The sequence below is a fragment of the Homo sapiens genome, chromosome 20 (assembly GCF_000001405.40).
Source record: "Homo sapiens chromosome 20, GRCh38.p14 Primary Assembly".
Classification (NCBI taxonomy): Eukaryota; Metazoa; Chordata; class Mammalia; order Primates; family Hominidae; genus Homo; species Homo sapiens.
In genome coordinates, this window is record NC_000020.11 from 11,682,196 (window position 1) to 11,743,143 (window position 60,948).

The 60,948-nt window shown below is 38.6% G+C and overlaps 2 long non-coding RNA genes across 3 annotated transcripts, besides 2 other annotated features; both read right to left on the bottom strand.

Moving 5' to 3' along the window:
- Positions 1 to 4,132: 4,132 nt before the first annotated feature.
- On the bottom strand, positions 4,133 to 5,171 carry LOC107985384 (uncharacterized). The gene has a single exon (XR_004837567.2). It is a non-coding gene; the product is annotated as an uncharacterized LOC107985384 (long non-coding RNA).
- A 25,139-nt stretch (positions 5,172 to 30,310) lies between these two features.
- On the bottom strand, positions 30,311 to 46,723 carry LOC105372530 (uncharacterized). Of its 2 annotated transcripts, none has more exons than XR_937264.2 (3): positions 46,527 to 46,714; positions 41,504 to 41,652; positions 30,311 to 30,901 (listed from the first exon to the last, which is right to left on the bottom strand). It is a non-coding gene; the product is annotated as an uncharacterized LOC105372530 (long non-coding RNA). The 2 variants fall into 2 exon arrangements; XR_937263.3 differs by lacking the exon at positions 30,311 to 30,901 and adding an exon at positions 34,631 to 34,801 and having other exon boundaries at positions 46,527 to 46,723.
- Positions 33,860 to 34,361: an enhancer, noted in NCBI's record as "OCT4-NANOG hESC enhancer chr20:11696703-11697204 (GRCh37/hg19 assembly coordinates)". NCBI's record gives its function as "activates a minimal SCP1, AML or CMV promoter by ChIP-STARR-seq in primed H9 embryonic stem cells {active_cell/tissue: H9 hESC(primed)}" and the evidence as "EXISTENCE:reporter gene assay evidence [ECO:0000049][PMID:30033119]".
- Positions 36,946 to 37,240: a silencer, noted in NCBI's record as "tiled region #1197; HepG2 Repressive non-DNase unmatched - State 22:ReprW". NCBI's record gives its function as "represses a minimal TATA promoter and a strong SV40 promoter by Sharpr-MPRA in HepG2 cells {active_cell/tissue: HepG2}" and the evidence as "EXISTENCE:reporter gene assay evidence [ECO:0000049][PMID:27701403]".
- Positions 46,724 to 60,948: the final 14,225 nt, after the last annotated feature.

Sequence of the window (60,948 nt, forward strand, 5' to 3'; positions counted from 1 at the left end):
AAAGTCCTAAATAAACAGAAGGGTGATCAATTAGTAAGTCAAAATGAAATGATTGTCCCTGAACCCAGATTTGTTTGCACTGGGAATCATAGCCTCTTTCCAGTCTTCCTGCCGTGTTTCTATGCCATTTGACTCCTCTTGCTTTCTCGCATATTCCCAATGTGTCAAAAGGGCACTAGGTGAGTCAAACAGGAGTCAATCAAGAATCAAACATTTTCTGTAAAAGGCCACACAGTAAGAATTTTAGGTTTTGCTAGTCGTGTGGTCTCTGTCATGCTGCTCAATCCTGTGTTGGGGTATAAAAGCAGCTATAGACAATATGTAAACAAATGGGGCTGTTTGTATTCCAATAAAACTTTATTTACAAAAGTAGGCCATAGGTTGGATTTAGACAATGGGCCATAGTTTGCTGACTCTTGAGTTAAAGATAAGAGGACTCTGATATCTAAAGATACATATATTTGGGCTGCTATAGTTATGAATAGAGATCTTAGAGGTACAAAGAGACAGAAATGCAAAAGAAAGGTCTCAAAATTTATCCATTAATTTAATATTATTGTTTAAGGGAATTCTCTAAATGGAAGTAATTTTGTCTTTGTATATTTTCTTTTCTGTGGTCTGTTAATATTTGAGGCAAGATTTCTGTTTTAAAGAAAACATTTGGTACATTCATACTAAGGCAAGAATGGCTAATTAATTTATTATCTTTCCCAAAGTCATTTGCAATTTAACAGAGGCTAAGCCTGCTTTCTATAATCTAGGTCAGTGAATGGGGAGGGAACTAATATTTGTTTGGCACTTACTAGGTTCCAGTTCCTGAATGTCAATCATGTCTTTTTTTTTTTCTTTTTTTTTTTTGAGACGGAGTCTTGCTCTGTCATGCATGCTGGAGTGCAGTGGCACCATCTCGGCTCACTGCAACCTCTGCGTCTCGGATTCCAGCAATTCTCCTGCCTCAGCCCCACCGAGTAGCTGGGACTTACAGGCGTGCGCCACCACACCTGTCTAATTTTTTTGTATTTTTAGTAGAGATGAGGCTTCACCATGTTAGCCAGGCTGGTCTCGAACTCATGACCTCAGGCAATCTGCCCGCCTCGGCCTCCCAAATTGCTGGGATTACAGGCGTGAGCCACTGCACCCAGCCCATGTCATCTTTTTATTCCTCTCAGTAACCCTGTGAGATACAAAATACTATGATGTCAACTTCAAAGATATGGAAACTGAGACTTAGAGTAATTGAGTAACTTGGTCAGAAACAACTAGCTGAAAAGTTGCAGAACTGAAGCTCAATCCTAATACTCTCTTTTTCCAAAATCTGTTCCATACCCTTCAATGGTCCTACCTTATTTTGCAGTGGATCCAAAAGACCCTGAGGTCCCAGTCTCCTTGGAGAATCTGCTGCAAGCTACAGGTTAAAAAAAAAAAATCCTATGAGTTTTGTACACAATTTCAGGAGCTTCACTGAAGTGTGCATGAAATATCAAAGGCTACACAAATCCCTCCAGGTCCCATTTCCAGAGATATATTTCTCCTGAGCATTTCTTTAGAAGCTTGGAATCACATCACATGCCAGCTGCCTATGGACCCTTAGACTCAGCACTTCATTCCAGGTGGCCTTGAGATGCCAGATCAGCCCTGCAGTTATGTTCAATGGAGAAAAGGAGAATGATAGAGGGCAAATCACTTTTAAAAATTAGCTTTTTTGAATGTTTTTGCATTTATTGTGCATTTCCCATGTGCCAGGCAGTGGTTTCAAGTTTTAGATGCATGCCCAGGAGGTAGATATATGATTATCCCAGTTTATGGAGGAGGGTATTTTTTTAGTCTGTTCTCATGCTGCAATAAAGAAATGCCTGAGACTGGCGAAACTGGGTAATTTATAAAGAAAAGAGGTTAAATTGACTCACAGTTCTGCATGGCTGGAGAGGCGTCAGGAAACTTACAATCATGGTGGAAGATGAAGCGAAAGCAGGCACCTTCCTCACAAGGCGAAAGGAGAGAGAGTGAGTGCAAGCAGAGGAAATGCCAGATGCTTATAAAACCATCAGATCTCCTGAGAACTCACTCACCATCACGAGAACAGCATGGGGGAAACCGTCCCCATGATCCAATCATTTCCCACTGGGTCCTTCCTATGACACATGGGGATTATGGGGATTACAATTCAAGATGAGATTTGGGTGGGGACACAGTCAAACCATATCAGATATTATGATACATTACAGAGGCAAGATAACTTGCCTTAAATCACACCCCTGGCAAAGAAAAGACCCAAACCAGGGAAGTTTATTCTCTAGGGCATCAGTTCTTATCCACCTTTACTGCCAGCAAGCCTTCCATAGACCTGTATGTGAAGACAGGTCTCTGTGTCCTACATAGAAACAACTGGAAACCTCTGTGTTGAATATTTATACCTTAAAGCTCCTGGTATTTGTGCTATATACATTGTCGTCATTAAAAATGTGAAGGTAAATATTTATAAACAGCTGTTAAGGAAACTAGACTTCTGGGGAGAAATATTAAACTCAAATTGCTGCTTAGAGGTTTTCTTTTAAAAATATGAATATGCAGACTGACTCTAAATATAAACCTTTTTCCTATTGTAATTCTACCTTTCATAGCCCAGCTAAAAATCTGCTAGAATTCAGCAATAGGTCCCCAGGAAAATGACTGCTTTGAAAATGTTTGGCTGAAATCAGATACTACTTCTCACCTACTACAATGGCTAAAGCAAACAAGACTAGCAATACCAATACTGTAATTGGAGGAGATGTGGAGCAGCTGGAACTCTCAAATACTGCTGTGATGGAATGATAAATGGTGCAAACCTTTTGCTAAATTGTTTGGCAGTTCCCAATAATGTTAAATTCGTTCACCTACCCTATGACCCATCAATTTCACTCCCAGGTATTTATCCAAGAGAACTGAAAAGATACATCCATCCAGATAAATCTAAAAGAATATTCATTGCAACTTTACTCATAAGAGCCACAAACCAATATACAGCCCAAATGTCTATCAACAGATGAATGCATAAACAAATGGCGGTATAACCATATCATGGAATGTTACTCACCAATAAAATGAAACAAACTACATATAGATGCTCTCGATATATGTTCCTACATGGGTGATCTTCAAAAACATCATTCTAAGCAAACAAAGCCAGAAAATGACTACATACTGTGTAGTTTCATTAATATGACATTAGAAAATGCAAACTAATCTGTAATGACAGAAGGCAGATCCATCAGAGGTGTCCTTTGATGAGAGGAAGATTGAAACAAAGGGCACGAGGGAATCTGCTGCAGTGATGAACAAGTTCTTTTTTTTTTTTTTTTTAGAGACAGAGTCTTATTCTGTCACCCAGGCTGGAGTGCAGTGGTGCAATCACGGCTCACGGCTCACTGCAACCTCCGTCTCCCATGTTCAACCGATTCTCCTGCTTCAGCTTCCCAAGTAGCTGGGACTTACAGGCATGTGCCACCATACCGAGCTAATTTTTGTATTTTTTTTTAGTAGAGATGGGGTTTCACTATATATTGGTCAGGCTGGTCTTGAACTCCTGACCTCAGGTGATCCGCCTGCCTCGTCCTCCCAAAGTGCTGGGATTACAGGCGTGAGCCACCATGCCCGGCCTAAGTTCTGTTTCTTGATGGGTGGTGGGTTCCATGGGTGTACATACTTGTCAAAATCCATAGATCAGTATACTTAAAAATCTGCATTTTATTGTATGTAAATTATACTTAAAAAGTAGCAGTACTGGAAGAAACACAAAAACAGTTTTTCGATGAATGCCTATCTTCATCCTTGGGAGGCTCAGCTGTGGGCCTGGCTTCCTATGTCACAGCCTTCCCTGCATGTTTACGGACCATGGCAGGTTCTTCTGCTGGCCCCCTCTGGTACTCAGAGGGGTTCAGGCAGGAAACAGATGCTTTTGAATACTTACTGCCCCACTTTTCGTGCTCTTTGAAGGACGCAAGAAAAAGGAGTCAATCTTTACATGCTTCCCAATTACAAAAAGTAGCTAGGATGGCAACAATCTGTCTTGACTTCCCCTGTGTTTACATCCTCCAACCCAGACCTGAGAAATGACTGTGAAATTCTGACCAAGACTCACTGTTTTGGCAGCTTCCTTTTCCTTTATTTGCTCCCCATCCAAAATTCTCCTCCCTCTTAGGGATGTCTAATTTATACAATTTGTCTAGCAGGTATGGTACTGGTTTAGGCTACATTTGGGAATTCCAGCTGGGGCTGGGAGGAAGTGAAAGAGGAGGACGGTTCCCAGAAGGCGCATAACAGGCATTTTCAGTGGGGGCTTTCCTTCTGCCACTCCGATAAGCCCCTCGAGTTCCTGCCTCCTCCCTAGGAAAGGGTAAGCAAGACAGAAGAAAAGGTCAACAACCACAACCTAGACAGTGAAAATGTCTCTGCCAATTTCGCTGGGGCCCTCCAGGGCTAGTAACCCTCCAACCCACTTAATGAATTTAGAGACACATTAGATTCATTTACATAACAATATTTTAAAGACCACACGATTGCTTTGGAAAATTGTCTTATTTTTTTTTCCTTCCTCAAACTGAACTGCAGAGTTACAAATACCCTCCCAGAGAGCCTCAGAGGAGGCAAACTTGGCAGAGGAGAGAACGGAGAAAAATCCATCCCTTGCAAATGCCAAGCGGAAGAACAATCCCGTTAGGCGGCCAGTTGATGCTTAACTGCGGGACTGGGGGCTCGGGCAGGGATCTTAAACATCATTTCGCGTAGGGAAACAGGCACTCTCCTCTCCCGGAAGACAAGGCTGCGCGTAGGTTTATCTCGGCCTCCTGGAGGACCTGTAGTTTTTGGGAGAGCAGCTGCGAGGGGACAGAATGCTTCGCTGTGGTGGTTCCGCCGCGGGCTCCGCTGCCAGGAGGCCGGCGTGCGCGCAGCTCTGCGGCGGGGCAGGCTGCCAGGGCCCGGGGAGCAGCGGCAGTCTTCCTTGGAGGAGCACCTGTTCTTCCTCTCCCTGCGCCGGAAACGTGCCACCTTCCCCCACCCCATGCTGCTTTCCCCTGCGTGGCTCCATTTTGTCTTTCCTGATGGCAGATACCCCCGCGGCCTTCCTCTCGAACACTTGCGGGGCGCTGGGGGAGGGGACGGCCACGTCAGGCGCATCCCTTTTCCCAACACCCCAAGGTAGCAGCAGCAGCAGGTGCTGTGACATTATGACAAACACTCAGGTCCCCCGTGACTGGATGCGTCACACACTATGTCTAACAGTCGCTGACATCTCATCAATCACGGCCTTGATTATGCTGCTGGGGTCCCTGGGCTCAACTTTGGGCTCTGAACAGAATTTACTGCAAACTGAACATCCTTATTTCCAACGTAGGCAAGCCCGTCTTGTTTATAATGGCATAATCCAGCTGGAAGATCACACTGGCACACTCAAATTGGCCCATCTTTTCTCTTGTCAATATTGCAATTAGGTGCACATCCGGCATCAGAAATTGCTGGGACCTTTTTCTCTCCTGCACTCTCCCACCGTTTATTACAACTGAAGGACACATTTTGTTGTCCCTGAGAGTGATGTATTTGAGGAAAGGCTATGACTCAGTGTATGACAATTAAAGAGGAAAGGACATTGGTAATGATTAACTAGCTTGTCTACATGATGTGAGGCTGTTTGTCAACTAACATTGATTGAGCCAGTAGTCTGTGACCAGCCATGTGTGAGACTCTACTGGGAAACACAGGTAGGAAAAAAATGATTATTGCCCAGGAGAGCCTCAAAATCTAGTTGATAGGATAATTGTGCAAATGTTTACGTAGGAAAATATTGACCACTCTTCTTTGCCTAGTAATAAAGACAGCCGAGAGCCTGACCACAGTGCATGGATCTTCTGCTTTCCTAGATTGGTTCACTCCCTTTCCCCAGAATATTCCCCTGTGTTTTCTTCCTTTAGAAATAGGCTGATGGCATTGTTCTAACTTGAGGCCCCACCCCTCATGTATTTCTCTAAATCAAGGTCAGCAAGCTTTTTATATACAAGATCAAATAGTAAATAGTTAAAACTTCGTGGACCCAGAGGCAAAATGGAGCAACTGATATTGCTAAAAGATTAATAACCTTTTTTTACACTTTACATTTAAGAATGAAGAAAACACTCTTTAGTTTATACACCATACAGAAAAAAGTAGTGGGCTGGATTTGGCCCAAGGTGCACAATTTGCTGTTTCCTTATCTAAATCCTATTTGTCTTTTAAGATCCAGCTCAAACCCCAGGTGCTATGTGAAATATATTTGACACTCCCCATCCAAAATTCTCCTTGCTCTTAGGGATGTCTAATTTATACAATTTGTCTAGCAGGTAATCTCATATATTTATTCACCAGGTAGTATGGTAGGAGAAGGAAGAGTCTAAATTTTCAAATCAAACAATAATTTTCAAATTCTGATTTTGCAACTTACAGCTGAGTGGCATTCTGAAAACTACTTAAATTGTTTGATTCTTGATTTTCTTATCTGTTCAGTTGGTAAAATGTCATATTAATAATTTACACAGAATATTATTAAAAGAAAATACATCAAAAATGTTTATGTGTTAGGTGTTAGTTTTTAAAATTTCCTTACCTAGAACATCTAAAATTATTGACATAAAACATATACCTCCTTTACAGTGCAAAGATTTAATTTATCTAATCCACAGGGCTACGTGCATGAAATAAAATGATATGTTTGAAATGTTGTAAAACCTTAGTAAATATTATATTTATCTCTTCACAAATTATTTCTATATCCTCATCAGGAAAATGTCTTGTGTTAGATATTAAATTACATTTCTGATAAGGACAAATATACCTCATACACTTTAAGTCCTCCACAATGCTTAATTAAGACCTGGTATTTGGCAGGTGGTGAGAATTATTTGCTATTAATTTAAACGATATCCAAAATGCTTTTATACTAAAACTTTTCAAAAGAATGTTATCTGTTTATTTCTATCTGATTGCCCTACTCCTCAATCTAATTCAATCTGTCTTCTCTCCCCAGTACTCAATCAACTTCCACGTCTCTAAATCCAGTGAACATACGTCAGGGCTCATCTTACTTAACTTTTCACTTTTCATCAGCACTGGATTCAAACATTCCCTTTTTTTTGACAGCTGATCCCTTTGAATTTCATGACTGATAGATATGCTTCTTCCTAATTCTCTTCTGTCTCCATTCCTATCTCATTTGCATGATCACCCTCATTTGGAAATAATTCACCATCAGCATTTCTAAAGACACAGTCCTTGCTGTTGTCTCTCCATGCTTTCCATCCATGCCTGTGGTTTCAGATAACACCTACACACAGATTCATCACTAAATTTAATCTCTAGCCAAGAATTCTTCTGTAAGGTCTAGCTCACTCATGTCACTCAAAGACCCCTGAAAGTCAACGTGAGCAAGACTAAATCCAGGATCATGGTAACCACTCATCTCTATCACCCACTAGTTTTTCTTCGGAGTTTTCTATCTCAAAAAAAGGTGTCCCATTCTTCCCTTCAAACAGGCCAGAAACCTGGGAATTATTCTGAACACCTCCCTCTTCCTCATCCCAATAGGTAATCACCAAACTCTGCAGAGTTAGACTCTTAAATAACTCTTGAATTCCTTCCATTCCTTTTTTTTTCATGGTCAATGCCACCACCACAGATCTGATGCCTACAAACTGTGCTAGCTTACCTTCACTTCCTCTGAACCTCCCTGATCTGTCCTCTACTCCACAGACTGATGTTCTCACAATGCAAAAATCCAAATTGGATCACATGACCTTCACACTTATGAACTCCTACTTACGCTTTGTATCAATTTGTGTCAATCCTGAGGGACAGCTCCCCTTAACTCCAGCTTTTACAGCCTAATCTCAAACTGGTCCATCCTTCTTCTGAGTTGTTGTTTCAGCATGTAATTAATCACTCAGCAGAGTGATTATTTGGTAGTTTATCTCTTCTGCTAGGATCTTTGAGAGCATCTAATTGTGCCTGAGTCTACTGATGATTGAAACTCAAACGTGGCATGGTAGTTGGCAAATACCCACTCAATCAACATTTGTGCCATGAGTAAATGGATGGACACATTGGAAAGGATGGCTGGAAGAATTTGACCACCAAAACTCTCTGGTTTATATGAAGAGTCAACCATTAACCAGTTTTTTAAGTTGGAGTATTAATGTTTTTCTTTGAACAGTGGATTATTTTGGGACTTCTAACCTTCATTCATCAATTCACACAGTGTCTAAATGTTTTTTTGCAGATCATTTGGCCTATCATGTTATACAGTCAGTCCCTTTGGATGTAAGATGCAGAGACCCATCCAGGTGAACCCAAGTAATCAAAATTGATTATAAAAATAACATGGAAATAAAGAGCATAAAGCTTTTAGGAGTTTCTATCAAACCAGTCTACAAAATAACTGGGCCTCATGGGCACCAAAAGTTAAGGGCTATTTGGCATTAGATTACCTCATGCTCTTTCATTTATGTGAGACAGGTGCTATCTGAGACCCGATGCTCTGAAGGTGACTTCTACTCTAGTTACCAGTTGATTGTTCCAGCTATGTCCCTTGGCTGACATGCTTATTTATGGGACAGAATCTGATCATCCCAGGTGGCAAACGGTTGGCCTGTTCAGATAGCCATCACTCAGCCAAAGGACTGCGGCCATTGAATCAAGTCTGTATAAGCCAAAGGGAGTTTGGCTTATACAGACTTGTACTCTCTGCTTCCGTAGAGACACCTTGGGACTACTTATCCCAGAAGTAGTCCTTGCTTGTAGGGCTTCACTGAGATCTCTTCTTGGAAGCCAGAACATCTAACTCCAACATGCTTTTGATGTTGAATGCTAGATTCACACTTGTACCCTCCCCCGGAGAACTGCCCTTAGCTATTAGAAGTGAATTTCTTTGGAATGGTTGACTTAACAGCACAAGGCCCTTAATTCCACATTTGAAAAACTAGTATCTCACAAAAGCAAGAAGACAAGTCACAGATGGGGAGAAAAAATTTGTAAATGACATAACTGGTAAAGGACCATTATCCCAAATATACAACAAACTCTTAAAATTCAATAATTAAAAAAATGAACAACTTAATGAAAAAAAAATGGGCAAAAGATCTGAACATGTATCTCACCAAAGAATGTCTACAGAGGGCAAATAAGAATATAAAATGTTCAACATCATGTGTCAGTACAGATTGTAAACTAAAACAACAATGAGATATACCACTACATACCTATTAGAACAGCTAAAATCCAAAATGCTAACATCATATGCTGGTGAGGACGTAGAGCAACAGGAACTCTCATTTCTTGCTGATGGGAATGCAAAATGGCACAGCCATTTTGGAAGTCAATTTGGCAGTTTCTTAACAAAACTAAACATAGCCTTACCATATGATCTAGCAATCACGCTCCATGGTATTTATCCAAATGAACTGAAAACTTACATGCACACAAAAACCTGCAAATAGCTGTTTATAATAGGTTTATTCATAATTGCCAAAACTTGCAAACAACCAAAATGTCCTTCAGTAGGTGAATAGGTAAATAAACTATGGTACATCCACACATGGAGTATTATTCAGTGCTAAGAAGAAACGAGCTACCAAGCCATGAAAAGATATGGAGGAAACTTAAATGCATATTACTAACTGAAAAAGCCAATCTGAAAAGGCTACACACTATTTTTCTAACCATATGACATTCCTGGAAAGGACAACACCATAAAAACAATGAAAAGATCAGTGGTTGCCAGGGGTTGGGGAAAGAGAGAAATAAATACAGCTCAAACGACTTTTAGAGCAGAGAAAATATTCTGACTTTATAATGGTAGATACATGCCAGTGTGAACCCTAATGTAAACTATAAACTTTAGATGACAATGATGTGTTAATGTAGAGTCATCGATTGTAACAAAAGTACCACTGTGGTGTAGGATGTTGACAGTTGGGGAGGTTGTGCATGTGTGTACAGGGGTGTATATAGGAACTTTCTGTACTTTTTGTTCAATTTTGCTGGGAATCTAAAACTTCTCCTAAAAAATAAAATCTATTAAATAAAAACTCTAAGGCCATTCATTCTGGTGGGAACAGGCCAAGGTTAGACTTCACAGGAACCAACATCTTTTGTTTAGCTTTTTCACCTGCCTTATCCTAGCTCCCCCACTCATTTCCCTGAGGTCATTCTCTCAATAAATCACTCGAGAAAAAACACCCATCTCAGGCTCTACTTCTAAGGAATCAACCTCAGACAGAGCTGCAGGCCTGGTGTGCATTATTGCTGACCTGTTTAAAGCTTTTCTTCTACTTGAAGTAGTGGACCATGGCAGAGTGATTTTGTTGGAAGAAGAGAGAGTTAACAGACATCAGGAATATAGAAAAAATAGAAAAAAAAAATGGGCCTGGAGAGAGTTGAAAAGAAATCTCATCCGTGTTACCACCTATTTTGAAGATTTGTCTGGGTGCCAGCTTCTAATTCTTTGGGAGGGAAATGAAATACTCTCAGTTCCTTTCACTCATTGTGTTAGTTTCCTGTGGCTGCTCTAACAAATTAGCAGAAACTAGGTGGCTTACAGAATAGATATTTATTGTCTCATAGTTCTGGAGGCCAGAAGTCCAAAATCATAGCTTGGCAAATCCACACTCTCTCTGGAGGCTCTACGAGAGAATCCTTCCTTGTCTCTTCCAGCTTCTTGTGGCTTTGGAAATCCTTGGTTTGTGGCCACATCACTCCAATCTTCACCTCTGTTTTCATGTGACCTTCTCTTCTGTGTCTGTCTTCTCCTCCATGTGTCTCATACAAGGACCTTTCTCACTGAATTTAAGCTTCACTCAGATAATCAGGATGATCTCATTTTTCAAGATCCTTAATTACATCTGGAAGACCCTTATTCCAAATAAGGTCACATTCATAGTTTCCGGGATTAGAAGGGAGACATATCTTTTGGAGGATCATCATTCAGCCCACCACGCTCACCAAATTCTTTTTGCCCCCTATTGGTTTTTTGTTTTGTTTTGTTTTGTTTTGTTTTGAGATGGAGTCTCGCTCTGTCACCTAGGCTGGAGTGCAGTGGCATAATCTTGGCTCACTGCAACCTCCGCCTCCTGGGTTCAAGCGATTCTCCTGCCTCAGCCTCCCCAGTAGCTGGGATTACAGGCACCCAACACCATGCCCGGCTAATTTTTGTATTTTTAGTAGAGACAGGGTTTCTCCATTTTGGCCAGGCTGGTCTCGAATTCCTGACCTCAGGTGATCCACCCACCTCGGCCTCCCAAAGTGCTGCGATTACAAGGCCTAGGTCCAGCCTTGCCCCAGAATTCTATATGATAATATTTCTTATGCTTACATATTGATGTATGGTCTTCACAGTTCTTTCAACTAAATAGTCTATTAATTACCATAGTAAATAAACATAAGAGTACTCACTGTCTAATACCTTTTTCCTATGCCCAGACATAACCTGCGAGATGTTATTATTCCTATTGCACAGCTGAGGAAACTGGGTCTTGGGTGAGCTTTAATTTTTCACCCTTGGTATTTCAAACTTGGTATATTCACTGTGCTTCTCTCTCCAGTGATAGTTAGAAGTAGAAGGGGCTCCAGCAGGAAGAAACTTATCATGATCTTTGGGTAACCATTTTAAGTATAAGGCAAATAGTAATATTCATAGGAGCAGAACAGATTAAGAAGAGTTCAGGTCGGTATGCAGGGGCCCTCATTTGTCTTGTAAAGTAGTATGGTGGAATGAGAAGGAGCTTTGAGTCTTGCAGTGATAACTGGGATCCTCATTGTTCTTTTACTGGCTTCCAGAACTTAAGCAAGTTGCAAATGTTTTCTAAGGCTGATTTCTAACCCATTAAATTAGGATGTCCCCACTTTGCTCACATGGCTGTTGAAAGAGTAATTGCATTAAGAGTAAAATCACGCTCACCTGGCTCAATACATATTAATGTCCACATAACTCATTATGTACCTGCAGACCACAAGCAGGAAGGCACCTAGGATAGCTTTATATCTCTCCACTTATTAATTCTTTTCAAAGATCTCTCACCTACTCCTCCAGGCTGGCTCTCTCCTCTATCACACAGCTGGGAGAGAAAAGTCAGATATCATGAGTATTATAAATGTTCCCATCTCATCTCAATTGATGCTTCCTAATTTATATAAGTTCTTTTCTTCAATTGCCCCCAAAGCACCCATTTTTAAAAGATTATGAGCCAATATGAATTAAAGAATACAGTCAATTTTTTGACACCCCCGCCCCACTATCCCAAGCAAATGGACAAAATTTAATGTGTAAACCTCTTAGACAATGAGATAACAAGCTCACGTATTTGGAGAAAAAGGAAATTATTCAGCAAATCAGTGGCTATTACGGAGGCTGTCAAGGGTTCTTTAGCCAGGGAGCTCAGACCAGCAACACTAGCATCACCTGGAGGCTTGGAAGGCACACACATCCATAGCGCACCCCATACCTGCTGAATCAGAGTCTTTGTAGCAGGGCCCGGGAGTGTGCCCTTGGCAAGATCTCCAAGTAATGATGCACACTAAAGTTTTAGCAGCACTCTACTGCAGCAATGGTTCTCAAATTTTAGTGTCCATCAGAATCACCTGGAGGATTGTTAGAACAGATTGCTGGGCTTCACCTCCAGAGTTTGTGGTGCATGGATTTGGAGGAGGGCCAGAAAAGTCTGCATTTCTCACAGCCTTCCAGGTGATGATGATGCCATTCAAGATCCATAATTGGAAATAGTTGTACGTACCCATCCAGAGATAAATGTATTGGTTTATTTTTTTCTTTGCAGATGAATCCTTAAATAGGGATTTTTTTTAAATTAAAGATTTATATTACTTTTACACCTGACCCATTACACATAGGTTCTTTTACACTATCTTGATAACTGTTAAGTCAGCGCCTCCATTCTCTACAGACAGAAAGTCGCCTGTCACTTCTGTCTCCCTCAAGATATTTCTCAGACCATCCTCCTGACACTGGTAATTGATCCAAGCTGATCCTCACTATCTCAAATCTATTGTATTCATCTCTGTTTTCTCCAGGGTACCACAAAACACACCTTCCCTCAACCACACCTTCCCTAAGCCACATTTTGGTTGCATCTCTCCCTGTTTGTAGAGTATTCAAGGACTCTTTAATTCCTTCCGTATTACACATAAACTCTCTCTTTCTCCTGGGTTTTAAGTCCCCTGTGATCTAATTTCTTTTTTACAGCCATTCCGCTAACTCAGTAGCTCATTCTCTGCTCTGCTCAGATTGGTCCCCTTCCTGTACCACACAGCTGAACATTCGTTTTTCACCGTGACTACTGTTTTCACTCAGAATCCTCTCCTTTCCCATCCAAAACCAACATATTCTTCAAGGCCTAAATAAAGTGCTATCTCCAACCCAGGCTTCCACACCCGCCACCACCTCTCCCTGTCCACTGCCCAGGTTGCTATTCAGTGAAGCAACTCTTCAAGCTGAGCTATCAGATACTTAACACTACACTCTAGGCCATTACTCCCAATCAAAATAGGCACAGAAATGAGCTTAGAAAATAAATGGAAACTTTAATATTTCCTCAGTATTCTACCTCCTTATGACCTTGGTTATTCAACGTATTTCTGAATCCACTCTCTCTTCATTGTTATTCACCAAATTAGAAACTCACTTAGAAGACTAATTGACTTAAAATATTTGTGTACCCCTCCAAAATATCACATAATTCTGAGTATAAGGCCTGAAGTTACCTGTTTGTATTCTAATTGAAAAGAAGGTATGGTAATAGATGTGCAGTGATGCTTGTACTTGATCTGGCTGTCTTCACTCCATAGAGAGCCAGGTTCATCTGACTTTCTCATTCACCACATCGAAGAATAACACTAGAAATATTTGCTTAGTAAATTCCTTAGGATTCCACAGAACAAAATGGAGCTTATCTTCATCTCTTCAGTAGGGAGGGGAATACAAGGACATGAAATTTATTATCAGCTCAAAAGCAGCAGATACCAAATAAGGCTGAAAATCAAGCATTGTGTCTAAGATAAGAGTAATAGTAAAAGAAATACAGTTTACAACCGTGGCACCATGTAAATACTGTGCCTTATCTTGGTTTAAATTAACATTTACAGGAGCTTTTTTTTTTTAACCTAAAATATAATCTTGACCTCAACTCTGTTTTTTGTTGTTTTTTTTTTCCTTTTCATGTCTTGACATACACAATACTAAGGGGGATATGGGGGAGGCACAGAGGCTATGATTAAATCTACTCCTAGCTACCATTATCTTCTCACTTTTCATGAGCTCTAATTTAAACATCTTATTTATAGTGCAATGTTCTTAAGAGTTTTCTGGGTGTATTTAAATGGGGATAGTTAATTGGAACTGTTCTGGCAGAAGCCAGCTTCAATCTCATCCTCCTAGGTGGCAGCTCTTCTCTGCTCCTGAAAAATAATGTAATTTTCTCTTCTTTCATCTAATTTTCATGTTTATTGTTACTGCTCTGAATATTGTGACCTAAGGTATATGAGATTAATAATGTTTTTTGTTTTAATATTATTATTAATATTTTCAGTCTTCACATCATGAATTTGGTATTTTCCTACAGTACTTCTCACTGTTCTTGACATAAAAATAAGTAAAGCCTAATGCAGGGAAAAAACTTAAAAATAGTGTGAATTGGAAATTGAAAAGAAAAAGTGAAAACTACATGCTATATTTTAAATATATGTTAAATGACCTTAGAAAATAAGCAAAAACTATATCCAACTTCACGAAAAGTTGCTCTACTCACCTACTCTTGTTCCCAGATAATAAACACCTTAGATAAGAAGTACAATTGTATTATTTATGGCTAATTTGATGCCCAGTATGTAGGGCCACATGCAAAGTTAGGTTAACTTACACGTCAGCTTCTTTTGTTCTCCCCAAATAAACTATCTTAGGGTGAGTTCTCCTGAAACAGATCCTGAGACAAGACTAAGTTGTTTATGAGGAATGTGCTCAAGGAGAGACTGATAAGAGAAGGAAAAGCAGGACGGGGGAGTGGGGGGGGGAAGGGGCGGAGACCAGGCAGAGGGTAATTTCAGGTGAGGCATCAATCTCTGCCTGATCTGCAGGGAGCTCCAGAGTACAATAACACCTAGACTTTATCCCTCCTTAAGACAAAGGATCTAGGCTTTCATACTCACCAGTCATTGGCTGCTGATAACTCCTGGTGAACATTACCTCCCAGGCACTTCTGCCTCTCAGTATGTCTGTGCAAAGAAGGTCACAGCTGCCTGGTATTGGCATTGGTCAGCTTGTCCATCAACTCAGCTACAAGAGTCCTTTGTTGCTCTTCCTAAGGTTTGTTTTTTAGGGAAGAGCCTCCAGCCATACTCTGTCCAGCCCATCAGAACTTCTGCACAGGAAGTAGTGTGCAAGGAGGTCATAGTGTTCTAAAATGCTATTTGCTCATACTCCCAACTGCAGGGACACTCTATCTTTTCTTTGTCAGGGGTACTTCTTTCTTCAACCATGTATTGACTTAGTTACTGCTACATAGTAAACCACCCCAAAATGTAATTGTCTTAAAACAACCACCATTTATTTAGCACAGGAGTCTGTGGGTTGGCCAGTTGGGCTGGGTTCAGCTGGGTGGTTCTTCTGGTCTTGGCTGGGCTCCCCCATGTTTCTGAGGTCAGCTGCAGGTCAAATAAGAAATTTTCTGATTCTGGGCCAAGCATAATCAGGTGGCTTACCCCTGTAATCTCAGCACTTTGGGAGGCTGAGGTGGGCAGATCATCTGAGGTCGGGAGTTTGAGACCAGCCTGACCAATATGGAGAAACCGCGTCTCTACTAAAAATACAAAATTAGCCAGGCGTGGTACCTGTAATCCCAGCTACTCAGGAAGGCTGAGGTAGGAGAATTGCTTGAACCCAGGAGGCAGAGGTTGTGGTGAGCCAAGATCACACCATTGCACTCCAGCCTGGGCAACAAAAGTGAAACTCTGTCTTAAAAAAAAAAAAAGAAAGAAATTTTCTGATTCTGAATGAACTTTACCCCATCCCTAGAGCCTCAGGTAAGACAAGTAGAATGACTCATGTCTGTTCCACATGGAATGTGTTCTCTTATCCTTGAACAGAATATCCCAAGCTTACTCATGTGACAGTAACAGGGACACCAATATAATACATAGTGATGTGTAAGGTTTCTTAAGGTCTAGGCTTACTACTAGCTCACTGTCACTTCTGCCACATTCAATTGGTAAAGCAAGTCACACAGTCAGGCCAGATTCAAGAGGTGGAAACTAGATACAGAGTCATAATGCAAAGGGCATGGATACAAATGCAAGCAATAGAGCTTTTTTTCCAGCATAACACAGCCTTTCAATGCACAACCCTACTACTCCCAGAAATGTCAAATTAATTCCCGGACGAACCTAACCTTCACAATGGAGAACGAAGAGGAGATTTCCTTTGTCTTGTTTTCTGCCATCCAAAGAAGCTTCCAGTGCAAGGTCTTCTCTTTTCTACAGGGGTATGGAATAGAGATGGGCAGTTAAGTTCATTTCCTTTTTTTCCGTAGCAGCAAGGACAAGACAGAAATTACTCTGAGTCAAATATCCCTCTAGATGCATTCAACAATGCTTATTTTCTATTCACTTTGTGTGTGTGTATGTGTGTGTGTGTGTTGTGTGTGTGTAAGGGGTAGTGTCATGCATCTTGTTTATCTTCGTGTGATATCTAATGATTAAAAATCACAAAAATAAGTAAAGAACATAGCCGATGAGTATGTTTAGCTCTTCTGCCAGGAGATAATTCCTAGTAGCTCTAATTTGTGAATTGGATAAAGATAAATGTTTTTTATGCACTTTCATATGCAGGAGGCCATTTTATATAATTTGTAACCAAAGGCTGTCCATAGAGTGTGAAGTTAAGGAACGATCTATATAAGCTTCAAATGTTGTTCCCAGGGAATTTCTTCACAATATATAAAAGACATCCACTATTTAATCAGTTATGAGATATACATCTTTTATATTTTAACATCTCTGAAATTGGGATGCATCTTAAAATGAATGAGCTCTTAAAATTATTAATTACCATTTTCTTAATGGCCTATAAAATAGTGGTGAATCTTACAAACAATATTGTCTTAGATTCAAAGATATATGATAACCAGAAATAATAGCTGTTTTATCATGTAAAGCACTGGTCTGCAAAACCCACATAAAGTCATTAAAAAAGTAACAGGCAAGCCTTTTGACACAAGTGCTCCATAATTTAACAAGCTTTACTTCTTAAATGATGAGTGAATTAAATTCCAAGTTCAGTCTAGTTGAGTGTATACATGAGATACGATGACCAAGTTAATAAGATCAGAGGAATTCTTCAGAATCATCCTTGAAATCTCTGGAGATAAAGGAAAAAAACAAACATTCTGGCTTCCTTAATTATCAGCTTAAATTTTAAGTTAGCTGTCCAGTGTAAAGGAGTGTTACTGGGTTACTATTAGAAAGCAGCCTCAGATGCATAAAGTATGGCAATTCTCCTGGCTGATAATTTAGAAAAAGAGAATTGCGGAGGAGTCAATTCAGATGTGGCATTTCCAACCTCACCCTCTAAGTTCACACCTCATATACTCTGTTAGAAAATATTTCTTCTCAGCTGGTGCGGTGGCTCATGCCTGTAATCCCAGCACTTTGGGAGGCCAAGGTGGGTGGATCACGAGGTCAGGAGTTCAAGACCAGCCTGGCCAAGATGGTGAGGCCCTGTCTCTACTAAAAATATAAAAATTAGCCGGGTGTGGTGGCACGCACCTGTAATCCCAGCTACTCGGGAGGCTGAGGCAGAGAATTGCTTAAATCTGGGAGGCAGAGTTTGCAGTGAGCTGGCAGAGATCGCGCCACTGCACTCCAACCTGGGCAACAGAGCAAGACTCCGTCTCAAAAAAAAAAAAGAGAGAGAGAAAAGAAAGAAAATATTTTTTCTCATTTTCACAACTGATTACTAGTCTACAACCCATCCAAATGAGTTCACTTTACCTTTACATATACATATACATTTTAATCTACGTATATGTTATAGTCTTCAGGGTATTTTTAAATGTTTATTTTTCTGAGTTTTCCACATCTTGCCAATTTTCCCTAGTACATATGTATTACCTTGATCATCAGAAATATTTTTAGGTAAAGGAAAAATCTGCAGAGAAGCAAAACACAAGTGAACTAAATACAAAAAAAACAAACAAACAAAAATCCTCAGTTGTTTTACTTACTGTACGCCAGGCCACTGACCAGTTGGAATCCTCATATTTTTATGTGGTCAGCACTGTTATCATCTGTTATCATCTTCATTTTACAGATGAGAATAACATAACACAGGATGAGAGCATCGCTTGCCATAGACCACAGGTCTGGGTGTCAGCAGGGAGATTTGAGGGTAGGAGATCAGGCTCCAGAGTCCATGCTACCCACACTTTGATGGATAAGCAGGAAATGAACATGAATAAACAGGTCAGAGCCTCAAGAAGCCCTCCCATTTGCTCACCTATTCCTAGCTGCATGACTGTGAATAGAGAATTTTATCTCTCTCAACCTCATTTTTCTTATTTATAATACAAGAATACGGGCATTAATAACTGTCCTTTTCAGAGGATCCAATGAAGTCACAGACATAATTATGGCTTGGAAACTATCAGGTGATGTTTAATATGTATTAGCAATATCGACTTCTTTTTTCCCTCAGAATTTGGGTACAAAAATAAACAAAACAAAACCAGGAAGTGGTTATCTCCCTAGCACCTGTTCCCCGATCATACTGCTTCCCCCTTTCTGGCAATAAAAGTACTGAACTATTTCCTCTTATATCTTAGAATTACCTTCATTAGCTACAGTCTGCACTGTGCCATCAGTGTTTTGCTCAGGATTTCACAACCAAGACAGCCCAATGCAGGGCACATGTGCGTTTCACCTCCCGCCTTCCTTGCCCACAACAGAAATTGATAATCAAGTGTAGATCTCACTGCTGTTAGCCAAGCCCAGATACTGCCTCAGAATCCTTCCTAACAAGTGATCTAAGTAGCCATTTGCTATTGCCAATCAGACACAATGAAATTCTGAGATTAAATGTTTTTCTCATTCCTGTTGGAAATTAGTCTAAAATGCAATTACAAGCAGAATTGAGAGTTTAAAAATAAGGGGACTCTTTGAAATATGAACTTGATAGTAGACATTGGGCTACTGCAGTTCTGTCACAAATTAGCTATTGGGCAGGTGGTTTAGTCTTTTGTTCTAAAGTAGGAGTTGGCTTCTGATCTCTAACAGAATCTATTATATATTCTGAGCTACAAATTATTTTTCTAACTTTTAACATGTTCCTAATTTATTTTTGCCTTTCCTCTTTCCCACCTGAAGTGCTACTTCTAATTATTTATCTTCGTCCATTTAAGCCACACTGCCATACTTTCAAATTCTGCATCCTCCACAAAGCAGTTTTTTGGCTTCTCCAATTGATAGGGACCACGTCTTCCACTGGCCAGCTCTAACTTTCATCACCCATGGATTCAGCTGGCAGGATATGTTCTGGCAAACAAGACTGCAAGCTCCCCAGAGGGCAGGCCGAGGTATTATGTTTCTTTGAATTGCAGTGCCCTGCAGAGAGTTATAAACATAGTAGATGCTCAATGATAAATACGTAAGTTTAACAGCTTTATAATTTTCAAAACGTTTTCAAGTTTGTTTGTTTGTTTTCAATTGATACAATGTCCCTAGTAGTTTTAACCCTAGAAATTTTGGTTAATACCAATATCTAGGGAAAAGATTGAAACTTGCTCTTCTAAGTTATACTTTAAATGCATTTTGTTTTTTCATAAAGACTAAATCTAACTCATTATGCCAGGAGGAAAATAAGTCTCAAATAATAAACTCAAGATATTTTTTAGGTTTTAGCTTTAACATGCATCACTCTGAGGCTGGTTTTAAGTGTTTTTAGTTATTTTCTTTAATATTATTGTACATACTTAAGTATATTTTGCAATTCATATGTAATTCATCCATAATATGATCATATAAAATATAACATATACTATAATTTATAACATAAATATTTTATAACTTGAATATAGTTATAATTTATATAGTTGTATGAGTTTTATAATTATATTTAATTTTTGTACTATAATCAATTATTATTTATACTCTCTCTTTTTAAAAAAGTTTAATTGAATTTTCTAGAGTGTAGCTGACGTAATGAGATGTACTATAAAAAACGGCTTTGTGGTTTTTACTTCCCACTTACCTTTACCCCATGTTTTGTTTTTTGTTTTATTTTGATGTGAAATATTTTGCTTTTTTCTCTTTCCAATGCTGGCTTCCCCATTGTGGGCCCTTCTAGTTAGTTAGGTCTCTGGGCCACATCAGGGAGTATTAAGAAAGTAGAGAGAATGAAGACACAGTTGGATTATATGATGAAGAATCTAACTGGAAAAAAAATTCCATTATCACCACCCTGGAAGCTGAGCTTTTTTCTTCACATCAAAGGAAGGGAGAGAAGGAGGGGAAATAAGTCTTCAAAATGGATTTCCTTTCAATTTCCACTTCAGTTCACTGTGGTTGGGTGTTTAGTACATTCCATACTCTCAGACCCTGAAAGAACTTGAATCTGACTTTCACACATTGGGAACTTCAACTCAAGCAGATCTGACAGGAGAAGACAGACGCCTGAACAGATGCAGCTTGTGTAGAGACAGATTATTTTTTTAACCAAAAGTTGCTGATTTTTCTTCTAAAAAATCCTTTTCCCTGATGAGATAAGTTTTAAAGTGTGAAAATGTTGACATTTTTCTTTGCACATCACAGGTTTACTGTGCTTATTTTTATTTTTTATTTTTTTGTGTCTAACGTAATCATCCTATGGAGGCTCAAGAAGGCAATATTTAGATTCTGTCAAAACCCCTGGGCTATTGCCATGTTTTCTGAAACTTCTAGCACTTCACTGAGTGTACCAGGGGCCTTGTTTCCCCAATGTGTGAATTGCTGCAAATATTAAAATGTGGCCAGTGCTGGAATCTTTGTTGACAAGCTGATGAGGTTCATGTCCCCAGAGCTCCTTTCAAGTCTCACTACTCTTGTCAGAGAAATCACTACACCTGCTCCAAATTGCTACCTGCTGAGAAAATTAGAACCTTACAGGCACCTGAAAAGGTTGTGGAAAAGAGGTGAGAATTCTGAACAAAGAAAGGAGATCTTCATATGGACAAGGTAAACTTAGTTGGTGTAAAATACACACATGACCTTTGTTCTGTATCTAACATGGAGAGAGATCTGAGAACAGAGATAATTACAGAGAAAATGGAGAAAAATGCTTGAAATGAGTATTCTCTCTGTTAGTCCAAGATCTACAGTTTCTGTAACCATGCAGCAAAACATACCACATAAGTTGGTTGGGTGACTTGTCCCTGAATGTAACAATGAGAGAACAAAACCAGGAGAGAAAAACCCATATTCTCTGCCTCCATTTTTTTCTTTTTCTCAAAGACTTCATTTCCTTCTTTCTTTAGAGCAGGTGCCCTCAGAGTGTGGTCCCTGGACCAGCTGCATCAGCATCACCTGGGAAGCTGTTAGGCGGACTAGTTCTAGAGCCCTATCCCAGAACCCTAGAATCAGAAACTCTGGGGTGAAGCTCAGCAATCTGTGTGTTCCCAAGCTTGCCATATGTTCCCAATGCACACAAAAGTTTGAACGTCATTGCTCTAGTGTAGGGTATCATCTGTCTCTGACTCAATTATTGATTTATTCTCATCAGCATGCAATATGTCCTAGTATCTGCTACATTTTAAAACAATTCTCCCTTATCCTTATAACTTCCAGCTATCTTCCATCTCTCTCCTCTCTCACATCACTATTTTTTGCTTGTTAAAATGTTGTCTATAGACCAAGATACAGAATGGGAAACCTCAGACTTCATTCCCTCATAGAGACACTGACTTAACAATATACTGCCCAAAAAGTCGTTAGAAGTATTCCAGAAATCAGATAAAAAGTTGCAGTACCCCAGACATGTTCAAATCTAAGAACAGATGCATTGAAATGGCTGTAAAAATAATTTTATTTCACTCATAATAGTTCTCCACCAAACTGGCATGGCATGATGCAATGGGGAGTAAAAGTCAAGCACACAACTTCTTCATCAGGAGTGAAGGATAAGAGCTGAACATTTGTCCAACTTTCCAGCTTTTAGAGGGGCTGACGGAGGGACTGGATTCTCTGCCTCACCTGAATCAGGGTGCTGAGTAGGAACTGGCATACTTTCTGCGCCTGGGGCCACTGAGAACAAAAGACAGTTCAGTGGCTTATTGCAGCACCAGAAAACCTTCAGTATCACAGACAGGCGCCAGTACAGCTCAGGGAAATTAGGAGAGAATGTTCAATTCATAGCTTTTCCTCCAGGAGCAAGGAGGAGAAGAGTGAAATATGCAGCCAATGTTTTAGCTTTTTGGGGAGATTTATTGCCTAAGGAATTGCCTTCTATCTCCCCTGACTAGAAGCGATGATGGAGCAGGTATACTTTGGTTACCTAGAAGCTGATGAGCTCAAAAGAGAGCTCAACAGCTTGCTGCAGAGCCAGAGGGAACAAGAGATTACAAGCTTCTGAAAGAAAATTTTTTAAAAAAAAGCTTGTAACCCTTTCTTGGAAGTTACACATATAAATTGTGAGACGATGCATTTCCCAAAATGTTTGAGATTCCCTCCGAATCTCTAGCTGGGAGGAATGGGGAAGGTCTTCTGTACAAAGCCAGTCCCTAGAGACTGTGAAAGGAAGCAGTGTTTCCAAATGCAAAATTCCCACCAAAAAATAAGGCATATAAACAAACAGGGAGCCATGGCCCAATCAAAGGAACAAACTGGATATCCAAAAACTGACTATAAAATGAACAGAGATTTATTAATTTGAATTACCTGACAAATAATTCAAAATAATTTTTTTTTTTTGAGACAGAGTCTTGCTCTGTCACCCAGGCTGGAGTACAGTGGCGTGATCTTGGCTCACTGCAACCTCCACCTCCCTGGTTCAAGCAATTCCCTTGCCTCAGCCTCCCGAGTAGCTGAGATTACAGACATGTGCCACCACGCCTGGCTAATTTTTTTGTATTTTTAGTAGAGACGGGGTTTCACCATGTTGGTCAGACTGGTCTCGAACTCCTGACCTCAGGCAATCCAACTGCCTCTGCCTCCCAAAGTGCTGGGATTACAGGCGTGTGCCACCACGCCCGGCCCAATAATTTTCTTTTAAAAGGTCAATGCACTACAAAAAGCACAGACAGAAAACTAATGGCAGCAAAAACAAACAAAACACACACACACACACACACACACTTGAACCAAACAAGACTATTAACAAAGAGAAACTATAAAAAAAGAACCAAACAGTAATTCTGAAATACATTCACTGAATTAAAGAAAAAAATACTAGAGAAATTCAACAGTACAATTGACCAAATAGAAGAGTCAGCAAAACCTTATGAGACAGTGACAAGCTGACCAATATACACATTATGAAAATTCCAGAATGAGGAGAGGGAAATGGGTAGAAAGCTTATTTTTTAAAATGAGGACCAAAACCATCCTACTGTGAAGGAAAAAAAAATGGAAAACAAGTATGGAAAGTTTGATTAACTTCAAATAGGATAACCCAAAAAGACTCACATCAAGATACACAAAACGAAGCACTCAAAAGTCAAAACAAAGAAACAACCTTGAAAGTGGCAGAAGAATGTTGACTGTCACATACAAGGGAACTCCCACAAGCTTATCAGTGAATTGCTCAGTAGATATGTAAGAGGCCAGAAAGGAGAAGCATAATGTATGCAAAATACTAACAGGAATACAAATGCCAATAAAAATACTCTAACAGAAAAAACTGCCCTTCAGAAATGAGAGCAAAATAAAAACCTTCCAAAATAAGCAAAAGCTGAAGATGTTCATCATTTCCAATCTGCCCTGTAAGAAATGCTAGAGGGATTTCTCCAAGTTGAACTGAAAGGATGCTAGACAGCAACACGAAAGCAAATGAAAATATAAAGCTCTCTCATCATGGTAAATCTATAAACAAACACAAAATCTTATAGTATTGTAATGGTGGTATGTAAATCACTTTTAATGGTGGTATAGAATTTAAAAGATAAAAGCATAAAATAACTATAAAACTATGTTAATGGATACAAAACATAAAACGATGTAATTTGTGTCTGCAGTAACATATAGCAGGAGACGGAGACGTAAAGGTGTAGAGTTTTTGTATGTTATGGAAGTTAATTATGAGTTTAAAGTAGACTGTTATAAGAACGTTTATGTAATTCCCATGGAAATCACAAAGAAAATACCTGTGTAATCCCAGCACTTTGGGAGGCCGAGGCGGGCGGATCACCTGAGATCAGGAGTTCAAGACCAGCCTGACCAACATGGAGAAACCTTGTCTCTACTAAAAATACAAAAAATTAGCCAGGCGTGGTGGCACATGCCTGTAATCCCAGCTACTCAGGAGGCTGAGGCAGGAGAATCGCTTGAACCCAGGAGGTGGAGGTTGCAGTGACCCGAGATGGCGCCACTGCACTCCAGCCTGGGTGACAAGAGTGAAGCGAATCTCTGTCTCAAAAAAAAAAAAAAAAAGAAGATACACAGAGGAAACTGAGAGTGGAATCAAGATTGCCACCAAAAAAGAACAAAGGAAGGCAGCAAGAGAGGAAGAGAGAGGAATAAAAATAAATACAAGACAGAATAAAACAATTAACAAAATGGCAATAGTAAGTCCTTTCCCATCATTACTTACTTTAAATGTGAATTGATTAAATTGCCCAATCAAAAAACATACAGTGGATGAATGCATACAAAAATGAGATCAAACTCTATGTTTTTTACAAGAGATTCACTTTAGATATTAGGGCACACATAGCCTGAAAGTGAAAAGTTTAGAAAATATATTTCATGCAAATCGTAACCAAAAGAGACCAGAAGTGGCCATGCTTATATCAAACAAAATAGATTTAAAGTCAAAAGTTGTCACAGGAAAAATAAAAAGGACATCATATAATGACAAAAGTGTAGATTCACCAGGAAGATGAAACAATTGTAAATATGTCTGCACCTAACAACAAAGTATCCAAAGATAAGAAGCAAACATTGACAGAATTGAAAGAAGAAATAGATAATAATACAATAATAGTTGATTTCAATACTCAGTTTTCAATAATAAATAAAATAACCAGACAGAAAATTAATAGGAAGTCAGACTTGAACACTATAGACCAATTAGACCTAACATACATATAGGGAAGGTTTCACTCAACGAGAGCAGAACACATTCCTCTCAAGCATACATGGAACATTCTCCAGGATAGAACACATGTTAAGCCACAAAACAAGTCTTAGCAATTTAAGAAGATAGAAATCATACCAAGTTTTTTTTTTTCTGGGCACAATAAAAATAAAACTAGAAATCAATAGCAAAAGGAAAACTGAAAATTTTACAAATATGTGAAAATTAAACAACACACTCTTGAACAACAAGCAGGTCAAAGAAGAAATCACAAGGGAAATTAGAGATTGGGTGCTGTGGCTCACGCCTGTAATCCCAGCACGTTGGGAGGCCAAGGCAGGCAGATCATTTGAGGTCAGGAGTTTGAGACCAGCCTGCCCAACATGGTGAAACCCTATCTCTACTAAAAATACAAAAATTAGCCAGGCATGATGGCAGGTGCCTGTAATCCCAGCTACATGGGAGGCCGAGGCAGAAGAATCACTTGAACCTGGGTGACAGAGTGAGACTCTATCTGAAAACAAACAAACAAACAAAAACAAAAACAAAACAAAACAAAAAAAACAAGGGAAATTAGAAATGCTTTAAGATAAATGAAAATTATAATGAGGGACGAGAGAGACCCTCTCATATTGTTTTATATTGTTTTATACTCAGTACCTGTTTTAAGAAAAAAACAAAGAAGTGAAATCAAAGAGAGGCAGCCCGGCACCAGGCCCAAAACCAGACCTGGGCTTACCTGGCCTAAACCTAGTAGTTAAAAATCAACTCATGACTTAGAAACAGATGTTATTCATAGATTCCAGACATTGTATAGAAGAACATTGTGAAACTCCCTGCCCTGTTCTGTTTCTGTCTGACCAACGGAGCATGCAGCCCGTCACGTACCCTTGCTTGCTCAAATCAATCACAACCCTTTCATGTGTAATCGTTAGTGTTGTGAGCCCTTAAAAGGGACAGAAATTGTGCACTCGAAGAGCTCGGATTTTAAGGCAGTAGCTTGCCGATGCTCCCAGCTGAATAAAGCCCTTCCTTCTACAACTCTGTGTCTGAGAGGTTTTGTCTGCGGCTCATCCTGCTACAATAATACAACATATAAAAACATGGTATGCAACAAATGCAGTACTGTGGAAAGTTTACAGCAGTAGATACCTACATTAATAAGAAAGATTTCAAGTCAACGACTTACCTTTATACTTCAAGTGACTGGAAACAGAAAAAAAAATAAAACACAAAGTTATTATAAGGAAGAAAATAATAAAGATTAAAGCAGAAACAAATAAAATGGAGAATAAAAAAGCAATAGAAAAAATCAATAAAACTAATAGTTGCTTTTAATTAAAGATCAACAAAATTGACAAATTCTCAGTTAGACTAAGAAAAAAGAGAGAAAGATTAAATAACAAAAATCATAAATAAGAAGAGACATAACTGATGCCACAGAAATAAAAAAGATCATAAGAGACTACTATCAACAATTATATACCAATAAATTGGATGAGCTAGAAGAAATTGATACATGCATAGACATATACAACATACCACAACTAACTCATGATGAATAAAATATCTGAACAGACCTATAGCTTGTAAAGAAATCGAATCACTAACCAAAAATCTCCCAACAAAGAAAGGCCCAGGACCAGATATTTTCACTGGAGAATTCTGTTAAACATTTAAAGAATTAATGTTAATCCTTCTCAAACTCTTCCAAAATGTCAAAGAGAAGGGAACACTTCCAAACTTATAAGAATAGCATAAACTTGGGCTGGGCGCAGTGGCTCATGCCTGTCATCCCAGCACTTTGGGAGGCCGAGGCGGGTGGATCACGAGGTCAGGAGATTGAGACCATCCTGGCTAACACGGTGAAACCCCATCTCTACTAAAAATACAAAAAATTAGCCGGGCTTGGTGGCGGGCACCTGTACTCCCAGCTACTCAGCAGGCTGAGGCAGGAGAATGGCGTGAACCCGGGAGGCGGAGCTTGCAGTGAGCCGAGATGGCGCCACTGCACTCCAGCCTGGGTGACAGAAGGAGACTCCGTCTCAAAAAAAAAAAAAAAAAAAAAAGAATAGCATAACCTTGATACCCAAATGAAAAATGCTGCAAGAAAAGAAAACAACAGACCAATGTTCCTGATGAATATTGATGCAAAAATCTTAAATAAAATACTAGCAAACCAAACTTGATAACACATTAAAAGGACCAACACCATAATTGTATGGAATTTTTTAATTCCTGGAATGCAAGGTTGTTCCAACATGTAAAAATTGATCAATGTAATATACTACATTAACAGAACAAAGGTCAAAACTTATGTAATTATCTCAATTGATACAAAAAAGTATTTGACAAACTTAATGCCCTTTCATGATAAAAACACTCAAAAAATCAGGAGAAGAAAAAAGTTACTTCAATGTAATAAACGCCATATATGAAAATCCCACAGCTAACATTATACTCTATGGTGATAAAGTAAAATGTTTCCCTCTAAGATGAATAAAACAAGGATGCCCACTCTCACAACTTTTATTCAATATAATACTGAAAGTTCTAGACAGAACAACTAGATAAGAAAAAGAAATGGAAGACAACCAAATTGCAAAGGAAGAAGCAAATTTAACTCTGCTCACAGTAGTTAGAAAACTCTAAGGATTATACACACCCACACACAATTAGAACTAACAAATGTAGCAAAATTGCAAGATACAAAGTCAATATACAAAAATAAGTTGCATTTCTATATACCAACAATGAACAATTCAAAAAGGAAATTAAGATAACAATCTCATTAAAAATAGCAGCAAAAGGAATAAAATACTTAGGACCAAAATTAACCAAAAAGGCTAAAGACTTGTACACAGAAAACTACAAAACATTACTAAAAGAAATTAAGGATACAAATAAATGGAAACACATCCCATGTTCATGGAGTAAAAGACTTAATAGAATTAAAATATGCATACCTCCCAAAGCAACTTAATATGATTAAAAGTTTGTATTATCTACAGATTCAATGCAAATCTTATCTAAATCTCCATCAAAATTCCATGATTTTTACAGAAATAGGAAAAAAAAATCATCCTGGAATATATATGGGATCTCAAAACTTGCCTTGCATAGCCAAAGCAATCTGAGAAAGAAAAACGAAGCTGGAGGCCTTACACTTTCTGACTTCAAAATGTATTACAAAGCTACAGTAATCAAAACATTATAGCACTGGTCTAAATACTTAGAGATCAATGAAACAGAATAACAAGCATAGAAATAAACTCTTATGTATATGGTCAAATGAAATTTAAAAAGGGTGCTAAGACTGCATAACAGGGAAATGATAGTTTCTTTCACAAATATGACCAAATTTATTTTCTTTGTGACAACTGTCGCTATGAAACATTATGCTATTTATTTTCTGTTTTACTACCTGTTGACCACCTCTACATACACAACGCAGAATATAAGCTCTGTGAGGAAAGGAAACTCATCACTCTGTAATGTTCCCTGATGTACTCCAGCTTCTAGAACATTGATATTAATTTTTTAAAATGTAGATGAAATAAATGAAAGAGCACACCTTTCATTCTCTCATGCTCACCCTGCTTCAGACTAAAATGGCCCTTCCTATGCCTTTTATCTGGTTAGATCCTTTGGCTCTCAGTAGGGCTCAAGTATTGCTTGCTCTAGGAAGCTTTCTCTAATTTTGTGAAATCTCTCTCTTGAAAACACACATCTCCTTTGTAGCACTTATCACAGTTGCTGTTTTCCTGTTTATGTGATTGCATTTGACTCGTTATCTGTTTCCCCAATGGCAGAGACTTCATTTTGTGTCACATCTTCCACCACCTCAATGTGCACAATAACTTCTCCATAGGGGTTTACCGACAAATCCCTCTAGTGGCTTGCTGTCGCATGCATCTGCATCCTGGTTTTCCCAGGACAGCTCTGGTGAATGACTCTTGCCCTGGCATCACTGTAGATAAAAGCATCGCAGTTTGGATGATCAATTATATGGTCCCTCCAGTTATGCAACACTGGAGGTATTACTGAAAATCCAGCAGGATTAAAAATCTAATTAAATCATTTAAACGTGATTAGCTTTTAAGTAGTATTTACATATAAATCAACATTTTGAAACTGCAGGTCACCACCTAATAGTAGACCATGACTACTGTTTTGTATGTGTGAATCTGGATACACTAGAATAGCATATATAGCAAATCATTTGAATTGAACCACAAGTGGACAAATAAACATTATTTGGGAATACTTTCTTTAAAATGTAGCTATGGATATGTAGGTAATAATGCAAAGTACTTAGCTTTAGGCTGTGGGTTGAAGTGATGCTGAGGGTCCCTCCCAGATTTCACAGATGAGGCTGGTGCAGCCATCTCCCAGTCGCTTTGAGTGTTGGCTACTAACAGTTTGAAAATACCCTCTTCTCAGGAGAATTGTTCTCCAAAGAGCCCCGCCCCTGGAAAAACCTTGAAGTTTTCCTCTCTCCAGGGTCCAGTGATGAAAATAAGGGTAGTAAAGCCCAGGCCCTGACCTCAGGGGGATCAACTATGCAGTACGTTTTATGTTCCAGAACTTTTTAGTGGGATCAGGCTGAAGCCAGATTCCATATGAGCCTATGTCCTTTCCAGGCTTCCTCCCCTGCCCCATCCTGCTTCCTTCACTCCCATACAGGGTCCTCCCGAAAAGCCTCTCTCAGCACATCTCTACAAAAATCCACATTTTGAATTCTAAGAACTTAACCTAAAACAGTTGTCATTTTAAAAATATGAAAAAAGGCTGAGCGCAGTGGCTCATGCCTGTAATCCTAACACTTTGGGAGGCTGAGGTGGGAGGATTGCTTGAACTCGGGAGTTGGAGACCTGCCTCAGCAACGAGAAGCAAAACCCTGTTTCTAAAAAGAAGAAAAAAGAAGTATTAAAGGAAATAACACTCCATAGTCTATATAATTTAATCAATCAATATGAATACATTGTTTTCAAATTATACTAGTTTACATTTACAGTTTTCACTTTCTGCATATTCTCTAGAAAACGTGTAAATTTTTACACAGAAATCTTGAACAAGCAAAATGCTGTATTGTTTTTGGAACCAAGACTCAGGAAGACAGGTGTGCCAGCCATCTGTCAGCATGCTGGGGATGCTCTTCCCCAAAATGTGTCAGTCTGGACATCAGTTCAGATAAGACTCAAAAGCTACAACGCATTGAGGAACATAGGATCAAAGATGAAGCCTTGTTTCTTTCTGTAAACCAAAGCAGGTAAATGGCAAGGCTGCTTTGGAAAATGTGACTTTGGAGTTAGCTGTGCTTTTTCACTGAAGAGTCCTCCCACTTCATCCCCAGACAGGAGACAAACAGGCAGTCAGTGCAGATTCCCCAACTCCCAAAGTCATCAGGGCCACCTGCCAGCCAGCCCATGCAGCATCTACTGGGTCCCTGCTGGGTGCCTGGCTCCATCACCTCACGCTGCTCATCGTTTGACAAATGCCAAGGCTTCTGTGATGATGCCTCTCTCCTGGGGTTCATGGAACAGTGTCCAGACAAGAGAAAATAAACCACAGGCTCTGAACAAGAAGAACAAATGGGAGATTTTTGTACCAGTCAAAAACAGGCTTTGGAAAACATAACCAAGGGGAACAAGCACACCTTAGCCACACCATCATGATATTTCCGTTGGAAACTTATTTATTTATGGAGAACTCACCTTTGAAAGGCATTTCAAACTGTTTTTAGTTTTGGGGGGGGGTTGTGTCTGTGTGTGTGTTTGTTTGTTTGTTTGTTTACCAATATCGCTAGGCAGAAATCACCTGGGTTTGCTGAAGGTTTTGAGAGAAAAGGGAGTGGAAAGAGCAAGGGAAAAGGAAGAGGCTACGGCTGAACCAAGAATAGGATTCTTAGAAACTCACAAAATAGCCACTAAGTAACCAGAGTAATTAGCCCAATATTCTGTACAGAACAAGAGCTCCTCATTCTCTCTCAGTATCCCTTCCTAATTAGAAACCAATTATCAGGATTTGCTAAATAAATTCTCATTCCTCCGAACAACGAAACATGATATTAAAAAAGAGACAGATCTTTATGGTTTGATATGAAATATGCTCCAAGATACAATGTTTAATGAAAAAATAAAATTAAAAAAAAGGAAGGTGCAAAGTAATGTGCAAAACATTTGTGGCATAGCAACAAGAATCACTTTATATATGTGCACATATAAAGTATATGAATAAATATGTGTCACACAATATGTATAATATTCTATATATATATAGACACACACATATACATATACACGTGTATTTTGAGAAATTGGGAAGCAGATGTGGGAGGGATCTCCCTCATCTTGACCTCAGGGAGATCCTTTTCACTGTTTGCTGTTTTCCTGGAATTTGTATTTTCCCATATGCTTCTTTTTTTTTTGGAGACGGAGTCTCGCTCTGTTGCCCAGGCTGGAGTGCAGTGGCGTGATCTTGGCTCACTGCAAGCTCCGCCTCCCGGGTTCACGCCATTCTCCTGCCTCAGCCTCCCGAGTAGCTGGGACTACAGGCACCTGCCACTGCGCCCAGCTAATTTTTTGTATTTTTTTTTTTTTTAGTGGAGATGGGGTTTTACCGTGGTCTCAGTCTCCTGCCCTTGTGATCCGCCTGCCTTGGCCTCTCAAAGTGCTGGGATTACAGGCGTGAGCCACCGTGCCCGGCCTTTTCCCATATACTTCTATAACCTATTCATAAGCATTTAAAAAGACTGCAACCCCAAATCAAAACCACTAATAACATGCTAAACAATATGAGTTTGGCTGTGAAAAATGGATGATTAAATACTGCTGATCATATTTGCGAAGCCAAATTCTTACAATCTATATGTTATTTATTGGAATTCCTATAGGTGCTTTGAAAATATTTTGATGATTTTTCCTTCCCAGGATACCATAATGGGTTCTTAAACTATAACTGCTATGTTTTAGTACAGTGGTCTTAAAGAGACATCTGTATTTCCTGATTCAAAATTGAACCCTTAGGCAAAATGTATGCAGAGGGAGCACCCAGATTTTCCCATCCCCAAAATAATTCCAAGGCTGCCTTGGAGAGAGATTGTCTGGAACAATGGGTCAAAGTCACACTTGATCCTTATGAGGAAAAGACTAAGTAACTTTGAATAAATAAGGTATTTATCTCTTTGTAAGAAAGAGTGATTCTGAGATAGATGAAGACTTTGAAGTTCAGATTGATTATTGATTAATACTGAATTGTATTAAGGAGTGGCATTCTTAATCTTTTCAAAAATATTAGGAATAAGGACTGGAATCTCTAGAATGTTTACTTGAGCACAAAGTGTAGCACAGGCCTAGAAATTCTCAAGGATGTAGCTGCTAAGAGCTAAAAATATCTTCAGGGGAGGCTGTGCAGAGAGAGAGTAGGGGGAGGAGGTGGAGAACCCGGAAGAGCAGCTCTGAGCAGATTTCACACGATTAATAGGGGGTTTGTTGGCTGGTGGACTTTAAAAATAGAACCTAATTTCTGAGGGGTGGGTGCCCTGCTCCAGAGCCCTAAAAGGAGCCTGCTGAGAGGGATGATTAAAATGAAAGATTGTGCAGCTTTAAGGAAATGTTGGCCTAAAGAAATGGCACCAATTACTGATGCTCCAGCCACCTTCTAAAAGGTTTCTGCAAATTGCTTTCCTTGGATGAAATACCAAATATCTGTTCCCAAATGTTATGAAGCAAAATAAATCACATTCCATTGACACATCTAATATGTCGTATTAGAGACCCTGAATCCAAACAAAGCCAAGCTGCTGTTACCACCGAGCTATTACATTTCTTTCTCTTGCTTTTGTATTAAGGCTGCAAGATGAAAACTTGTTCCTTGCAAACAAACAACAATTATCTCTGCCTCCTCCCTGCATTAGAGGAGAAATCAAATCAGCACCTAACAAGATTTTAGAATTCAAAAGTAACTCAGAAATAATTGACTCTAACCCCCAACTCTTGTAAATAAAGATGGTGAATCCCGGAAATCATAAACCACTTATCCAAAGTTGCTTTGCTGAAGAGCAACACAAGCAGAACTAGAATCCAGATCACTCAACTCTCAGCTTATCAATAAATACCCCTTTTGTTAAATAGGCATACACTAAAGCATTCAAGGTAGTATTCCTTTCCAAGACTTTGCATTTTCTCTAAAATAAAAGTTTCAAGAAAAAGATGATTTTCAAGCAGTAGCGAGTGCACAAAAGTGGCATTTTTCTGACATATGCAGGCTGGAGTACAGTAGCGCACTCTCGGCTCACTGCAACCTCCGCCTCCCGGGTTCAAAAGATCCTTGTGTCTCAACCTCCTGAGTAGCTGGGATTACAGGCGCCCGCCACCATGCCTGGCTAATTTTCGTATTTTTAGTAGAGACAGGGTTTCACCATGTTAGGCTGGTCTCAAACTCCTGACCTCAGGTGATCCACCTGTCTCGGCCTCCCAAAGTGCGGGGATTACAGGCGTAAGCCACCACACCCAGCCTTCTGTTGCATTTTATAGATGAAAATACTGAGGAGCAGTGCAATTGACAGTATTTATCCAGGTGTAGAAGTTGCTATTGGATCACCTTCACCAGCACGTATGCCCATCTCTCAACTACTGCAAGTATTGGCTGCTAAGAACTAATGGCTGCCTCCTTCTCCAGTGAATATGCCTGTTCTAGAAATGCCTGAGAGACTGCCAATGAATAATTGATATGGGCTACAAAAGGCCAGCCATCTTGCTTCAACTGTGTGGTTTTAGTCACCCTCCAAAGCTCCCCTTGTGGTCAGACTGAAGCTAGACTCCAGCTGGGACCACTTCCTATTCAACTCCTTCCTCTGCTCTTCTCTGCCCCTGCAGGTTTGTCCTGAGAACTTGCCTTCAATAAATCAAGTGCTTCTAGGAAAGCTGACCAGAAACCTCAAGTGAGTGTGTAGGAGGGATAGTAAATGCCAGATAGCAAGTTGTGATAGTCTACATCTTTTCCATCTCATTTTCACTTTGGTCTCCATGCAAACGTGTAAAGAGACAGGGAGTTCTGCATATTTCTGCTGTGAGCAGATGCTTGTGATCTTCTTTGGTAATATGGAATGTTTTCCAGCTTTTCTGCTTAGTCATATGCATTCTGACTTGTCTATTCAATTTTGCAGCACCCTTTCAGTAATCTTTAAATTTTTCCTAAAAACAAATAAGCAAAAGGAAGATTTTTTTTTTTTTTTGGTATGGTAATGGATAAACAAGCAAAGAAACAGACATGCAGGCACAATGAGAATTCTTAGTCACTGACCTGTAATGGAGCTTGGGTGACTCTCTTGCCCTCTGACTCGAGTTTTCCTATGTGTGGTAAGGAGTTTGATACCGAGGGCTGAGACTGTGATTGATCTAGCAGATCGAGAGCCCTCAACAGATATTTAGAGTGACAAAAAGCTCATCAGTTTGCTCAGTTGAGATTCATTGGCTGTAAGAAACAGAAAATGACTCTTCCCAGCTGATCCCAGTGTGACAGTTAATTTTAGATGTCAGCTTGACTGAATAAGTAATACCTAGAAACCTGTTAAAGAATTATCTTGAGGTGTTTCTGTGAGGGTGTTTCCAGGAGAGATTGGCACATGAGTCTGAGTGGAGTAGGTAGAGAAGAGCCACTCTCAAAGTGGGCAGGTACCCTCCAATCTGATGGAGGCCCCAAGAGAACGAAAACAGAGAAAAGACAAATGTGTCAATCTATCTGCTGGAGCTGGGATACACTCTTCCTCTCCTGTCCTTACACAATTCCAGGCTCCCTTGCCTTTGGACTCCAAGATTTACATCAGTCCCCCAGCAGGTTATCAGGCCTTTGGCCTCAGACTGAGTTATACCATCAGCTTCCCTGGTTCTGAGGCCTTTGGACTTGGACTGAGCCATGCCACTGGCATCCCAGGGTCTCCAACTTGCTGATGGCTTGTTGTGGGACTTCTCAGCCACCCTAATGCCATGAGCCAATTCCCTTAATAAATTCTCTCTCATATGTATATTTCTATATCTACATCAGTATATTCTCTTGTTTCTGTCTGGAGAACCCAGATTAACATACTCAGCAAAAGTGGTATTTATTGATAAGGTACAGGGAAGCTCAGAGGATTGGAACAACAGATATGGAGAGAGTACAGAGCAGACAATGCTGTGCAGCCTTGTTTGAGGGCTGCTACAGAATGCTATTCCATTTGCTCTTCGGATTCAAAGTTCGGGTAGAGAGTCCAGCTAGCCAGGCTGAGGTCACAGCCTCACTGCTCGACTATACTGGATCAATGAGAGTAGAGATCTAGGGAATTGGCTGTCTAACTCCAGCTGCACATTAAAATCACTTGTTAGGGGCTCTAAAACCCTGATACTTAGGCCACACAACAGGTTAATCAAATCAGACTACCTGGAGGTAGAACCAAAGCATTTGATATTTTTAAAACCCCCAAAGTGATTTAATAATTAGCCAAATTTCTAAAATACTGATGTAGAGGAAAAGCCTTCAGAGAGTACTTCAAGGTTTTTGTAGGAGGACAGGATGCAATGCTTAACATCATGGCATGACTATACCAAATTGGAAAAAAAGATAATTTTCCAAAAGAAAATTGGGTTACATTTAAGAAGCAGGGAGGATGAATACTAAATCGCAAATCAATGAATCCGTTAAAAACAGACAAAGATCCATTGCACAGGCAATCTAGTCAAACATCGTTCTAACACTTAGAGTAAGGTCTGGCACATAAGAGATGCTCAATAAATATTTACTGAATAAATAAGTAAATAAATAACCAGAGAGTCTTGAAATTTCATGTACCATGTAACTCCACCAAGAGAATTACCTGTTTTTCTTGTTTAATCCAAGAAACCCTCTATAATAGATTAAAAGGAGCAAACTTTGTTCAAAAAGAGGATAAAACAAAGAGATTGGGGAAATAAGGAATACATTTATGAAAAATTATTATAAAATTTCTGTAGGCTTATTAAGCTTTGCACTGCTCTACTAGACCCTAATGTTTTGCCTAACGTTACTGTTGATGATCAGATTCTGCTGATCTCAATTTGCTATACTATACTCTTTTTTGTTTACATTTCTAATACTATCATCTGCCTTGACTGGTCAAATAAAGGCCATCTGTTTCATGGTTCTAACACCTTGTTACTTTCAGTATCAAGTTGGTGGGCCCATAGTGCCTCCCTGAAAGTGCTAGAAATGCAGAATTTGGGGCCCTACCTTAGACCTACTGAAGGAGCATTTGTATTTTAATAAGATCCACAGGGGAGCCATATGCACATTGAAATTTGAAAAGAACTGGCTAGCACAAATGGCTCATATGCCTAAAATGGCTGATTGTACCTGTCATTCAAACCCACTGGGAGGAAGTGTGGGAACATGGCATTCTGAGCATGGTGCCTTGATTGCTGCTACCAACTCTAATCAGTCTGCCTCTCCTAAGACAAATAGCAAATGAATGTAGTGAAGCTCTGGCTTCTGCTGGGATCCTGGGCATAGAGAATGGTGTAGGTCTTTTGACCTCATAATTTGAACAAGTAAAATGATAAACAGCATCATAACCTACTTAAGAACCCAAAAACAGAAAATTCTGGGGGAAGATGGAGCATACAAAGATCTGTGGTCCCTTAAGGGAGTACTGATGTCAATTCAGTATGAACGTGCCAAATTCCCAAAACACTAAATGAGAGATGAACAAGTAAGCTGAGTATTTCCTTCCTTACGGGAGAGAGACTACAGGGAGATAAGAGAGGCAGCAGGTGCCAGCCTGCCTGATTCTACACTGCAGCTCAGGGGGATAGAGGTGCCTGTGCTTTCCATGACTGTAGGATCCCTGCTAGGATACTCTCGCCACCACACTAGAATTCCAATGGGCCAGCAAAGGAAAATAACAAGCGAACTATGGGAAACCATTAGCCAGAGAGAAGATCAAGTGGAACTGTTAGGACTTACACTCAGCAAAATGGAATTATTAGAGCAGAAAAAAAAACCCTGAATTAGAAAATAAATTAAAGGTATTTTAAAGGAGATTTGAGTATATCTTATTCAGCAGATTCATTCAAAGAGAAAATGGGGCTGCTGAGATTCACATCAGCAGGCTTGGAAGGTCAAGTATAAGAACTTCTCAAGCAGACAGCATATACCATGAGACAGATGTCATGAGAGATCCACAGAATGGAATCAGAGGCCTAAAATGTGAGTAATAGTAGTTGCAGAAGAACAAAAAGGAATGCATAGAGAAAAACCGACAATAAATACTAGAAGAATAATTCCAAGAGATAATGAAAACCTGAAGTAGCAAATTTAAAATATTCACTAAGATTCAAGCTGGATTTCAAAAAAAGACACATCAATATGTACATCATGAAAAAATTCCTGATCTCTAAAGAAAAAGAACATCTAAAGTCAGAAAGAAGGAATTCACTATAAAATAATACCACCAACAGTGGAAGAAAATGGACAATGGAACAGAATCAACTTATATCCAGCCAACATATCATTACTCTGTCAGGGTAAACAAAAACTACTTGAGGAGAGAAAATAATTTGGAAAGAATAACACTTCAATACGACAACCGAGAAAAGTACTACAAAGACTCTATCCCAATGACAAATGAAAAAATTCAGAAACCTGAAAAGATGAGTGAGCAATGATTATGTATACACAGGTTGCACATACATATATGTGTATATATTTGTATGAAATATTTATACAAGCTCATATATAGTTATTCAGCCATATAGGTAAACATGAACAATGTTCATAATTGAATAAGAATAGGTTATATTGCAAAGTATAATATTAAAAATTAATGACAATAATTAAGAAAATAAAGAAATAAAATTAAGAAAACATTAATTTTTTTAGGAAGTTAATAAACACTAGATCTCATCTGTCAAGCCTAGGAGAAATGGTTACCAGGGAAATAGCAAAAACATTTCAGCATCTCTTTAGAGGAATTACAAAAGGAAGGAAGAAGAGTGGAAGTATCTTTTTAAAATTTCATTTTATTGGAATGAAGCAAAGTAGAAAGAAAACTGCTGGTTTTTTTTTTTTTTTTTTTCTGAGGAGGAGGGAGAAGTCTCCTTTTTAAAGGATAGTAGATACTGATATCTGATCATTTAGATCAAGATAATAAAAATTAACCATCAATAACAAGGGAGAAAAAAGTAGGCTTTCCCAAGCTAGCAAAGAGAGAAAAAGAATAAACTGCACAAGTAAAACACAGAAAAAGAAGAAACAGCTATATGTCCAAAAGTAAATCTAAAATCAGATAACAGTCATATAGCAAGTATATCAGTCACCATATAAAATGTAAAAGAATAAGATTTCATCATGAAAAGGCAAAGGCAACCCATTTCTTTGACAAACAAAACACAGCTAGATGTTATATATAAGAAATACTTAAATTAAATTTAAAATAACATAAATATAAATGAAGTGAGCAAAAAGATATTGGAAAAATGGAAACAAAAGGGAACCAAAAGTGACAATATCAACAAAGTAGAATTTAAGGGTGGAAGAACCAGGCAGGCACCAAAGGGACATGATATAGTGAAAAATGGCACAATTAGAGATATACAGCAGTCATAACTGATGTGAGGCGATCACCATAGGACCTCAAAGCTTAAAGCAATTTTATTTGAAATGCAAGGAGAACTTGCTAAAAATATAATTATGATGAAAACATCAATATCCTTCTCTCAGAACTGAAAGATCTAGTTAAAAAATAGAAAACAGAGAAAATAAAAAATACAATTAATAAACAACTTGATATGAATTATACCTTATCCCTTGAAAGTACTTTTAAAAATACTCCTAGAATATTTATAAAAGTTGGTCATATATGTCGCCACTGGGGAAAAAGTAAAACAGGAAAGTGTGTAAGTGAATAGCTTTTATAGACTACGTTCTCTGATAATAAGCTAATAAAACTAGAAATAAATGATAACAAAAAATCTTAATGTCTTGACACAATGAAGGAGCATGCTTCTAGATATTCTTTGATCAAAAAGGAAATTAAAAGGGAAATTAGAACCTGTCCAAAGGTCAATGAAAAGGAATACGTCATCCATAATAAAACCTACAAAACAAATCAAAAGCTATCATTAGAGGAAAATTTATAGCCTTAATTGTCTTCATTATTAAAAGAGATAACTGGTTTAAAAAGTAATTTTTCATCTCCAAACTGAAAGATGAACAGCAAAATTAAATAACAGTTAAGGACATTTTAAAATATTTTAAAATGGGGAAAAAAGAAGAGACAAATGATTTCAAAAGCTTGTCCTTTGAAACATTAATAAAATAGGTGAAGTATCTCATGATTCTGACAAAGAAAATTTCGAACAAAAGCAAAAGCAGATGGAACAAGGAATGAGAAAGACATAGCCACAAACACAAGAGATTAAAATTGTGGTGAGAAAATACTATGTCTAACTCTATGGCAACAGATAAAAATGAATCTTTTTTTAGCAAAATATCTCTAGCTCACCGACTTTCACAATTCCTACCCTTATTTCACCATATTACTCTCCTTTTTATATATCTCGTTTTAACCAAGCACCGTCTCTTCTATGCCCAGCTCCCCTACCTTGAATTGGCACATTTTTCTGCAATCGAGAGTCATTTAGTTTGACTGGCCTACTGTGTGCCTGAGAGGAGAGCTCAGTATGCGCTGATTCTCTACTCTTATTTTCATACTTTTCTTCCAAGTTCCTGGAGCATCTCTTGCATGCACCCCATTGAGGCCATGCGTCGCAGCTCTCGTCTCCTTAAATATTTCAGAGCACTTTCACATTCATTGTAGTGTAATCTCACAGGGTTCTTTTTTCTGTTTTTTAAGTAGCAATTTTCAAGATTTTAGACTGAAAAGTAAATGTTATACTCCAGGTGATAGTTTTATATGAAAAGTAAAATGAATTATTTTGACAAGCTAAGTGACAGGAAGTTTTTCACTACTTTTTAATTATCAAAGACATTCACACACACACACACACACAGGCGCAGAGAAAGAGAGAGACATTCAGAATAGAGCTAATTATATTATCTCACCAGGAAGAAAAGTCAGCCATGATTTTCAGCCTCAAGAGATTTAGGATCTAGTAAAAGTGCTTAGAACTTAGTGAGATTTTAGAAGTTGCCTAACAGTTTATATAACTGGTAGGGACCTAACTGATAGGAGTGGGAATCTACTTCTGAGATTCCTATTTTCCTCAAACCTAGACAGTCTCTTACGTGGATCACGTGCTTTTCAGATCACTGTAAAAATAGTCTTAATTTCCAGAGAGAAAAAATATGTAACATAATCAATAACAAATGTTCACTCTATTAGCAAGTGTTTGCTGTGTAACAAACCACTCTCAAATTAGTAGTTTATAATAATGACAAATTATTCAGCTCACAAGCTGTGGATCAGCAATTTAGGCTGGGTTTGGCTGGGTTGGGAGTTCTATGGCTCTCATTGGGCATTTGCATGTCAGCTCTTGCTTGTCCAGGAGTTTGGCTGGGGCAACTGGGTTGATCAAGATAATAAAAATTAACCATCAATGACAAGGGAGAATAAAGTAGGCTTTCCTAAGCTAGCAAAGAGAGAAAAAGAATAAACAGCAAAAGTAAAGAAAAAGAAGAAACAACTATATATCCAATAGTAAATCTGGTTTATGTGATCTCAAATCATGCAGCAGACTTGCTCATTCTTTTTAATGTGGCAACGGGCAGGCTTTGTGAAAGAATCAGTGTGTGAAGCATCTTAAGGCACAGACTTGAAACTGGTGCAATGCGGTTACTGCCAAATTCTATTGGCTAAAGGAGGTCTCAAGGCCTTTCCAAGGGGTGAGGAAAGAGACTGTATCTCTTAACAGGAGAAGCTGCAGAGAGACATTGCAAGGGTGTAGATACAGAGCGGAGAAGGATCACAATCTTTTTGCAACTCCAATAACCTACATATCATTTCCGTCCTGTGGATGCATGCTTGGCCCACAGGAAACGTCCTCTGCACCTATTGTCAATTCCATTCAATCTCTCACCCTCTTGCTTCTCCAGTTAGGTGTCAGGCATCAGTCCCTGTGCCTCCCGCCTTTAAACTCCATAGGCACATGTCAGGTTTTCCAAGTGGAGCTCCATAACCAACCCCTCCTTTAACTTCCCCCCTACCTTTCTTCTGTGGTTGGGGAAATTCATGCTTTCCAACAATTCTCTCCACTATCAGCCCTCCTCAGCATCTCTTGATCACCTTGTCTCCATTTATGGGTGATGTGCTAAGGGCTGAAAAACTAGTTTCATCGGCTTCTTAGTTTGGGTACCTGTAGAAGCAAGAGGGGATGTGAATGCAAGATTAGTTAGCGAGGTTATCTCAAGAAACACAGATTGGAGAGAGGAAAAAAGAGATACAGGGAAAATAAGAAAGCCAGTGCAAGGTGTGTTTTTCAATACAGTTATCACTGTGGGCAAAAACTCTGGGAGTCAGTGTACAGCACAGGTCTTAGAGTTGTCCCACCTGGGAGTGAGAGGGCTGGATCACTTATACACCCATCTATGTATAAATACACCATTTTCTACACTCTATCTAGCATAAACTGAGCGCAGCTTTGGGTGAGAGTTGGTTAATTCCCTGGCACTTCCAGCCTGCTGTGAAGATGTGTAGGCAGAGAAGGCATCAACAGCCAGAAAAAAAAAGCATCCAGCAAGAAAGAGAGGTTCTGGCAGTTGAGAAGTCAGGCCCGTTTACACTGAAGTGATAAGAGTGAGATGTGGTGATAGCTCCCTGGCTGTCATCCTTGTCCTCTGTCAATGTGTAGCAACACCGTCTAACTCCAAGGCAACAGGACACATTGAATTTAGCATTCTAAAATAAATGCAATACTCTCAAAATGTCATTCTCTTAGTCTCATCCTCTCTCAAAAGCATCCTGTATCCTTCTAGCTGGTCCCTAATTTTACCATTATCCATATTTGCATTCCTGTTGTTCAGATAGCCTTTATTCCTGGTACTGAGATTTGTTGCTCTCCTTTTTTCTTTACCTGTATTCTCTATTACCATAAATTATCCTTGGAAATATCTTCTCTGATATATATCTTTGCATCTACTACATGGTCTGGCCCACAGTAGAGGCTCAACAAGTATTTCTGGAATAAATGAATTAATAAGTGAGATTCATTATTCTTTGCAATCAGGCATCTAGGGTATTTTCCATGACAATACCAAACACAAAATATAGTTGTGTATTATCTCTTCTAGGTTACCTTGAGAGGTGCAGGTTCTCATTACCTGAAAGTGTGGATTAGTTTGAACCAGTGGTTTATCATGGAAGAAATTCAACCTGACAACTCCCATTTGTCATAGTCATTGTATTTCATGCAACTTTTAAAACTTGTGAAGTGAAGGTCTATGCCTATCACTTTCTATTTGGTAAGCATAGGTTTCCATGAGTTTTATGCATTATCTAAGACTAAGAAACTGCATTTCTGTCTCCTGCCACCTTCGTCCCCTCTTTCTCTCTGCGTCTCTCCCTTCTGTCTCTCAGCACACATACAAACGTAGCAATTGAATTATGCTTTTTCATGTTGTTCTCTCTGCCAAGAATTTTATTTTACTCTCATCATTGTCTATACACCTCAATTGTTTTTAGTAAACTTTCTATTGATGTAAAACACACAAATAGAAAAGTACGTAAATCATGAAAACACAGCTCGGCGAATTTTCACAAGTGAACACGCCTGCTCAATCAGTGCTTCTTCCCCAGTCTTGGGGAATCCAGCAGTGCACTCCAGGGCTCTTTCTGTTGAGGGCTCCTCACTCTTCTGGGAAGATCTGTGACAACCCCACTAAGGCTCTCTCTCCCATATAGTTTATGTCCAGGATGTGGAAATCCCCAGGGGACCCCCTTCCCCAGGGAAGGCCAATCTCTGGCCTCTACTCTGCTACATCTTCCTATCATGGCGTTTGTTTTGTTTTCCCATGTTGAGTGCTATTAGCTGACCTTCTAGCTATTATCTAATGTTAGATCTCATCTATAAATGTATGTTACTTCCCTTGCTCTCTGTAATTTCTTTAAGTTTGTAGACGGAATTTGCTTGAAGGGATTCTGTTACATGAAGTAACTTACCCATCAGCAGCCCTCGCCTGTTCTTTGTATAGAACACTCTTACCTTTTTGGAAGGAAGTGCCACGATTTCTCAGTCTAATTCATGGTGTATTCCCTGTGCCTCAGACAGTGCTTGGTTCAGTGCCTATGCACAAATATTTGCTTAATTAACATGGGATGAATATTTGCCTGGTTTGAATGTTAGAGATTTTTTGGTTTCTTCCTAATCTTTGAATGAGGGCAACTCTCTTACACCATTCAATTTATTGAAAAACATCCAGACAGGTTTATGAGGTGGAGAATGTGCAGTGGCTTATTAGGTGAATACATAGCAAATTGGGCCAGCCAGTAGTATGAAAATGATGGTGTTGTTTTGTAATACTTTTCTGCTAATTTTCTACAGTCTAGCCCAAAGAATCACCTATCAGCTTTAAATGTCTCCCCGCAATGCATACATGCATAGCTCCCCACAAACATCCAGTGAGTATCATTCTGTTCAGTGGACCCTGATGAACAGCTGCCAAGCTGGGGGCCACTTCCTCTTGTGAATCCATACTGCCTGGGCTCCAAGCCAGTTCTCTAGAGCAGGGATGCAGGCCGTGAAAAGGAACAACCATAAAGATCAAGTCTTCAAACTATCTTTAGCCCTCTGCCCCACGGCTATGCTAAGCCAAGTAGCATATTTCAGGGATCTGTTCTCCTTTTCTGACTACCACCACATTCCATTTCTCTATTATTTCAAGAGGAACCTCTACTATGTTTTCAGAGAACACTACATCCTGCTGAAAATTTGAATGTTTCTGTAATTATTTTTGGCATCTTTCTCTGAATTAGTCCAAATTTATTTATCTTTAGCTAATATTCTCTATTGTCTTTAGTCACAGTCTTCAGCAGTGTATCTAGTTGCAGGTCTCTTAATTTATACTCTATTCTCACATCCTAAGCAGATATCAGAGAGAAATGTCAGTAGATTTCAGGAGACAAAATGGAAAGGAGCCATTGCTCCACCACCTTTTCCTGGAAGTCTTACTCTATATTTTAAAACACCTTTTTTAATTACTAAGATGCTCTGACGCAAATGTTCACACATTGCAACTAAATGCTACTGCCTTTGAAGTAGAAAGAAATAAAATAGGAAGAATAAATCACTAAATAAATAAATTTCTTAAGCTGACCATTCTCAAAGGAGACTGTGGGGGGTGACATTCTGTTATCCTCAGTCAAGCCAGTGGGACAACACCTAAATCAGTGCCTCAGAAGTGGTTGAGCAGTGAGCTTGTGAGCTTTGAAACTCTTTTAGGTAACGTCTTGGCTTTGATTGCTACTCTGTCCATATTTATATCTTCTTGGGTTATGATTCTTTGTTCACTAACAGCAAATCAGAGATTGGAGAAAGAAGAAACTCCGTCAGTAACTAATCACACATCCATTCTAAAGTCTAGAAAAGCTGCCAGAAAACCATTCTGCTGGACTTTGGAAGTGTTGCTTCTCATGTGCCCTCCTGAGCCAACTTGTCATAGATGTTCCTGTGGCTCCTATGAAAAAGTACTTGTCTGATGAGGGCCACATGTATAAACAGGCCCAATATGGTATGCACGTATACCAACCCCCAACCATAGGATTGGTGAATGGCCATGGCACCATGTGGGCACATTCCCTCTGTTTTCCCTCTGCCTCCACTCCCACATTATAGCCAGATGCTCACTACTGCCCCCTGTGCACTAGGATCTTTTTAACCAAACATTTCAAGTATATGGGCTATTTCTCAAACTGGTTCCACAGGGCTCTGAGGTCCCATGAGGTGTCTGATGGGAAGTGAGGGTCGTTCAAGGGGAAATCTGAGCATGTGAGTCTCCAGATGCTTCATCATCAGTTCAGACAGAATTCTGTTTACCTGTCTTACTTGTGAGATTCCTTACAAAATTCTGATGCAAAAAAAGTTCTCCTGCTAAGTCTAAAAACTTCTGCTACCCATAGAATGATGACCCATCAGTCTTCTGCACTCCAAAACTGTCCATATTTTTATCAAGTACTCTGTAATTAATAATGCATCAGATATTTAAATTGTGTAACTTCACTTCATTTTCCTTCTTCCTCTTCTGTCAATGTCCTAGTAAAATCAATGGTCTCTCCTCCTCCTCCCAGAATTTTGGTGGCACCCTGGCAGGTCCTAAGCCTTTTCTTTCAGGCATATAACTGGATGAAAGGGGACTGGGAATGGGTGGGTATGTTGGCCAGCCATAATCATGAGGCCTGGGTGGGACTCCCACTCACTGAGCACACTGGCAGCAGCTGGCCAGAGTCATAATTAAAACCAGCTTTGCTCCAGCTTTAGCATAAGGCTCAAAAGTGACAGTCCATAGTCCATGGGTCTGAGAATATTCAGGCTAATGGGAAAGACATCTTAGACCCGAGTCTCTCAAAACCTATCACAGAGACAACAATCTAAACATCTCAATGTCCAACCTCCTACTCTCCTGCTTTAATTTACTCTGCAGAATATGTGGCATGCAAGAAGTATTGCTCAGTGGGCCCCACTCCCACTAGCTAAGACCCACTGGCTTGGAAACCCCACCAGTCAGTGGCAGCAGGCTGGAGACTGCCTAAGATGACTGAGTTCCCCTGGGGGAGTGGCAGCCACCATCACTGCAGCCCCAGTCAATCATTTTCTCCTGCCGGTGCCAGGGGACTGGGTGGTTCGGATCAGGAGGAATTCCCCACAGTGCAGCACAGTGGCTGTGGCAGATCATGGCCAGACTGCTTCTTTAAGTGGGACTCAAATCTACCCCTCATCACTGGGCAAGACTGCCCTGCAGAAATTCCGGCAACTCCAGCCAGGGGTATACAGACAGAACTCTTATCTCCCTGGGATGGAGCCCCTGTGGGAAGAGGCAGCTGTGGTCTCCACGGTTCAGCCAACTTAGTCTCTCCTGCCTGCTGGCTCGGGAGAGTCCGAACAGTCTGGATGAGGGGGGTTCCTCCCAATGCAGTGCACCCACTCTGCCAAGGGGTAGCCCAGACTGCTTCCTTAAGTGGGTCCTTGATCCTATTCCTCCTGATGGGTGAGACCTTCCAACAGGGGTTGCCACTTACCTCATACAGGGGTGTTCTGGCTGGCAATAGGTCAGTGTGCCTCTGGGACAGAGCTCCCAGAAGAAGAAGAAGGCTGCCATCTTTGCTGTTCTCTAGCCTCCACTGGTGATACCTCCATGTTAAGAAGGGACTCAGGCAAATAAGGTCTGGAGTTGACTCCCAGCAAACTTCAGCGGTGCTACAGAAGAGAGGCCTGACTGCTAAAAGAAAAACAAAGAAATAGAAAGCAACAACAACAACATCAATAAAATGACCCACAAAAAAAAACCATCCAAAGGTAAGCAGCCTCAAAGTTTGAAGGTATATAAACCCACAAAGATAAGAAAGAATCAATGCAAAAATGCTGAGAACTCAAAAAGCCATAGTTCCTCTTCTCCTCCAAAATATTGCAACACCCCTCCAGCAAGGGCACAGAACTGGGCTGAGGCTGAGGTGGATGATTTGACATAAGTAGGCTTCAGAAGATGGGTAATAATGAACTTTGCTGAGCTAAAGGAACATGTCCTACCCCAGTGCAAAGAAGCTAAGAACGATGATAAGACGTTACAGATGCTGATAACCAGAATAACCAGTTTAAAGAGGAACATAAATTACCTGATGGAGCTGAAAAACACAATTTGAGAACTTCACAATGCAATCACAAGTGTCAATAGCTGAATAGACCAAGTGGAGAAAAGAATCTTAAAGACTATCTTGCTGAAATAAGACAGGCATACAAGGCTAGAGAAAAAAGAATGAAAAGGATCAAGCAAAACCTCTGAGAAATGTGGGATTGCGTAAAAGACTGAACCTATGACTGACTGGGGTACCTGAAAGAGACAGGTAGAATGGGACCAAGTTGGAAAACATACTATAGGATATCATCCAGGATAATTTCCCCAACACAGCAAGACAGGCCAACATTCAAATTCAGGAAATCCAGAGAACCCCATTAAGATACTCCATGAGAAGATGAATCCCAAAACACATAATCATCAGATTCTCCAAAGTCAAAATGAAAGAAAAAAAATGCAGGGGCAGCCAGAGAGAAAGGCCAGGTCACCTACAAAGGGAAGCCCATCAGACTAACAGTGAACCTCTCAGCAGAAACCCTAAAAGCCACAAAATATTGGGTGCCAATACTCAATGTTCTTACAGAAAAGAATTTCCAACCCAGAATTTCACTTCTGGACAAATTAAGCTTCATATGTGAAAGAGAAAGAAAATTCTTTTCAACAAGCAAATGCTGAGGGAATTTGTCACCACCAGGCCTGCCTTGCAAAGCTCCTGAAGGAAGCATTAAATATGCAAAAGGAAAACTATTACCAGCCATTGCAAATGCACACTGACGTTCACAGACCAATGACACTATGAAGCAACTACATAAACAAATGTGCAAAATAACCAGCTAGAATCATGATGACAGGATCAAATTCACACATAACAATATTAACCTTAAATGTATATGGGATAAATGCCCCAATTAAAAGACACAGAATGGCAGGCTGGATAGAGTCAAGACCCACTGGTGTGCTGTATTCAAGAGACCCATCTCACATGCAAAGACACACATAGGCTCAAAATAAAGATATGGAGGAAATTTTATCAAGCAAATGGAAAACAGAAAAAAGCAGGGGTTGCAATCCTAGTTTATGTCAAAATAGACTTTAAACCAACAAAGATCACAAAAGACAAAGAAAAGCATTACATAACGGTAAAGGGTTCAATTCAACAAGATGAGCTAACTATCCTAAATATATATGCACCCAACACAGGAGCACCCAGACTTATAAAACAAATTCTTAGAGACCTACAAAGAGACTTAGACTCCTGCACAATAATAGTAGGAAACTCTAACACCCCACTGTCAATATTAGACAGATCATCAAGACAGAAAATTAATAAGGATATTCAGGACCTGAACTCAGCTCTGGATCAAGTAGACCTGATAAGATATTTACAGAACTGTCTATCCCAAAACAAGAGAATATGCATTCTTCTTGGTGCCACATGACACTTCCTCTAAAATTGGAAATAAATTTCAATAATTGGAAATAATTGGAAATAAAACACTCCTCAGCAAATACAAAAGAACTAAAATCATAACCAACAGTCTCTCAGACCTCAGTCCAATCAAATTAGAATTCAAGATTAAGAAACTCACTCAAAACCATACAACCATATGCACATTGAACAACCTGCTTCTGAATGACTCCGGGGTAAATAATGAAATTAAGGCAGAAATCAAGAAGTTCTTTGAAACTAATGAGAACAAAGAGATAACATACCAGAATCTCTGGGAGGCAGCTAAAGCAGTGTTAACAGGGAAATTTATAGCACTAAATGCCTACATCATAAAGCTAGAAAGATCTGAAATCAACATCTTAACATCATAACTAAAAGAACTAGAGAAACAAGAGCAAACAGACCCCAAAGCTAGCAGAAGACAAGAAATAACTGAGATCAGAGTAGAACTGGAGACAGAGACATGGAAAAACCTTCAAAAATCAATGAATACAGGAGCTGGTTTTTTGAAAAAATTAATAAAATAGATAGACTGCTAGCTAGACTAATACAGTACAAAAAAGAGAAGAATAAACAGACACACTTAGAAATGATAAGGGGATATCACCACTGACCCCACAGAAATGCAAACAACCATCAGAGAATACTATAAACACCTCTATGCAAATAAACTAGAAAAATCTAGAAGAAATGGATAAATTCCTGGATGCATACACCCTCCCAAGATTGAACCATTAAGAAGTTGAATCACTGAATAGACAAATAACAAGTTCTGAAGCTGAGGTAGTAATAAATAGCCTACCAACCAAAAAAAAAAACAAAAAACAAAAAACAAAAAAAACCACAGGACCAGATGGATTTATAGCTGAATTCTACCAGAAGTACAAAGAGGAGCTGATACTATTTCTTCTGAAACTATTCCAACAACTGAAAAGGAGGGACTTCTCTCTAAATCATTCTATGAGGCCAGCATCATCCTCATATGAAAACCAGGCAGAGATACAACAAAAAAAGAAAACTTCAGTCCAATATCCCTGATAAACATCAATGCAAAAATCTTCAATAAAATACTGGCAAACCAAATCCAGCAGCACATCAAAAAGCTTATCCAGCATGATCAAGTTTGCTTCATCCTTGGGATGCAAGGTTGGTTCAACACATGCAAATAAATAAATGTGATTTATCACATAAACAGAACTAAAGACAAAAACTACATTATTAGCTCAACAGATGCAGAAAGGCCTTCAATAAAATTCAGAATCCCTTCATGTTAAAACTTCTTAATAAACTAGGTATTGAAGGAATATACCTCAAAATAATAAGAGCCATTTATGACACACCCACAGCCAATATGACACTGAATGGGCAAAAGCTGAAAGCATTCCTTTTGAAAACCAGCACAAGACAAGGATGCCCTCTCTCACCACTCCAGTTCAAAATAGTATTGGAAGTTATGGCCAGGGCAATCAGGCAAGAGAAAGAAATAAATGGTATTCACATAGGAAGAGAGAAAGTCAAATTATCCTAGTTTGCAGATGATATGATCCTATAGCTAGAAAACCCCATTGTTTCAGTCCCGAAGCTTCTTAAGCTGATAAGGAACTTCAGCAAAGTCTCAGGATACAAATTCAATGTGCAAAAATCACAACCAGTCCTATACACCAACAACAGCCAAGCAAAGAGCCAAATCATGAATGAATTCCCATTCACAGTTGCTGCAAAGAGAATAAAATACCTAGAAATATGACTAACAAGGGAAGTCAAGGACCTCTTCAAGGAGAACTACAAATCACTGCTCAAGTAAATCAGAGGAGACAAAAACAAATGGAAAAACATTCCATGCTCATGGATAGGAAGAATCAATATCATTAAAATGGCAATAATGTCCAAAGTAATTTATAGATTCAATGCTATTACCATGAAAGTACCATTGACATTCTTCATAGAATTAGAAGAAAACTATTTTAAAATTCATATGGAACCAAAATTGGCCATATAGCCAAGACAATCCTAAGCTAAAAGAACAGGGCTGAAGGCATCACATTACCCGACTTCAAACTATACTACAAGGCTACAATAACCAAAGCAGTATAGTACTAGTACAAAAACAGACAAATAGACCAAAGGAACAGAATAGAGAACTCAGAAATAAGACCACACATCTACAATCATCTGATCTTTGAAACCTAGCAAAAACAAGCAATGCGAAAAGAATTTGCTATTTAATAAATGGCTCTGGAAGAACTGGCTAGCCATGTGCAGAAAATTCAAACTGGACCCGTTCTTCACACCTTTTACAAAAATTAACTCAAGATGGATTAAAGACTTGAATGTAAAACCCAAAACTATAAAAATCCTAGATGAAAATCTAGGCAGTACCATTCAGGTCATAGGCACGGGCAAAGATTTCATGGTGAAAACACCAAAAGCAATTGCAACAAAAGCAAACATTGACAAATGGGATCTAATTAAACTAAAGAGCTTCTTCACAGCAAAAGAAACGATCATCAGAGTGAACAGACAACCTACAAAATGGGAGAAAATTTTGCAATCTATCCGTCTGTCAAAGATCTAATATCCAGAGTCTATGAAGAACTTAACTTTACAAGAAAAAAAAAACAAACAACCCCATTAAAAAGTGGACAAAAAACATGAACAGAAATTTCTCAAAAGAAGACATACATGCGGCCAACAGACATGTGATAAAAGCTCAATATCACTGATCATTAGAGAAATGCAAATCAAAACCACAGTGAGATACCATATCATTCCAGTCAGAATGGCGATTACTAAAAAGTCGAAAAACCACAGATGCTGGCAAGGTTGCAGGGAAATAGGAACACTTTAACATCATTGGTTGTTAGTTCAACCATTGTGGAAGACAGTGTGGTGATTCTTCAAATACCTAGAACCAGAAATACCATTTGACCCAGCAATTCCATTACTGGGTATATACCCAAAGGAATATAAATCATTCTGTTATAAAGACACATGCATGCGTATGTTCATTGCAGCACTATTCACAATAGCAAAGACATGGAATCAACCCAAATGCCCATCAATGATAGACTGGATAAAGAAAATATGGTACATATACACCATGGAATACTATGCAGCCATAAAAAGTAACAAAATCATGTCCTTTGCAGGGACATGGATGGAGCTGGAAGCCATTATCCTCAGCAAACAAACTCAGGAACAGAAAACCAAACACTGCATGTTCTCACTTATAAGTGGGAGCCAAATAATGAGAACACATGGACGCATGGAGGGGAACAACACATACTGGGATCTGTCAGGGGTCAGGGGAAAAGGAGGGAGTACATCAGGAAAAATAGCTAATGCAGGCTGGGCTTGACACCTCGATGATGGGTTGATAGGTGCAGCAAACCACCATGGCATGCATTTACCTATGTAACAAACCTGCACATCCTGAATATATACCCCAGAACTTAAAATAAAATTTTAAAAAGAATATGTAGCACCTTTTACACATTGCATACACTCTACACTAAATATTATTGAACATCCCCAGTTACTCTTCTTCTAAATAAAAATATCAGCAACACTTACAGGCTGTAAATGAAGTATTACAATGTTCCTTGAAAAAAAAAGTTCTAAATCCTATGATTAAACAATAATTAAATAACCTGAAATAGTTTCATGGTGTTAAAAAAGAAAAAAAAGGAGCTGATGTGAAGTGTTTATTAGCCAGAATGTAATAAATCTTTTTTAAATTGAGGATGGGGAGGTATGCGTGCATGTGTGTGTTTATCATGGCTATTAAACTTAATTTGGTGCTCACTGAGTTGTAAAATAAATGAAGAATCACTCTACACTCTTTATGTCAGCCAAATGCTGGGAGGCTAAAAATCACTTGAGATCTAGTTGAACAGGTGCACATGGGGGTTTTCTGCCAAAGAGATGGAGCTGCCAGCAACAAAATTCTATTTCTTTCCCCCAGTTCTAGCTAGAGGAACTGTGTTTGTTGATCCTTGACTTCAGCTCAAAAACAAATGTGGGTTTCTTGGGGACTGGTCTGGTGAGATGGATGAGTGAGGGGGCTGAATGACATAGACACACATCACACATACACACAGGTGCAGTCTCCTAGGGATGAATCAGGTGACACCTTACAAGACCTCAGTTCTGCTCCCTTATTTTATCTGTAGAAGAGAGGGCTAGAAGAAAGAAAAAGGAGTATCATTTCCTATAATTTGCTTCAAATAGAGCAGCAAATTGTTAGTCATAGTGGAAGGGCATCCATAAATAAAGCTTTCATGAGTGGTTTGTGGCTTCCTTAAGTGTACACACACGTACAAAAATAGAATATGTATTTTTGTGTTTTTTAAATTTTTGTGTACATACAAAAATATTTCAAAACAGAAGCATGTGTTTATTTTCAGCAAGAAATGAAATATACCTTTGTTTCTTAATTATGCCTAGGGTTGTCAAGTTGTAAAAGGGTAGACTGAAGCTTCAGATCTTATTCAGTCCAGAAGAATGGGCATGTGTCCTAGTTATTGGGAAGAAACTTTTGGTCCAGGGCTTGGTTGCCTTAAGGAGCTTTCCCCACCGAAGACTTAGGAGGTTTCAAGCAGAACCAGAATCAATGTTCTTATTAAAGACACTGAAAGTGATATCTATGTTGTATAATATGAAGGCCACCTTTCCCCAAATATTCAAAGCACCATTGCTTTATTTCTGTTGGTTAATCTCTTTGGATAGGTACACTTCTTCCTTAAATTCCTCTTTTAAAATGCAAATGCCCACAGGAAAACATAATACATCATGGCACAAGTTAGTTTTACAGATCCACTTTCTCCCTCCCTGAGGTCAAATGGAAGAGTGAAATCAAAGTGAGAAAATGTTGACAGAGAAAGGAGATAGGCTATTGGGTCACTCATGTCTCTGCTTCAGTTTGTGTAAGTCTGGCTCAAGGCTATCTAAGCTAGCTGTTAGCTGCCCAACAACTTTGCCCAGTTTTAAAGTTTATTAATAATCATTGAAGCTATTAGTATGCAAACCATCCAGCAAAAGAACTCAACAGATAAATAGCAAAGTCGAGCTATCTCTCCAAGTTTGTTGAATTTCCATCCAGCCCCTTTGTCTCAGTCATTGTCACTCTACTGTAGCTTTCCAAAAGGCTTCCCCACGTTGATTTTCCCCACAACTCCCACACATTTTCACAATGCAGCCAGAGTGATTTGGTTTTCCAAGATGAAAATCTGACCTAGTTAGCTCTCTGCTTAAAACTCTTCAGTGCTTTGTATTGTCCATATAATAGGGTCCAAACTCCTAAATGGCCCACAGGCCTGACAGGGGAAAGCTCCCCCAGCCTCCGCCAGCATGGCATCTCCCTCTTCCACCTGCTTCCCAAGAACTCTCCTTCAAAAGCTCTTTGAAGTCCCCACTTCTTTCTTCACCTACTCATCCTTAAGATCCAAGTCTCACTCCCTCAGAGAATACTTCCTGATTTCTCCAATTAGATCAAAATGAGCTATAAATAGTAAGCATTCTTTGATACTACATTTTTCTCCTTAACGATAACCTCCAAAGTTGAAATTGCCCATTGGTTTTATGTGTTATTTGGTTAATGCCCATCTCCCCAACTATATTGTAAATGGCAAATGAGCAGGAAGAAAGGCTGTTTCATTAACTCTAGATGCCTAATTAGCCTACATTTCCCAGCCTCCTTTTTAGTTAGGTATGGCCATATGCCAGGGTTATGACCAACGGAATGTGGACAGAGGGAATGTGGATCATTTCAAGAACAGACCCATATGAAATTTGCATGTGTAATGCTCCATATTATTTTTTCTTAAATTGACTGGAACATAAAAAAGGATAAAGACTTTGGAAGCCCTGTTTTGAAGACAGGGGTACCAAAAGGCAGAAAAAGCCTGAGTCACAAACAGAAGGACATTTACCCAAACTATTCGGGAATTTTTCATAGATGGAAGCATTGCTCTAATAAAACACAATTCTATTATCCATGGCTAGCATAGTGTCTAAAACATAGTAGATATTCAACAAATGAAAGCATTGGTTCTTGGTATGTGGGAAATTCTTTGTACTTGGTAGAGGCAACTGGGTGTCTGCATTTGATCAGGATTTTGGGGAACAATGCCATTTTTCTATGATTATCTGAAGAAGAATGGAAGATGCATAGCTACCAAGGAGAGACTAAGATTTCACATAACAAAACATGACTGATTCTTGACTGGACACGGTGGCTCACGCCTGTAATCCCAGCACTTTGGGAGGCCAAGCGGGGTGGGGGGGGGGGTGGATCATGAGGTCAGGAGTTCGAGACCAGCCTGGCCAATAAGGTGAAACCACGTTTCTACTAAAAATACAAAACTAAGCCAGGCGTGGTGGCACACACCTGTAGTCCCAGCTGCTTGGGAGGCTGAGGCAGAAGAATCGCTTGAACCCAGGAGGCAGAGGTTGCAGTGAGCTGAGATCACACCACTGCACTCCAGCTTGGGTGACAAAGTGAGACTCCATCTCAAAAAAAAAAGATTGATTCTTAATTTTTTTTATGTACTCAATCAAGGTAATTACATGTGCGCTCAAATTTAATGGCAATCAACCAAGTATTAAAACACTAGTTCAAGTACCCGAGATTTCCATCTGAGCCCGGTTGGAAACTTCTGTGAGACATATCAAAGAAGAATGGAAGCAGATTCTGCAGAGCTGGGCAGACCTGTATGTGACTTAGTCTATTCCAAGTTTGGGCTGTGTCACCTTGAGAAAGACCTATGATCACTTCAAGCTTCAGTTCATCCTCTGTAAAATGAGAACAATAACAAAAAGAGTACTGGATGTAATATGTATAAAGCATTTGTCAGAGAAGGGACATTTTGGGAACTCAAGCTATGGTACTGATGATGATCGTGGTGCCAGTTGACAGCAGCAGCATCTCTGGGAGCCACTGTGAAAATAAATGAGCATTAATGTCTTGGGCTAGAGAGTTGATGAGTCAAATGGTGCAGTTTGGTAGGCTTGTCTGAACTCTTCACTAAAGAGAAGTCACCAGGCTGAGGTCACCTTTTTAAAAGTACTTTTCCATGATGACAAAAGAAATTTTTACTGCATATTTTTAAACATTTGAATATAAAGAGGAAAATAAAATTCTCACTATCAAAAGAAAATTGATATTAAAATTTTAGTGCATCTATGTCAAGACTTTGCATCTCTACTTAGAAATACTTATAAAATATAAACCTGATTGTACATGTGAAATTACAGTTTAATTCTTCAGAAACTGGCCCTGACGCTAGATTTCCTGTATTTTCATTTTAGCCTCACAATCACTGTAGGCAATTTACCGCAGCTTTCTAAATCTGAGTATTTTTTTTTCTGTAAATTGTAGCAAATAATAGTCCCAACTTCATAAGATTGCTAGGTCAATTAAATGATGAAATATATGGAATGTGCTTAGAATACTTTCTGACACAACAAAAGCATTACATAAAGGTTAGCAATAATGATAACTATAATAATTAAGTGATGATAATGATATGTATGTGTTTCTCTGTAGAAATAAATGCAAAAAGGATAACAAAAGATAGCACAGCAGCATTTTATTTTGAACATGGACTTTGATTTCATATTCAAATATATGAATACTTCAATGAGTGAGTTTAAATCTATAGAAAATTACTTGATTCTTTCACAGTTTCAGTTTTGAAGTCTATTCTAGATTTGTTTTACTCTACTTCACCAATTTGGTCTATGTATTCCTGAAACCAGTACCACATCCTTTAAAAGGTTTTTTTGCTTTATTTTGACTACTTGGCTAAGCACATTAATTATTCAGCTTTTCCAAAATATTTTTGGAATTAATATCTTTTCATTATCACAAATAAATTTTAGAATTTTTATATCACATTTTAATCTGTTTTGGTATTTTTTTGTAATTGCACTATCTTTTAGAAGTATTTTGGGAGGAATTATAAACTTTATGATATTGTCTTTTCTTGTAAAACCTGGTTCGTGTCTTCATTTATTCAGTTCTCCTTTGCTGTATGTCTTAAGTTGTGTATTTTTCATTTTTTAAAATAGAACTTATTTCTTCTTTATGTCTAGGTAGTTTTCATTTTTATTGATACTGTGAAGGAAATTTTTTTCTTCTCATTTTGCTTGCTAACTAGTTAATTTTGCTGTAAAAGAAAACAATGGATTTGGGCCAATTGATTTTGTAGCTATAAAAATTACTAAGCTCTTTGACAAGTTTAACAGCTTATTCATCAATGTTCCTGAATTTCTCAGATGAACAATCAGATCATCTACAAATAATAAAAATTGGATTTCCTTTTTAGCAATGATTCATTCATGATTCATATCTGCTATTTTAATTGTACTGGTTGAAATGTCTATTTACAAAGGTAAATTATGGCAGCAATAAGAGGAATCTATATTATTGTCAATTTTCTAATTCTACGGGAGGTACTCCTAGTGCTTTACCATTAAGAAGAATGAATGTCAACATCCTTGGTTTGATGCCAGTGTTTAAAATTAATTTTAAAGGAGTATCCTTCTAATCCTAGCCTAAAGGGTTTACTTTTAAAATATTTTATTTTATCGAGGCATTATGCTGACATTTATCAAATGAATGTTGTTAAACAGTAAAATAACCATATAATTTTGTCTTCTTTGTATCACTGCACGGGAGAATTATATTAATCAGTTTCTTCATATTGAAAATGGTTTACATTCCTGGAATGAACCCTAGTCAATTTGTGTTATCATTATTGTCTTTTCTTACATTTGAATCACTAGCATTTTAAGTAGGTATTTTTCACCATTATTTTAAAACTTAGTGTTACTACTATATGTGTGTGTGTTTAATAACATTTTAGAATCAGAAATGTGTGCAGTGAATAAACTGTAAGGCACCATTGCCCTACTTTTTCTCTGAAAGTTTCAACATGAACACTGTATTGTTGTACTCAATTTATTCTGTGAATTGATCTTTTCAGGATTTCAACCTCTCTTGACAGTGTTTTGGTCAGTTGTAATTGCCTAGACAATCATATTTGTCATTTAGATTATCAAGTTTATTAGCTAAACATTGCTTATTATTATAATTTATTTTAAATCTCTACTTGTTATTCTGCTATTATTTTAAAGTATTCTCTCTTATCTTTTCAAGTAAATCATTTCTCATTATAAATATTGGTTAAATTTTTCACATACAGTATGTCATCTGTTTTTCAAGAATTAGCTTTTGAATATATTCTTCCATTTTAGCCCTTTTAAAATTTCTGTTTCTGACTTTATTATTTCTTGCTTCTACTTTTTTAAGAAAATTTTTAAATAATTTTCTATATTGAATGCCTCTTTATTGAGAAGAAGACAGTCATAAAATTGCCTTTGAGCACATCTTTGATTACACAACATTAATTTCAGTAGGCAGTTTTCTCATCCCCATTTTCTAATGAGTTATATAATTTTTATTTTTCTGATTTGAAATATGTTATTGATTTTCATGTTTATATGCCTAACTTTTGTAGAAATTTGTAGTTTTACTTCAATCTGATGACAAAATATGTTCTTTAAAATTTCTACTTTTGAAATTTATTGATTTTTTTCAAACTACTTTCTTAAGACCAATTTATATGTTTGTAAAAAATATATATCCTTAGCTTTAGAGAGAAAAAACTCATTAACTATTAATTAAATTATCTAAGTAAATGTATTCAAATCCTCTATTCAGAATTATTATTAATTGATCTGAGAAAAAATTGACTAGTATATGAAAATCACTAAATTGTTTTGTTATTTTCTTATAGTTCTAATAGTTTCGCTTTATATATTTTTAATCTGTATTAGACCATCATATTCTTATTGGGAAAGATGTCTTTTCTCAATGATTAGTTATAATTGTATCAGATTCCTTTGATCTTAATAAATATATTTCACTTTAAATTTTTTCTGTTATTAATATTGTTTCCCTTGCTTGCTTGTTGTTGATTTACATTTTCTTAACATATTTTTCCATATTTGTATTCTTAGTCATTCTTTAAGAAGCTTTTATTTCCACATTGGATCTCCTATTAACAAGATACAGTTAGTATCCCACACTCTTAAAGGGATTAGTGTCTGTATCCAGAATAACTAAAAATATCCAATATGGGAAGGACTCTTTGGAGGCTCACGCTAAGCAGTGTATTTATCAACAATTTAATACTGGATATCTCTTATAAACCTGAAAACAAATCAACATTTAATTTTACTTTCTGAAATTAATATTGTGTTATGGTACCTTATATCCTAAATATTTTAAATTTCTATTGGCTTATCTTTCTATCAATGAACAACATTAAGATGATCTGGCTAGCTCTGCTTTGAGTGGTGCTAGGCTGGCAGGGCAGTAAATTTTGAGCTCTTCCTGCTGTCCCTTTGGCAGCCTAGGGTCTCTGAGCTGTCATCTGTCTCTAAGGAAGGCCAGGGCCTCTCCTCCTCCCCAGCTGGGCAAAAAGGGAAATGATATTATCTGAACTAGTCGGAAACTAGACCGGCAGTCTTCTTTCTTGGCACTGCTTTCCTTCCTTAGAAGAGAGGATTGATATCTGAGCCTAGGAGGAAATGTTGGAAGAAATGATATCAAATAGCTTTAGAAAGTAGCATATTCTAATCTCACAGGAAGTTTTATCTTGGGTGAATTACTTAACATCTTTGTATCATATTATTTTCATGTGTAAAATAGGTATAATAAGGTCTACTTAATAGGATTTTTGGAGGTCTTATGTGTGAAAATCTATCAAATTTAATATGGTGACAAGCAATTCATCAGCTATAGATAGGTGTTGTCATCCTTTATATAATGTGTTTATGTTTTGTTCATCTTACCTTCTAATGGTTTTCTCATTTTGACTGTAGAAATTCTTTCTCCCTTGCTTTCTTTTCTTCCTTTCTTTTGTCCTTTTGTTTCTCTATTTTCTTTTTTTCTTTTTTTTGTTGAGATGGAGTCTTGCTCTGTTGCCCAGGCCAGAGTGCAGTGGCGTGATCTCGGCTCATTGCAACTTCCGCCTCCCAGGTTCAAGCAATTCTCCTGCCTCAGCCTCCCAAGTAGCTGGGACTACAGGTGCACACCACCATGCCCAGCTAATTTTAGTATTTTTAGTAGACACGGGGTTTCACCATGTTGGCCAGGATGGTCTCGATCTCTTGACCTCATAATCCACCTGCCTCGGCCTCCCTGTTTCTCTATTTTTAAATGAATCTTTCGTTAGTTCAGAGGAAAGAGCTAAGATTTACAACGTCAGAAAAAAATTTTAAAAAAGAAATATGTATTTCAATCACACCCACAAACTCACAGCTATACACACACTCACATGTTCTCATACTCAACATAACCAAAATAGCATTTCTATGGCTTGGGGTCGATGCAAATCTAAGTTCACTTCTAAGCTTAATCACTTTACATCTATACAATCATTCGCTATTTTTTAATCCTATGAAAAATGCAAATGTGTCCATAATCTCAACTCTGTAATTATAGCTCTGCAGGTTAACTGCTCTGAGTCTGAGTTTCCTCATTTGAAAAACTGGGGTACTAATAACACCTATTTCACATAGATGATGTGAAAATTAAATAAGCAATAAGTAGAAAATTAGCTGTTATCCAGAGGAAGATCAACAAATGATGGCTGTTGTTAAAAAAATAAAAAGCAAAGAGAGTAATTCTTTTTTTAATAAAGCTTTAATGAGGCTTAAGTGACCTACTATGTGTAAGAGGCTTTGCACCGAGTAGGAACTCAACAACATTTAATTCCTGCACTCCCTTTCTTCCTTCTTTGCTTAGTGAAAAAAAGAAAGTTGATGGACACACTCATTGTGGATAATTTATACTATTTTCTGAAGCAGAGTAGACTCAGTCATTTCTTTTATCCAGTGCTAGTAATAATGTTTGGCAGAAAAAGTCTCACTCAAAAATGAAAGAGGTAACTGACTCAACTAAAGACGTGGCATGCAAAATCCTGTTGGTGTCAATCCAGCTAACATTTCTCCCCCAATGGTGGATGCCTAGAATTTCACAGTCTCTTCTCTACTTTTGATTTTGGTACCTCTTAAACCATTACTGCTCCTACAAATACTTCTGAGTAAGTATCCATACCTTCCCTGGAGTATGAGAGTGAAATAGATTTATAAGTAGATTTTTAGAATTAATGTTTAGGGATTTGCATGAGGGAAGGAAGAGAGGAGGAAAGGAATGCTTGTGGCTGCTGAATTTCAGAAGGAAATGGAAGTAGAATCTACAAAAAGGGAAGGGAAACATATTGAAGACAAAAAAACAGTTTCCTACTGCATAAATTTTCCTGGATTTTATCCTTAATCCGAATGCATAAGGAACATCTACCATGCATTTGAGATGTCTGAGTGGGTCTCATCCAAGGGAAAGAAGCAT